Raw genomic sequence first — 69,794 nt, 5'->3', positions numbered from 1 at the left:
AATTTTCCCGGATATTACAATATTGACGTGATTTTAGAATATTTTTTACGTTTAAACTCAAACAATATATTTATATATGTATAAATATGTTTAAAATCATGTAAAATTTATATAAATATATTATTTAATGCATATGCACACACTATAAACTAGAGCTGACAATTCGTTCATTTCATGTACTTTCGTGTCGTGTACTTTCGTGTTTCGTGTCATGAATGTCTAACCCAAACCCGAACCGTTAAGGATTCGTTTCGTGTCCGTGTACCTTCATTTCGTGTACGTTTCGTGTCGTGTTTCGTGTAATTTAAAATTAATAATAAAAATAAAGATAAATAAAATATATATTTAAATATTAAGTTTTTACTAGTCGAGTCTTAATTCAATAAGTCATAAAAACTCAAGTGCAGTCAAGTCTTATGAAATTTAAATTGGAATCTATTTTGTATCTATATTATGTAAATATTATATGTAAAATATTATTATAAGATATATGTATTCATATAATTTTGATAAATTTATTTAAATGCTTATTTATTTCGTGTATTTTTGTTTCTTGTCGGGTACCCAAGTGTAAACCCAAAACCGACACTAAATTCATCCGTGTACTTTCGTGTTCGTGTACCAAAAATGTTAAACCAAACCCGTTATTTTCGTGTCGTGTTATCGTGTCGTGTACGAAATTGTCGGCTCTACTATAAACTAATAGAATAAGTTTTAAAGTATATATAATTTTATATTTATATAGTTGAAAATATCATATATGTATTTAATTTCGGATTCAAATATCCCGAATTCGGATACAGATAATATCCGCTTTATTTAGAATACTAATAATAACCATTTTTTCTCGAATACGAATGCAGCTTTTTGGGACGGATATCGAAATTTTCGAATTTTTAAGACAAGTCTAATGAAAACTCTAAGCATGATGATTCCCAAGTAAAAGTTGATGTCCTATAACATCATGAGTTTGTTCATGAACTGAATATTATTTGACACCGTTTAACACACCATTTTGCAAGGCACATTCATTCATAATATCAATGTTCGACATGATATTACCCTATGCATTCATTCCCAAAGCCATATCAATCGATAAATGAAAAAACTGATTCGCGAATCTGCATAAAACCATCTTAGTTTGGTGCAGTCTGATGACCCATTTATTCCTCAAAGTTTCAAATTTGCAATAAACCTTGTGAAACATCCTGGTGCCTCACTGGCTCCACAGGATCGTGAACCTCTCAAAGTCCAAAGTTAGGAGTAATTTCAAAGGCAGGGAAATATGGTCATAAGCCATTGTCAAGGTCTAATATCTTTCTAAATGTACCGAATGGGTATGGAATATGAACTAAACCTTGGAAATGGTTAAAACCAAATTCCGCCAGAAATATTGGAGCAATGTTTCTAGAAGAAAAGACTGAAGTGATTGTACAACTTCTGGGTTGTGAGCCATCCTCAAAAACTCTGTTGAGTTCTCTATAAAGAATGCTTATCTGTTGAACCGCCATTGTAAAACCTTCTTCTTTCAAAATTTCTTCATCTTGGTCCCTTATCACTTCAAAGGTTGAATGCTATTAGTTTCAATATGGGTGTAAGGTATGTTACTCGTTGTTGCAATCTTCATCGCCAAATGCACTTCCCAAACTTACGATTGCAAACCCTTCATCCCTTGCATTGGACCCATCACCCCCATAAATAAGAACCTTCATGATCTCTAGCAATCAAACCAATATTATTAATGTTGCCAATGAAAAGAACTTCATCAAGTATAATAGGTATCAAAACAAATACTTATACTTAAGAAATCATGGAGTAATGTTAAAAATGAGTGTTTTAATTATTTTCTAGGACTTATGACAAAGGAAGATGATGACGCGTAGTTGAATTTTTAGCTGCAAATACAATTAAAACTAACACTGATGATGTAATTTTTTCAACACCCGACTCTTATTAGAAGTTGTAGATGTTTCAGCTAAGTATAATTATATAACCATTGCGGAGAAGTTATAGATGTCTCGACTAAGTGTAGTTCGGGTAACATTGCCCCATACTTGACAGAAGCTCCGAAAATTAGAGAAGCTTTGAATTGAGTTAAAACACATCATGAGAGGAATTTTGTGATCAAAATGGACAACATGGTGTTGTGCGGGCAATTTACAACTCATCACTTAAGTTGTCATTGATAAGTGGCATTTTATATCACTTAGAACGTCTTAAAATGGCTTAAATTGGTGTCTTGAAATCAAGTATTTTGTGTATTTGATGCGTTTTTCTAGTGTTTATGCATTTCAGGGTATTAGTTGCATTTCGGAGGAGGAATCATCAAGAATAAGCCTTGGCATGTGTTCACCATTGCGAGAGGAAAAGAACGGGCAGATTACGGCGAAGAAACGGAGCAAACCTGGAAATTTTCCAGTAGGGTCCTGCGCGCCCGCGCAGCTATGCTGAGCGGCCGCGCAGCAGCCTTGCGTGCCCGCACAGAAATGCTGAGCGGCCGCGCAGGGTCGGGGAAAAAATATATTATTTTAGACTTCTACTTCTGTTTGGCTTCCAACTTCTATGTAATCTGAGTTTTATGGGACTATTATATAAGTAGATTTGAGACGTTTTTCACAGGGTATTAAGAAGGGATTATGTTTTAGATTGTGTTTTGCAAGAAGCGAAGGAGATAAGGAAGAAGACCGATTTAGCACACAGCAACGAAGAGGAAGCATATATTCTTGTGATTCTTGTTTCGTTGTAACGTTGGATGCTAGTTTTCTTGCTTTGACTTATTTACTCTTGTGACGTACTCTGTTTTAATATAATTAGTTTAGTTGTTATTTTCTTGTGTTCGTTTATCATGATTTCATATGAACCCATGATGGCGATAAGTTCTATTATGGGCTAATCGTGATCATGGGGTTGCAATGGATTTATTATGGAATTCTTTAGTTAATTTTTTAATACTTTAGTGTGTGATGATTGCATGATATCTAGTATAGGTTGTGCGTATTCGTCTTATGTGCGTCGCGAACATATAAGATAGGGTGTTAATCTCTTGTGAAGCGACAGTGGATCTTGAGGTTTAGAACTTGCCATGCTAGCATAGGTTCATGTACGTTGTGCATGATTAGTGGGTAACTCTAACAGTTTTATTTGCCCTATGTAATCAAAAGGAGTAACTTGTGCTTAAATCATTGTGTTGTCAATTTCTGTAGACATATAGGAACTCAACATAATTGATGACTATTCAATTTCTATCTTAATTGTGGATGTTTGGTAGAATGGTATTAGTACAATGAAAGTTGGCTTTTATCAGTTTTGTGTTATTCGATTAATATCATCACTGTCACATGCTAAAGGTAATAACTATGGCTATAGAAGGAAGTAATAATGAAGTTGTGATCTCATGAATGTTTTATTATTGATAAATTGCAGTGTTAGTTAAGTGGTTAATTAAGTAGTTAATTATAGTTAATATTTAATCAACAATTTTAAGTGTTATTATCTTAACATTGAGAAGTAATCATACATTGGTGAGTGAGTTAAATTAGACAATAACTTAGTCTGAGTCTCTGAGGGAACGAACTAGAAAGTATTCTATATTACTTGCGAACGCGTATACTTGCGTGAATATTAGTGCGTGATTTCGCCCTAACAAGTTTTTGGCGCCGCTGCCGGGGAATCGGCGTATTTGTTTAGTTTATGCACTTACCATCATTGGTCATTAGGACTCAGTGATTAGGACGTAGTAGTTAATTACTCTTTTCGGTTGTGTTTCAGGTACTTTAGTGCGTTTATGCAAACTCGTTCTCGTGCTCGCAAGAGGACCTTAGATACAGCTGAGGAGAAAGACGAAGTTCTTGATACACCGGAGAAGTTAGATTTTGAGGATTCGGATTCAGGAACTGAGCAGAAAGAACCAGTAAATATGGGAGATCATATTGTTCAAGCTGATCCAGCTCTTATGGATTTTTCTCGGCCTAAAATTGATGACATTCAGTCAAGCATCCTTCATCCGGCTATTCAAGCTAACACCTTTGAAATCAAGCCGGGCACTATTCAGATGGTGCAGAATTCTGTTTCTTTTGGAGGAGCGGCAACTGAAGACCCCAACATGCACATAAGGAATTTTGTCGAGATCTGCAGTACTTTTAAGTATAATGGCGTGACTGATGAGGCTATCAAGTTGAGGCTTTTCCCATTCTCACTGAGGGATAAGGCTAAAGACTGGTTATATTCTGAACCAGCTGGGTCAATCACTACGTGGCAAGATCTTGCGCAAAAGTTTCTGGTGAAGTTTTATCCAATGGCAAAGACTGCTGCTATGAGGAGTGCTCTTACTCAGTTTGCGCAGCAACCTACAGAATCTATGTGCGAGGCTTGGGAACGCTACAAGGAAATGTTGAGAAAATGTCCACATCATGGAATGCCGGATTGGATGGTAATCACTGGTTTTTATAATGGTTTGGGGGCTCAATCTCGGCCCATGCTCGATGCAGCAGCGGGAGGCGCCTTATGGGCTAAAAGCTATACTGAGGCGTACAATCTTATTGAGACGATGGCTGCAAATGAGCATCAAAACCCAACTCAGAGGATGACATCAGGCAAGGTAGCAGGTATTCTGGAAGTTGATGCAGCCACCGCTATTGCAGCCCAGCTCCAAGCGCTATCAATGAAGGTTGATTCTTTGGCTACGTATGGAGTTAATCAAATAGCTATGGTTTGTGAGCTTTGTGCAGGTTCTCATGCTACGGATCAGTGTTCTCTTATCAACGAATCTGTTCAGTATGTGAATAATTATCAGCGACAACAGCAGCCTGTGCCAGCGACCTATCATCCTAACAACAGAAATCATCCAAATTTCAGCTGGGGAAATAATCAGAATGCTATTCAGCCACCATATCAGCAAGGAGTGAGTAAACAGTTTAACCCACCTGGATTCCAGCAACCACAGCAGTATGCTACAAGACAATCATATCCTTAACAGGGAAGTGCAGCTGCACCTACTAGTGCTGATTTTGAGGAACTTAAGCTGTTGTGCAAGAGTCAGGCGGTTTCTATCAAGACCTTGGAAAATCAAATCGGTCAATTAGCCAATGCAGTGCTCAATCGTCAACCTGGCACTCTTCCCAGTGACACGGAAGTACCAGGCAGGAAGGAAGCTAAAGAGCAAGTCAAGGCTATTACCTTAAGGTCTGGAAAAGTAGCTGATGCTGAAAAGGCAAAAGAAGTCGAAGCTGAAGTTCGAGATGAAGAATCTAAGCAAAGGGAGAAAGCGGCGGAACCAAGGAAGACTACTGTTGAACACACTCTGTCTGAGGCTAATACAGGGGAGAAACAGCTCTATCCTCCACCACCTTTTCCTAAGAGATTGCAGCAACAAAAGCTGGATAGACAGTTCGGGAAGTTTCTGGAGGTGTTCAAGAAACTTCACATCAATATACCTTTCGCTGAGGCTCTGGAACAAATGCCTAGTTATGCGAAGTTTATGAAGACTATTCTTTCAAGGAAGGTGAAACTGGATGACCTTGAAACCGTTGCTCTCACGGAAGAATGCAGCGCGGTTCTGCAACAAAAGTTACCACCAAAACTGAAAGATCCAGGAAGCTTCACCATTTCTTGCACCATTGGCAATCTAACTTTTAACAAGTGCCTTTGTGATTTAGGAGCAAGCATTAATCTGATGCCGTTGTCAATCTTTAAAAAGCTGGACCTACCTAATCCAAAACCCACATACATGTCGCTACAATTGGCGGACCGTTCCATTACTTACCCAAGGGGCATAGTTGAGGATGTGCTCGTCAAGGTGGATAAGCTCTTCTTTCCTGCTGATTTTGTTATTCTGGATTTTGAGGAAGATAAAAAGATTCCCATAATCTTGGGGAGGCCTTTCCTGGCAACTGGCCGTACCTTGATAGATGTGCAAAAAGGAGAACTTACTATGCGGGTTCAAGATCAGGATGTGACCTTCAATGTATTCAAGGCAATGAAATTCCCTACAGAAGATGAGGAGTGCTTAAAAGTGGATGTGATTGATTCTGCGGTTACTTCGGAACTTGATCACATGCTAATGTCTGATGCATTGGAAAAGGCCTTAGTGGGGGAATTTGACAGTGATGATGAAGATAGCAACGAGCAATTATAATATCTGAACGCTTCTCCCTGGAAGCGAAAGCTAGATATACCATTTGAATCTCTTGGTACTTCTGACCTCAAGAACGCTGAAGGGAAGCTTAAACCATCAATAGAAGAAGCGCCTACCTTAGAGCTCAAACCATTACCTGAACACTTAAGGTACGCCTTTTTAGGTGATTCATCTACGTTACCTGTTATTATTTCAGCTGACCTTTCAGGTAGTGAGGAAGACAAGCTCTTAAGGATTTTGAGAGAATTCAAATCGGCTATAGGATGGACTATAGCAGACATCAAGGGGATTAGTCCCTCATATTATATGCATAAAATTCTGTTAGAAGAAGGTAGTAAGCCAACTGTGGAACAGCAGCGAAGACTGAACCCAATCATGAAGGAGGTGGTGAAGAAAGAAATTCTGAAATGGTTAGATGCAGGCATCATTTATCCTATTTCTGACAGCTCGTGGGTGAGCCCTGTACAATATGTTCCTAAGAAGGGAGGTATCACTGTGGTCGCAAATAAAAAGAATGAGCTCATCCCTACTCGAACAGTTACAGGATGGAGAGTATGCATGGATTATAGAAAATTGAACAAAGCCACAAGAAAGGATCACTTCCCTCTCCCTTTTATTGATCAAATGCTTGACAGATTGGCGGGACATGAGTATTTTTGTCTTCTGGATGGGTATCCTGGGTATAATCAGATTTGTATTGCACCAGAGGATCAGGAAAAGACTACCTTCACTTGTCCATTTGGCACATTTGCTTTTCGTAGAGTTTCGTTTGGGTTATGTGGCGCCCCAGCCACCTTTCAGAGATGTATGATGGCTATATTCTCTGACATGATTGGAAATAACGTCGAAGTGTTCATGGATGACTTCTCCGTCTTTGGACACTCATATGATGAATGCTTGAATAATCTGTGCGCCGTACTCAAAAGATGCGTGGAAACTAATTTGGTGCTTAATTGGGAGAAATGTCATTTTATGGTGCGTGAAGGCATTATCCTTGGGCATAAGGTCTCTAGCAAAGGTCTGGAGGTGGACAAGGCCAAGGTGGGAGTCATTGAAAATCTTCCCCCACCTAATTCAGTGAAAGGAATCCGTAGTTTTCTCGGTCATGCGGGTTTTTATCGACGATTCATCAAGGACTTTTCAAAGATATCTAAGCCGTTGTGCAATTTGCTTGAGAAAGATGTGCCTTTCAAATTTGATGATGAATGTTTGGCAGCATTCGAGACTCTCAAGGAGAGTTTGATCACGGCACCAGTTATTACAGCACCAGATTGGACAGAACCGTTTGAGATGATGTGTGACGCGAGTGACTATGCGGTAGGTGCAGTTCTGGGACAGCGCAAGAAAAATCTCTTCCATGTGGTCTACTATGCGAGTAAGACTTTAAATGGGGCCCAATTGAACTACACCACTACTGAGAAGGAGCTTTTGGCTATAGTCTTTGGCTTTGAGAAATTTCGATCTTATCTGCTTGGTACGAAAGTGACAGTATTCACTGATCATGCAGCTATTCGCTATCTAGTTTCTAAGAAGGATTTGAAGCCGAGACTCATTCGTTGGGTGCTTTTACTTCAGGAATTTGAGTTAGAGATCAAAGATAGAAAAGGTACCGAGAATCAAGTAGCTGACCATCTCTCTAGGTTGGAGAATCCCGATTCTACTTCACAAGATAGGACGTTAATCAATGAATCTTTTCCGGATGAGCAGTTGTTTGCAATTCAGGAGGAAGAACCATGGTTTGCAGATATTGTAAACTATCTTGTCAGCAATATAATGCCTCCCAATTTGACATCCGCGCAAAAGAAGAAGTTTCTGCATGAGGTGAAGTGGTATATGTGGGATGAACCATATTTGTTTAGACAGGGAGCTGACCAGATCATCAGGAGATGTATCCCGTTCTGTGAGACGGAGGGGATATTACGAGACTGCCATTCCACGGTTTATGGTGGACACTATGGAGGTGAGAAAACGGCAGCTCGTATTCTGCAAGCAGGTTTTTTCTGGCCCACCTTGTTCAAGGATGCTCATCAGTTTATTTTAAGGTGTGATCGTTGCCAAAGAGTGGGAAATTTGTCAAGGAAGGATGAGATGCCATTAAATGTGATGCTTGAAGTCGAGGTCTTTGATGTATGGGGAATCGATTTCATGGGGCCTTTTATCTCATCTTGCAATAATCAGTACATTTTGCTGGCAGTCGATTATGTCTCAAAATGGGTCGAAGTTAAAGCTTTACCAACAAATGATGCAAAGGCAGTGCTAAATTTTCTTCATAAGCAAATTTTCACAAGGTTTGGAACACCTCGGGTAATCATAAGTGATGAAGGATCGCATTTTTGCAACCGTAAGTTCACTTCTATGATGCAGCGTTATAATGTGAATCATCGAGTAGCTACTGCCTATCATCCGCAAACAAATGGTCAAGCGGAAGTGTCTAACAGAGAGATAAAGCGCATTCTAGAGAAGGTTGTTTGTCCATCAAGGAAGGATTGGTCTTTAAAGCTCGATGAAGCTGTTTGGGCTTACAGAACAGCATACAAAACTCCACTTGGGATGTCACCGTTTCAGTTGGTGTACGGTAAGGGATGTCATCTACCGGCGGAGCTTGAGCATAAGGCCTACTGGGCATTGAAGAAATTGAACCTGGATTTAGATGCAGCTGGTAAGAAAAGAATGCTTCAGCTTAATGAACTTGATGAATTTCGACTTCAAGCGTACGAGAATAACAAAATGTATAAGGAAAAGGTGAAAAGGTGGCACGATAGGAAGCTACATCCTAAGTTGTTTGTGCCAGGGCAACAAGTTCTGTTATTCAACTCTCGGCTCCAACTTTTTCCTGGGAAGTTGAAATCAAGGTGGTCTGGACCTTTTATTATCAAAACTGTGTTTCCACATGGAGCGGTGGAAATTTTTGAGAATGATTCGGACCAAGCATTCAAGGTTAACGGTCAGCGGTTGAAGCACTACTATGGGGACATGGCAAACCGAGAGGTGGTTAGTGCCATTTTGTTGACTACGTGAGAAAGGAACGGAATGTCAAGCTAATGACGAAAAAGAAGCGCTGCGTGGGAGGCAACCCATGAATTGTTGTTACAGGAACCCTTAGAAGTTAATAACCTATCCAAAAACACAAAAAAATCAGAAAACAGGGGCTGAAAAAAATGTTTTCCAGAGACCCTCTGCGCGCCCGCGCAGCTATGCTGAGCGGCCGCGCAGCTTGCTGCGCGCCCGCGCAGAAATGCTGAGCGGCCGCGCAGGGGTCGAGTTCCAGAATTTTTTTTTTACAGTTCAGAAAAAAAAAAAAAAAAACACAAAAACCCATTACAGCCCATACACCCTCAAATTCTTTTCCCATTACCCCATGATTTTATCCCTCAACCCCACTCCTAATCTAATTTAACCTACTCCACACCCTATATATACATACACCTATCCTACATATCTCCCACAACTTCCTACACTTAAACCCTCTCATAAACATCAAAAATCAGTTCTTACACACTTTTATTCACAAATCAATGGCACCCAAGAGAGCACGCACTATTGACAGCAGCAGCACAGTCCCTACTGCTGATTCATCAAGGGGTACTGCTGCGAGGCCTCGGTTAACTGACAGAGCCGCGGAGGAGGAGTATACTAGGCTGTTGGGGAAGCCGATTCTGAAGGAGAGGGGGTTTTTACCATCAGGGAGGGATGGTGAGTTGTTGCCCATGATTGCAGAGAAGGGGTGGATAGCTTTTTGTGAGTCACCCGAAGCAGTACCGATGAGTGTTGTTCGCGAGTTCTACGCGAACGCGAAGGCTGAAAAGAATGGGTTTTCTGTAGTTCGGGGGCTGACGGTTGATTATCATCCTGCGGCGATTCGCCGAGTGATTGGACAGCGAGAGAGGAAGCTCGAGGAGGAGAACTGGAATGAAAAGACTGCTGAGGATTTTGACTTGGATTTGATTTGTGCGACTCTCTGTCGACCGGGCACAGTTTGGAACCGCAGTCCAGCCAATAATGAGTATCGTCACTTTCCGGCGATCGCCATGAACAGGTATGCCCGTGCATGGAACGCATTTATATGTGCTAATATCTTGCCTTCTTCACATGCACACGAGGTCACAGTTGAGAGAGCACAGTTGTTGTGGGGAATTCTGAATGAGGAATACTATGTGGACCTTGGTGAGTTTATCTACCAAGGAATTCTGAAGTTTTTGAGGGGAGCAAAGCATATGAACATCCCTTATGCATCCACGGTTACAAAGCTATGTCATGCAGTAGGAGTGAACTGGCCGGCTCATGAGCAGTTGCAGTTGCCAGCAGCTCCTATAGATTCTGGCACTCTGAATGGGATGCAGGAGTGGACCGGTGGTGAGCCTGAGGAGCATGGGCTGGGTTATCGTCTTCCCGGAGGGCGTCCAGCACGAGGTGCTACTATGGCCAGGCCAGGGCGTGGTGAGGCTAGTTCTTCGAGAGCTCAGGAGGGTGCTGGGATGGGTGATGCCCAGTATAGGAGGCTTTCACGGCGGATGGATGCCATGTATGAGACGCAGAGCAGGTTTGCTCAGGAGCTCACCCTTGCGTTAGGGACTGCTTTTCGAGGCCTTAGAGCTGATATCCAGTGGCCAGTTTTTGGTGAGGACTCTGCATACCCACCGCCTGATACTCCACCCACTGAGGGTGATGATGATGATGACTCCGAGTAGGTATACCCTGTGTTCCTTTCTACTACCTTCACTGGGGACAGTGAAGATTTTAAGTTTGGGGGTGGTAGTTAAGGAATATTTTGTGTGTGTCATATAGTTGCATATTCATGATAGTTAGTTCATATAGTTGCATAATTTTTGCCATATAGTTTTTTTTATAGCTTTATTTGTTGTCATATCATATAGCTCATGCATATACCATGATCCCTTTTGCAATGATTTATCGACTGAATTGTGATATTGATGCGAGTGTAGTGATAACATTAAAGTGATATTAAGTTGTGTAGGTTGATATGCATGCTAGAAGCACTTGTATTGTCACTAAGTCTTAGAGAATGCTGAAGGACTAGATTGTTGTTATGATCTGATTATTTTCGAGGATAATCTATTTATTATGCTTAGAATTTGATAATAGGTTCTTAGTGGTAAAGGCATGAAAAAAGAAAAAAAAATGGAGTAAAAATGGAATTTGTTGCTAGTTGTGGCTAGGCGTCAAATGGCTAGTAGTCGGCTCGCATGTTATGCGAGTAGTCTAGGGTTGAGCAAGATGGAGCGAAACGCACTTGCTCAGAAAAAAAAAAATAAAAAAAAAAATTGCGTAATTGATCAAGAGTGGGCTCTTTGGTATTCGAGTTATTAAGTTCTTAGGGGACTTTGTGCCTAGTGACCTAAGGCTTTTAGAGTCTTGGATCCGCTAACCTAACGCTCGTTACATGGATACCATTGTATAAGTCTTTTGTGGACCTCACTCACTGCACGGTCAAATAAGCATTTGCGTTGTAAATAAAAAGCACGATTCCGTAGTAAACTCTAAAGTTCTTGTAGTGTTGTATATCACTTTGTGCCTAGAATTTTTATTCTTTGTATAATCGTAGGATTGCCTTGAGGAAAGTCTAGTCATAGTAATTGGTCTAGTTCCGAAGCATATATGTTAAGCATTTGCACACACCACGTTTCTGGCGGTATGTCTGTTTGCATGAGTTTCTTGATCTTTAGTGTCTAACTGCATTCGTTGAGACGTGACAATTTGATTGGTTAATTGTAGTAAGGGGGATCGTTGCATTTTCATATAGATTGTATTCATGCATATTTTTATTTGTTTTTGAGTCTGTGACGCTTGAGGACAAGCATCGATTTAAGTGTGGGGGTGTGATAAGTGGCATTTTATATCACTTAGAACGTCTTAAAATGGCTTAAATTGGTGTCTTGAAATCAAGTATTTTGTGTATTTGATGCGTTTTTCTAGTGTTTATGCATTTCAGGGTATTAGTTGCATTTCGGAGGAGGAATCATCAAGAATAAGCCTTGGCATATGTTCACCATTGCGAGAGGAAAAGAACGGGCAGATTACGGCGAAGAAACGGAGCAAACCTGGAAATTTTCCAGTAGGGTCCTGCGCGCCCGCGCAGCTATGCTGAGCGGCCGCGCAGCAGCCTTGCGCGCCCGCACAGAAATGCTGAGCGGCTGCGCAGGGTCGGGGAAAAAATATATTATTTTAGACTTCTACTTCTGTTTGGCTTCCAACTTCTATGTAATCTGAGTTTTATGGGACTATTATATAAGTAGATTTGAGACGTTTTTCACAGGGTATTAAGAAGGGATTATGTTTTAGATTGTGTTTTGCAAGAAGCGAAGGAGATAAGGAAGAAGACCGATTTAGCACACAGCAACGAAGAGGAAGCATATATTCTTGTGATTCTTGTTTCGTTGTAACGTTGGATGCTAGTTTTCTTGCTTTGACTTATTTACTCTTGTGACGTACTCTGTTTTAATATAATTAGTTTAGTTGTTATTTTCTTGTGTTCGTTTATCATGATTTCATATGAACCCATGATGGCGATAAGTTCTATTATGGGCTAATCGTGATCATGGGGTTGCAATGGATTTATTATGGAATTCTTTAGTTAATTTTTTAATACTTTAGTGTGTGATGATTGCATGATATCTAGTATAGGTTGTGCGTATTCGTCTTATGTGCGTCGCGAACATATAAGATAGGGTGTTAATCTCTTGTGAAGCGACAGTGGATCTTGAGGTTTAGAACTTGCCATGCTAGCATAGGTTCATGTACGTTGTGCATGATTAGTGGGTAACTCTAACAGTTTTATTTGCCCTATGTAATCAAAAGGAGTAACTTGTGCTTAAATCATTGTGTTGTCAATTTCTGTAGACATATAGAAACTCAACATAATTGATGACTATTCAATTTCTATCTTAATTGTGGATGTTTGGTAGAATGGTATTAGTACAATGAAAGTTGGCTTTTATCAGTTTTGTGTTATTCGATTAATATCATCACTGTCACATGCTAAAGGTAATAACTATGGCTATAGAAGGAAGTAATAATGAAGTTGTGATCTCATGAATGTTTTATTATTGATAAATTGCAGTGTTAGTTAAGTGGTTAATTAAGTAGTTAATTATAGTTAATATTTAATCAACAATTTTAAGTGTTATTATCTTAACATTGAGAAGTAATCATACATTGGTGAGTGAGTTAAATTAGACAATAACTTAGTCTGAGTCTCTGAGGGAACGAACTAGAAAGTATTCTATATTACTTGCGAACGCGTATACTTGCGTGAATATTAGTGCGTGATTTCGCCCTAACAGTCATACTTGGGGAGAGTTATCGAGAATTGCATAAACCTGTTAATTGAGTAAAAAGATCGGGAAATATCTTTAAAATTTGTTAGGTGATTCACGAACAAGTTTGCCCTCTTTTCGGTGAGAAATATTAGTTCTCAGGTGATAGTAGGCGGTGAGTGGATTGTCCACTCGAAATTTATTTATTTAATTTAAAATAATTTGAGATTTTAGTTAAAAAAATCTTGGCAAAAAAGGGAAATTACGCATACCTATATTTTTAAACTTATTTTCAAAAATATTAATAATTTTAAACTTATTTTTAAAAATATTAATAATTTTAAACTTATTTTTAAAAATATAAATTTTAAGTTTCATTTTCCAAAATACAGTTTAAAACCTCTACAACATATTATGTAATTTAATTACAAATTTTGAAAAATTTAATTTTAAAATTTTAGTTACTTTTCAAATTTGCAATCATGTCAACCTTAAAATTAGTTTTGCAAAAGGTAGAGTGAAAGTTGCAAACTTTATTTTCTAAAGTAAAACTTTAAAAATTGTTATTTGGAAATTGTTGTATAAAAAATCATATTTTGATCTTTTTTTGAGAAAAAAATTGCATTTCTAAAAAAATACAAAAAAAATCTAATTTGGATAAACAAAAGTGACATTTTGGAATTGGGGAGGACTGGGCGGGCGATGGACAAGATTAAACTTTTTTCAAACTAAAATTAGCCCGATCGGGAGGAAGTGGCCAATTTTGGCGGTGAATTACGCATTTACGAACATGGTAACCAGCATACGCATTCTGTAACCATGTAATCAGTTTCTAATTTTTTTTTTAAAAAAAAAACTAAAAATGGATACGCAAACTTAAAGGGAGTATAGCAATTAAAAGGATGTGATTACGCATAGTTCAGCGTAATAATGGGTATCCAGAATTATAGTATCTTGATACGCATACTCGGGGTGTAATGGTCAATATTTTTTTATTATTTTGGAAAATGATTACGCATTGAGGATGGTGTATTGTGGAGGAATACGCAAACTCAATCGGAGTATCATGAGAAAGGAAAAACTTATAAAAGAATATGCTTGTATGTGCATAAAGATGAAGACACTGTCTCTGCAAATTGCTTGAGCTGAAACGATGGTGAATACCCCAAAAGTAAAGTGGTGAATTGTAAATAATGGGCTACTATATTGAATTGTGAATAATGAGCCGGGTCTTCCAGTTATGCAATCTACAATGGCAGATTGAAGGGGCCAAAATTGGCCAATTTTACTTAACCGACTATTTTTATTTTATTTAATAAAAAATAGGCTATATTTATCAATTTTTCGACTGGGCCGATACAGTCCATATGGTGCAAAACGGCAAACGAGGGGGTGGCAAAGGCCAAGCGAGTCCCAGACCCAGTGTGTAAAAATCAATAAACACAACACATATATATAGGCTGCTACAAACACGCACACAAGTGCAGGGGGATAATAAACAAATAGTATGAGAGAGTAAGAAAAGGATGATGCAAATTCAGAAAGTAGATAATCGAAGGATGGGGAATCACAAACAGAAGTGGACAGCTGAGGAAGAAGATGCCCTTAAAGCCGGCGTTAAAAAACACGGTATGGGCAAATGGAAAACTATTCTCGTCGATCCTGATTTCGCCACTGCTCTCACTCACCGCTCCAACATTGATCTCAAGGTCCCCCCCTTTTACATTTTTTAATTATTCAATTTATAATTCTGGATTATATTCAATTCAATTTAGGAGGGGGGTTTCGATTTCGCGGTTTGAATTTAACTAATTTTACCTGTGTATTAGAATTTATGCTATGTGATGTTATGTAGTGATTGTTATTTAGGGTTTCTGTGCAATTCTGCATTGTGTTTTTTTGTGATTTTGTAAATGTTGGTGGTTATGATGAGCAGGATAAGTGGCGGAATTTGGGTATTAGCAGCAGTGCAGGTGTGCAAGTCGATAAGTCTCCTGTTTTAAGGATTACTAATGGCAGCAGTGCTGCTGCTATTCCTATTGCTCAAAATGCTGTTACTGCCCTTCCTCTTGTGGATACTAATGCTGTTTCCAGTAGTCCCAAAACTCCTGCTAATGCTGTTACAATACCCACTAAAAGGTGTGTGTCTTTCGAGTTTCTTATTTTTTTGATCTTACTGATTTCATTTTCAGGTTGCTCTTTTTTTTTTAAGTGCCATACATTATCGGTTTATGCTGTTTTTAGAATTATGATGGGGAGTCAGAATAATAAACTTGCAGAAACTTTGAGAGAGATTTATTGGTCAGCTTAAAGAATTGGCTATATTTGAAACAACAAAGGCAGCAGTATTTAGCGTTATCATAATTACGTATTTTTTATGTTTGCCTCATAGTTTATACATTTTTTATGATTATGAGAGTTCAGATACCTGATGTTGGTGAATTGGTTCCCTGTATTATAGGTACTACAGTTTGATTTTTGAAGCAATATCTTCGACCAAAGATCCGAGGGGGGCTGATTTTAATACCATTGCTACATTTATTGAGGTTAGATTTGAACATATTTCATTTACATGATGAGAACTTTGCACGTACTTTATGTTGTAATTGTAGACCATTAGATACTTCTAGTAATGTAGATGAAATAGTAAGCTCACTTGAGCACATGATTTTGTAATTATCTGGGGACTGGGGTGTTCTGAGGGTGAAACTATCACAAGTTTCTATGTAAGCCAGTCACTTCATAAGCCAAGTAACATTTAGGTTGTTATAAATTTATAATTTATTTGTATTTTTTAGTTGTTGAAAGACCTGACAGCAGGGTCCTCAACTATGAGTTATACCTTGACATATATTCAGCGTGTACGGATGTTATGATTGTGCGGGAAAGCAAGCTGTAGGCGTCGGTTGTCTCATTCAATTTGTTATTTGTATTTATATTTCTCATAATGACAATGCTTATTGCAGCAAAAGAATGAGGTTCCTCACAACTTCAGAAGAGCGTTAAGTTCACTGGTGAGAAGACTTACCATGCAAAAGAAGCTTGAAAAGGTATATGAGTTCCTGAGTATTGATTTTTTAGTTAAAGCATCACAAATCACAATAGTGTTGTCTCTTGGCGCTTCATCGGTTAGATACTCACTTATGGATAATGTCTCACCTCCTCTCCAGTTTCCCCCCTCCTCAAAAAAAAAAATAATTCTTATTTTGTTTATAATTTCAACCCCTGCCACAATGCACAATGTATGCCACCGGAGTCTTATTGTACCAAGTTTGAAAAGATATGAAAGAAGTTCCTTAAGAACAATATCCCATTCCTTGAAATCTATTAGGTCTAATTTATATATTTCTATGCACCAATTCTCCTTCAATAACGGTCTCAGTTTGTTTCTGCCTTCATCTTCCTAAAGCCTGTTTTTCACTGGTCTAGCTTGTATATACTTGGTCACAGGTTGAACAGCGTTTCAAGATAAAAAATTCAGGTTCAAGAATATCGACACCGAGACAAAGGGATGCAAAGCCAGGGTCTTCTAGAAAGTCTGGGTTATTAGACCCTGCCACACTGGAAGGAGCTATAAGCCTTGCTTCCGACAGGATTGCTGATGCCGAACACAAGTCATGCGCGGCAGTTGAAGCAGTGAAAGAGTCGGAAGATATAGCAGAATTGGCTGAAGAAGCAGAGTTAATGTTAGAGATAGCGAAGGGGATTTGGGAGCAATGTCATCTTTGAAAGCCCAAATTCATTTAGGGAACAAAGATGATTGTAGCAATGTCATCTTTGAAAACCCAAATTCATTTAGGGAACAAAGATGATCGTAGCAGTGTCATCTTTGAAAACCCAAATTCATTTTGGGAACAAAGATGGTCGTTTCTTGTTCTCATGAGTCATGAATGCACCATTGTTGGTGTGCTAGAGTAGTTTGGGAGATTAACATTGACTGTTAGTTTTGGCATTTCAGGTGGGAATATTGTTAAACTATTCTCAGTTGTTTTTTGAACTATGATACATGTCATCCTGTGTAATCTTGTGCATATATAGATATTACATCGGAAGAAAGTTGAGCACATTACCTATAGGTGCTTAACGGGCAAATCTACCCTTTCATTGTTTCTGTAGATGATAAATTGGTAACCCAGGCCCCGTAAGCCTGGAGTAGTAAGTAATGTGTAAGGTGATAGTTGACAAGAGGTTCCTGGTCTCCAGCCAAGATATATCTCCTATGATCTTGATTGCATTCCTTGGTTTTACTTGTACACCTGAGAAAAACCAAGGGGGGAACAATATGAAATTAACAGGATCTCGTCAACTATCAATCGGTTATTATTGGTTAATCTGGACGTTTTTTGTTAATCTAGCCATGTTGAAGGTTAGATTAAGCCAGACAGCCATCACTTGATCACTTATTATGCCCCTTTGAGAATAGAAAATGCATATACATATATAAGAATGATAAGTCAAGGGTGGACTGGTGACCCTAGGGGTGGATCAAAGGGTTGAACTTGAACAAATGCACCATCAATTTTTAATTTTTTGTTTATATAAAGAATCTTTATACCGTAAGCTTTTATATATTAATTAATTAAAATGAATATCAAGAAAATTCATTCACATATTTAAAGTAAAGGCGTAAATGTAATAAATAAATAAACATAAATACATGTAAAAGATATAATATTAAAATAAATAGAAATTGACAAGTTGTAAAAGAAAAAAAAAGTGGAAAAATGAAATGAGGAAAAGTAAATGGTAAAGACAGGTGTGCGAAAGGATTCTGATCTATTTACACCATTTGTGTTGAGCCCTAATTCTTAACTCCGTATTTATATACATACATACATACATACATACATACATACATACATATTTCAGAGATCATTTTAAGGCTGCTTGAGAAGACCTTATTTAAGAGATTTTAGCAATTCGATGTCTTACGCTGCTCACATCTTTCGTCACTCTAAAAAGGTACTTTCGAGATTTATATTTTTTGCTTAATTTTGATCTGTAATTATTTGCCTCTTGTTTACTTAATTCGTTGTTTTTACGATTTTATAGTTTGCATGTGTGCCTGCTAATCTAATAACTGTACGCTCTCAAGTGTTTTTTAATCAATTATCTATCATAGGTTTGATCTGAGATGTATGTAATCGTGTAGATGCAAGTTTTGTTTGTTAATTTTAATCTCAGGGTTTTGTTTTGTGTACTCTTCGTGCTACTACAGTGCGATTCAGTGAGTAACCGACTAGAAAACAAACTTGTATAGTCCAAGTCTTATAAACTCGAATATTCTGTTATTTCTCGTGTGCTAGAGATGTAATTATGTCGAGCATATAAATTGGCCAGCAGTTTTAAGTGATTTATTGCTAGACTGTATTGTCAACTGAATTTGGGTGTGATTAGTAGTAGTCTACTTACAAGAATTTTTAGGTTGGGTTTTTATGTGAATTTCCAACAACTCGATGTGCCCCTATTTAATGGCAGTGGAACACACTCCTTATATTTTAACTAAGTTGTAAGCTGCAAATATTGTAATTGGTTAATAATTTTTACGTCACTTAGTGTTGTCGCAGAGTTGTATGGAACTATTAGCTGAAATATAGTAGTTGCAATATCATAGTCCCTGCACTGAAAATTTTAAAGTTATCATGTACCCCTCTAAATGAAAAGAGAGAGAAAGAATAGGCATTAAGCCTAAATATTGTTCTTAAAAGCAGAAAATTGTTGTATCCACAGACTAAACAAACAACTGGAGTTGCTTCTGATAGCTATAGGCAGAAATAAGATTTTTGGACTATCTAACTTTTGCATGGTGCCTTGTTTATAGTTGCTTTAACTTTTTCCCATAATGATACTAACTTGTCGTTATTCAACAGCTGAAAACTGCTTCTGGTTTATTAAGGCATGATCATGCCATCTTGGTGCGATGGCTTTCCAGCGATGCAGTTACCATCGCAAATGGCAGAGAAGGTGATTCAAATTATATTTTTTATTTATCTATATACTTGTAAATCCCAAATTTTCCTAATGTGACTGTTTTATAAAATTTTCGTTTCTGTTTTGACTCCTCTATTCTTCCTTTTTTCCATATGAATTGTCATCTTAATGCTAACGTATTGTTAAATGTAGAACATCTTTTTCAAGTATCTCAAGTTCTTTACCACAAAAATTGAAAAGGAGATATTACTGTCAGTTATTTCAGTTTTGTATTGATTTTTATATACTTGAGTCATGTTGTTAGCAATTGAACTTAAAAGTTATTAGTGGCTATTTCAAAATTTAAGAAACTGATACCATATAGATTGGTGAGATTTGATAGCTAGCATTTATATTTATAAAGATAATATAGTAATATTGTGGTTGGGTAGAAATGTGCTGCTGGTTTTTTTCTTATGAAGTACCTTTGTTTTTGTTATTTTCATATATAGTAAAGCTTCATGGATTCGGCAATATGCCTCAAGAAAGGGACGGAGCTTGCAGTAACTACAGTTCGATTACAAATTGCCGTAATCACAGCTACAGTTCTATAAACTCGCCAGTGGTGATTAGACATTCTATTTTATCATTGTCTTTTTCAATATTGTGCTTTTCTTTTCTGCTATTTGATCCTGCACGGCGTGATAAGTAGTTTTTCCTACTAAATATATCATTTGACATGGTCACTTGCAAGTGAGCAAAGCTTCTTCAAATCATGGCTAACAAAACTATTCATATTAAAAATATGATATTAAAAAAAATGAAATGAAAGCAGTTTTATGTAATGAGGCCATTACTGCAAATAAAATTAAAGCCTCTTATTGTTTACATAGCAAGAGACTATTATTAGATCTATTTTGATTGGAGAAATTATTTGTCATTGCCCAAAGGAGTATAGTAGTATGAAATCAGTTGTTTTAAGCTTATTGTATCAATCTATCTGTGTAGGTAACTTCTGTAGGATGTAAGGGGAGAATTTCTACAACTAATATTAAATTGCAAAGTCAATTAGTTGGCTCAGTACTTTCCACAGGTTTCTCAAGGTAAAATCGTGTTTCAAGTTTCTTTCAGCATTCTTTACACATGTTTGTAATTTAATATCTTAATTGCAGCTCACTGGGACAATATAGGAGAAGTTTCTCTTCTGGCCCAGGTACGGATCAATCCGTGGTATCAATTTTGTTAGTAAATCTCATTATCGTTGATTGCAAGTGTGCCTCTAAATGGGTTACAATAAAGTAACTACTGGTTTGCCTGAATTTGTTTTACTTGGTTTAGTACTGTATTTCATCATCAAACTTGTTGGGAATAAGCATTTTTACTTTCAGGCTTTCCTCCCCACCAAGAGATAGGAATGCCCTCTCTTTCTCCTACAATGACAGAGGCAAGTGTCTTTTTGAAGTTCAGAGGAGGCGGATATTATAATCTATAATCTTAGATTTTTCTGAAATATTTTATATCTGTGTTATGTAGGGTAATATTGCAAGGTGGCTAAAGAAAGAGGGTGATCAAGTTTCTCCTGGCGAGGTTCTCTGTGAAGTTGAAACGGTATGGTGCATTGGTGCTGATGTGTTATTATAAAAGTTTGAGATGATGTAAAGTTTTACATGCAGTTAAGGTATGTTTTGTTTCACTTCTTTGATATTTGTGCACACCTGTTTGAATTTTCGTATTTGTAGGACAAAGCAACTGTCGAGATGGAATGCATGGAGGAAGGGTACTTGGCTAAGATAGTACATGGAGATGGGGCAAAGGAAATTAAAGTTGGAGAGGTATGTGTTTGTCACATTGGTATTGTAATAAGTTCTGTTGCTAACTGCTTTAGTATTAATTACAAAGTTCGCAATTAATATGTCAAGTTGAGGCTTGAGATAAAAACCTATGGATATTCATGATTTTGCCTGACGATAGAATTCTGCTCTAAACTTATCAGGTAAATGTGACATTGGAGGAGTCAATTATGTTTGTTATCAATTGTGTATCTTTATTTTATGTTCTCAATTCTCATCTCAGAAATCGCAGTGTATTTGCATGCAACCTCCTCCTTACAATTGCAAACCAACTTTTTTTAGCATAGCCTATACCTTTACCATCCCTGTTAGTTGACAGTTATTGAACATGCCTGGGTTGTCTTGGTTTATCTCAACTTCCTTGTCCTAAAGATTTATTCTACTATCACCTGGAGATGATACTAATTACTAACATATCTTAATTAATATGTTAATAATTTGTATAAATAAATTTTTACTGTTTGTATGGATGGCATTCTGAAGATCTGGTTAAACGTAATCAGAATAGCTAGAGGCAATAAATTTGATCATCTAAAAAGACACTCCTTATGTGCCTTACAATATTTTGACTTCATACTCTCTGTTTCATTGTACATATCTGGTGCTTGGTTTCTCTGACAGATACCACATTTCTTCAGATATTTAATCAAGTTATATGTTTTTCTAGTACTTGCACACTTAAACATTCTTATTAAACCTGATTTTGGAGTCAAGCTTCATGCTGTCTATCATTGTAGTCTGTAAAGGATTCACACACATTGCTTAAGTTAAGCAATCTGGTGGAGAGTAATGCTATATACGTGTTATACACTTATACCTGGATTGCTGTTCGATTACTATCAGTAATCACTTCTAACAGGTGCATGTTGTCATATATGGTCAGTTTTATAAATCAAATCATTTAAAAAATTTAATTTACAGGTCATCGCCATAACTGTTGAAGATGAGGGTGATATTGCAAAATTTAAGGATTACACACCTTCAACATCAGAAGCTGAAGCTCCCCCTAAAGTTTCCTCTGTATCTACTCCACCAAAGGCAGATGTTGAAAAACCTACCAGTTCACCAGAGCCAAAACCATCAAAGCCAAGTGCAGAGAAAGAGACCGGAAGTCGAATATTCGCTAGTCCTTTGGCTAAAAAGTTGGCCGAAGAGAATAATGTAATGGGATTAATATGATTGGAAATTAGTAAATCTTGAATTATAGGATTTAATAGATCTTCTTACAGTATGTTTTATATATTAAGAACTCTTAATTTTTCCTCCAATCAGGTTTCTCTATCAAGTATCAAAGGAACGGGGCCTGACGGAAACATTGTGAAAGCTGACATTGAAGATTATTTGGGTAAATAATATTATTTTCTAACTTGTTAAGGTTGTACGAGACATTCAATCTTTTCAGTAGTACTTCCTAGTTTCTACTGAAGGTCATGTGTTTTTCTGGACACAATTGTCTCATACTGTTTTCACATTCCACTCGTATTGTTGCAGCTTCTCGTGGAAAGAAAGCTCCTCCGGCAGCATCTAAAGCTGATAGGTCAGCGGTATCAGCTATAGATTATACAGATATCCCTCTTTCTCAGATAAGAAAGGTAAGTTTAGGTTTTCTGTCCTTGAGTTTGAATATAATCACACAATTCCAGTATATTCATTTTCTTCAATCACTATCCATTTGCTTACTTGCTCGACCCTTGACAGGTCACTGCATCACGTTTGTTGCTCTCAAAGCAGACAATTCCACATTACTATTTGACAGTGGACACACGTGTTGACAAACTTATGGAGTGAGTGTTCAGACCTTTTGTGCAAAGCTGAAATGCAAGTACATTTTCCTTAACTAAAATGTTGCCATATCTGCAGGTTAAGAGCCAAGCTTAATGCACTACAAGAAGCTTCAGGGGGCAAGAGAATATCTGTTAATGATCTTGTAATTAAGGTATTATCTGAGAATCATCAGAATGCCTTAGTTCATATTAATTCTTGAATTGAAGCGCCTGCTTGTGTTGGGACTGTTGGATTGTTGGGATTTTATCTCATTAAATTTAAGGGGACAGACCACACAGTAGTTAGCTAAGCTGCTTCAGTTTGCTAGTTGTGGTGCTTATCCTGCATCTCTTAACCCGTAAGCTAAAAGTGGGAACTTGTAATCATTTCTTCCAATACCACAAGAGTGAATTATAGTTCTTATGGCTATTTAAATTGAGATTAATTTTAAGCCCACCCATTTAATGCAAGTGAAATCAATTGCAGGCTGCTGCTTTGGCACTTCGAAAAGTTCCTCAGTGCAACAGTTCATGGACCAATGAATATATTCGCCAGTAAGCATGTTGTACTGATAAAAAAAAGAAGCATTTTGGTGGATATACAGTAGGTTGATGATATTTTATGTTGCAAATGTACAGGTACCATAATGTCAACATAAATGTTGCTGTACAAACAGATAACGGATTGTTTGTTCCCGTTATTAGGGTAAGATGGTTTTCCAATTAATGTCCACAAATAATATCCTGTTGGGATACTTATGTCATGTATTGTGGACATATCTTTATGCTTCAGCCATGTGGTGGATTTTGTAGGATGCTGACATGAAGGGCTTATCCAGAATTAGTGATGAGGTAAAGCATCTGGCTCAGAAAGCCAAGGAGAACAGCTTGAAACCAGAGGACTATGAGGTTGGTATAGATCCAGTCATGCAGCTGTTCATGCTTGTTACATGGATGTTGATTTTAAGTAATTTTTTTGCAGGGAGGTACATTTACTGTATCAAACTTGGGGGGCCCATTTGGCGTCAAGCAATTCTGTGCCATTATTAATCCTCCTCAAGCAGGCATTCTTGCAGTCGGTTCTGGTAAGAGTTTGGTTCAGTGTGTTATAAGTCCTCAGGCATAAATTTACTTGTATAATGATATAAACTTATTGTCGAACAGCTGAGAAGAGGGTAATACCTGGTGCTGGTACGGATCAATACGCTTTTGCTTCCTTCATGGCTGTGACACTGAGCTGTGATCATCGTGTTATTGATGGTAGGTTCTTTGGCCTTTTAAATTTAGAAATTAAATCTGCTGTTTGTATATACAGTCGGCACTCCTGTGGCAAGTTATTTTTTTCAACCGGAGTATAGCCTTTGAACCATATTTGTTGAGATGTGGAATATGCAATCCATATGATGTGGAATAAAAGAGTAGTTTTACTGTTAATATACTGGAAGATGATATTTTGTTTGGTACTCTGCAGGTGCTATTGGTGCAGAATGGCTGAAATCATTTAAAGGCTACATCGAGAATCCGGAGACGATGTTGCTTTAGAGAGTTATTCAGTTTTCTAAATATTTTCCTCTTGTTCTTTTACCTTTCTATACCTGTTATCAATTTAGACAAGGTGAACTGTTCATCAGCTCAATCAGTTTGCTCTACTTCTTCCCATAACAATACATGGGGTAGAAAGTTTTAGAATAAAGGGAATATGAGTGTAATGACTCAGTTTTGCCCAATTGCCCTTGTAGAGTGTAAAGCTTCAATTTCAGGATTATAGAATTAAGTTCAGCAGCATTTTTTTATTATTACAGTACATTTCAAGAACGTGTCCCTTTAATTCATGACAATGGGTTCCTTGAAATGGATGAAATGTAAATTCTCTGTTGCAAACATAAGGAATTAAAAAAAAAACTACAATTCCAGCTTTGAAGCCTGTAGTGTATTTAAGGAGGGTATAGCTTTGTGGTCTTTCCTGTACTTTCTCTACCCCAACCAACTTCAAATTATGTATATTACACTATTTTAGTGTAAGATCGTAGGTACAATTTTCAACACAACTTTAAAAATTGTACCATTCTAATTTTCGAAGTGCAAGTGCAACCCAAAATTTATAACAAATGTTTCAAGTGCAGGTGCAACCTAAAATTTATAATAAATTTGACCTAAAATTAGAATTTGTTCACTTAATTAATGTGGAAGGTTGAGACTGCAACCTTTGGTTGTCATTTTCTACTATTTTTTGACATAAAAAGGAAGTGATACGAGTTTGAAAGTTGCAGTCTCAACTCTCAAAGCAATGTTTGTAGAGCTTTTCAAGATTTCAAATCAACTATAGTTTTATGCTAAACTTAAAAATAGGGCAACTTTTTACAAGCAGTAACTTACTCTTAAATCAACTACTCGTCTTTGTTTCCAGTCATACTGTATGTAACATTAAGCGAAATGTATTAAAATGAGCTATGATTTATTAACTACTACGCATTTAGCTTAAAATAGGCTATGATTTATTAACTAATTTATCTCAATGCACAATTTTGTATGAAAAATACTAGAGTTTCCATAATTTTTCTCAAATGTATACATATTGCATGTGTAATTTGTGTATGTACTCACAAATTAAAACTTGTCATTTTCCATTTATGTACTAACTTGACCAAGAAAAAAACATCTTCAGAAATATGTACTCTATATCCGTATTGCTTGGAGTAGGGATGTATATAACTGTTGGAAAATGTGGGTAGCAGTCACATTGTCGAGTCAATTTGAGCCATAGTTTGAGTGAACGAATGTCGCGTGCGCATGACAAGTGATACTTGGAACGTGTTCTCCTCCGGGAGAGCTTTCCGAGACACTTTGAATCACTCAAAATGATTAAGAGATGGATGAGATATGATCATCAAAAGTTAGTCCTTTAGTTGTGGAAATTTGTTTAGAATAATGAAAGTCCCACGTTGAATTTGCAAAGAAGAATGCATAGTTTTATATAATAAAACACTTATGTAGTGTTCAAATGTATTACTTATCTATTACTCCACCACCACGTGCGCGAGGGGTGCAAATTTTGGGCTTTCGAGGAGTAATCTGAGGCTTGCGAAACTTTCGAGTTTGCCCGCGTGTACGACGTGCGGACACGAATATAGCAGTCAGAAAACTGGCCCGAATAATTACAGACTAGTTTTGCTAAATTTAATTTACAACTAAAGGCTCTCATGTGGAGCTAACATGGTTGGCTGCGCTTGGGCTCTTAAATTCTTAATTCGTTTTTTATTACGAATTATTATAATTGATTTGGCGTAATAATAATTTTGATTCAATTATTAATTAACGCGTTCGGTGATAGTTTCTTGATCCGTTCCCTCGAGCCTATATATTATCATTATCAGGTTTAGGGTTATTTTATTCATTCGAAATATATTACACAGCCGCCTCCTAAACAAAAAACCCTCAACTCTTCCGGTGATAATTTCTTGTTCCGTTCTTATTCGCCGAAGGCGCTGTTCGTGCAGCAACGCGTTGACTCGCACAAATGGTGATGACCGTAATAACTTTCAGGAGACGGTTATACTCGGGACTCGAGAACTTCTCCTTTTATATCATTTTATTTTCTTTCTATTATTTGTATATTTTGTATGTATTAATCGGAGATTGTGGTTAACAATAACCTCTGCATACATTTACCCAACAAGTGGAACAACATACTACAGGCTGGCCTAGTAGATGGAACTTACAATCAAGTTGTATGATTTTCAGGAATGGAGGTGAATCAAGTAGTGAAGATAATCGAACAATCGCAACACAAAATTTTTGCAAAACCAGAGAGAAAATGCAAACTAGAGAGGAGTTATATGCAAGTGAAGTCTGGTTCAGAGGTTTCCATAATGGAATACTGAACTGACCATACAAAATTCCTCAGAAGCTTGTCGTTGGTAGGCTATTGACTCTCACTAATTTTATTCTGTGTATTCATCTTCATTTTCACATGCAAGTTCTCTTAGTCGCTCCAGTTCCGGCAATATGACCGTAGCAAGGTCTGGTCTGTCCTTCCTCCTCAACTCACAGCACTTCAAACACAAGTTTGCAAATGCTGTAGCCTCTTCCACAGGCCAATCAGGCACTGATGGATCGAGCACTTGTGAGATATCTCCTTTCTCGATAGCATTTGAGACCTGACCAGTAATACCCATTGGAGGTTTTCCTGTTATGAGCTGCAACAACATCACCCCAAATGAGTATAAATCTGATTTTGTGCCTAACATTCCAGTTTGTTGGTACTCTGGATCGATGTAGCAAAATGTTCCAGCAGCTGCTGTCATGTGATATTGGGTAACACTATCTGCCACAGATGGTGGAACCATCCTTGCTAACCCGACATCACTAATCTTGCTCACATAATTTCTGTCTAAGAGAATGTTGGCAGGTTTAAGATCACGATGCACGAGGGGCTCTGGTTTTGATTGATGAAGGAAAAGGAGGGCAGTGCCGATTTCTGCAGCAATCTTGAAACGGGTTCTCCAAGAAATTGGTGGTGTGTTGTGTTTTCTAAAAAGACGATCTTCTAAGCTTCCATTTTCCATGTATTCATATACAAGGCATCCATACTCGGGGCAGGCGCCTAATAGAAGAACCATGTTTGGATGTCTCATGCAGCTCAACACCTCAATCTGCATTAGAAAAGCCAGGATTAAATAGGCATCAAGACAGAACTTGTATTGGAAAAATATATGCATGTCTTGTTAATCTAATTATATTTTTGTAAGGGCATTGAAAAATATATTACCTCTTTTTGAAATTGCTCTTTTCCTTGAGCAATATCTGGCCTCAAGACTTTTATGGCAACAGCAGTGTGATCAAGATAACCTTTAAAAACAGGTCCATATCCTCCTTCGCCAATCTTTGCCGACTCAGAGAACCTGTTCGTTGCTACTTCAATTTCTTCAATAGTATAAGTTCTATAGCGTACACCATTTCGATTCAATGCATCCATTGCCTTCCTCATTTCTTCTGCCTCGTACTCAGCCAAACGTTCTGCAGTGATTCGTTTCTGAGTCTCCAATTCTGCTAGAAGTTGAGCCTTTTGCGCTGCTTCCATTGCTGCCCTGCACTTTCGCTTCTCCATCTCGATAAGAGCTAATGCATCTTCTTCGGATCGCTTTTTTTGTGCTATCATACGTGCCTCTGTTGACTTCCATTCATCAATCTCTCTCACCTGGATACAAAGCCAACATAAGAACTTATCTCCTTGGCATTAAATAAATTGCAGAAAAGTTGATGCAGATAATGCTAAATTCTAACCTTCTGTTTCGCATTTATACTTTCATTGTATGCTGAATTGTACATATCCATGGTTTGCTTCAGTTCCTGTTTTAATCTCCTCATCTCATTTTCTATCTCTTCCTGTAACATATCAAGTCTTCAAGTTGTGTACGAACCAAAATTATTTGTTCATTTTGCCAATATTAGTCTATCATTTATTGAAAGGCCAACTGTTGGCTTTCAATTTCTGCAAACTAGTAATGACTGATTGTTTAAATTAAAAAAAAAAAATCCATAATCTATCTAGCCATAGTTGGATAGTCAATTAGCATTCACAAGACCTAAAGATATTTATATTGCACTTACTCCTACGTGAGAGGATGCATAGCTAGTTGTCTTTGAAGTTCCTGATGTTAGGGATCGGTCTGAATTCTCCATGGAATAGTCAGCTGATTGGAAACTAGATAACCCGGAAAACTCACTGCTGTCAAATGAAAAATTGGTACTCCCCATTGCCTTTGTGCGAACCATGTAGTTGAGATTGCTCACTGAAGGTGGGAATGGAGATTTGTTGCCTGAGTGCCTGTCGAGTGGATGCACCATACTATAATCATTGCTCTTGTTTGTGTACGAACTACTATCGCTGCTGCTTTTATCAAATGATGTTTTCTCGGATCCACTTTTCCAGCTCGACTGGCTAAAAGAGGTGCTGCTGCAGAAGTGCATTAAAATTGAGTATGAGATTTTGTAATAAAGTCGAGGAGATGCTATTAGTCATGCAAGTACAGTGTTTATACAGTTTTAGAACATGTCAGAATCTTAAACTTTGGAGATTGTCAAAGTGGGAAGACTGTGAACAAGTTCAGAACAATATTTCTCGTGTTGGTCACTTTAAAACGATACTGTATGATATATTAATTTTAGACTGCTAATTGTTTCAGAATTGCTTACCTGTCTGATGAATATCCTGATTGTAATGGTGGCTTGGAGCTCACACTAGGAGCAGGTGAAACAGTGCGAGTAGCTGTTTTGACGTTCTGAACTCTTCCTTTGGATATCGCGTGCACTGAGCAGAAATCTGGAGCAATTTTGCCTAAGCTAGTTGGCACATCTGGATTTCTAAATGCCCTGATGATCAAAGCAACCAAAATTCGTCATTAAAAGAACTTAAAGAAGACCTTATTGTAAGACATAACCTACTGACAATGCATTTGTATATAAGAAGTAGTGATAAAAATCTTAAGAGTGAAAATACCTTGTTAGAGCACTTCTGTTGGAAGCACCAACAATGATGGTGCTGAGGCTATTCCTTACAATAAAATCTACTAGTGCAGTTGTAACATCAATGTCAGAGAGGACTATCTCTGTTGCTCGAATCTGTAAAACATCCATTAACCATCAGACGAGGCATATATGATGCTTTTGCTAAGACATTACGTGTTGGTGATTTAAGCATCCAATAATAACATCACTTGACACCAATAACTTATGCCTTATTCTTACAACAGAACCATTTGTTCCTTACTATTATCAACTGGGATTCAAGCAATCTGCTATTCTTAAGCATGTGGAGTGAAGGTTGCTTACCCCTTTTCGAGCGCAAAATCCACGATATGGGAGGAAGATTTGCTGCATTTCAGAGTCTGTTGGTGCACGGCCTTCTTTAGGGACAGCATCTTCTGCATAATCAAAAATGTAACACAAACTTTCACTATTGCTTTCTCGTAAATAAATGGAGTACATAAACAAAACATGAATCATGACAACAATGTCCATAATAATCAAAAGAAAGATAGGAAGCACACGCAAACATGCATTACATGATCATGATCATGTGTAAAATGAGGAAAATGTTAAGGAAACTAAGCAACGTACCAGGTTGCGATAAATGAGTTCGGACATGAACAAGAAAAATGCTAGCATTCTTTTTCAATTGATTATCAATAGCCCATCGAACGGCATGAGGGCTATTCTTGTCCTTATCAACCGCAATAGCGGTGGTTATGTAAATTCCTTCTCCGGAATTATGGTTAGACATGGTGTTGCTATAGGTTGTGCGCCGCCCGAAAATTCCCAACTTTCTGCGGCAGCACAACCCTCTAGCACCACCACCACCCTGATCACCTCCAAAATTTTACACAAAAACATATGCAAAAATACTCTGCTTCTAATTCTTAAAGAATGTTCCTTGTTTTGTGCCTATAGATTAGGCGTGTCATCTACATTGTTAACTAAATTTGGCGCCAGAGTCTGTTGAAGGCAACACTGTCTTATATTTAAAGTAAGATTTTTACAATCAAACTTCCATCAATAAATAAGCTTGAGATCCAATAATTTTATTTAGTCACCAAAATAAAAAAATATTGTGTCTATATATTATGCTGAGATTGGAAAATAAATCAAGTTGACGTGATTATTTATTTTATTGCTACCATGATTACATTATACTTCCTTTATTTTTTAAAATTTTATACTTTGATTTTTGACACACATTTTAGGTGTTTGAGATAATTTCAAAGCATATATAAAATTAATATTTTATTTTTTTTATAAATAAAAATATATAATTAAAATTATATTTAAGAATAAAAAATTAAAAAAATATTAATTTTATATATGCTTTCAAAATACTTAAAAATATATGTAAAAAATCAAAATACCAAATATTAAAAAAAAAATGGAATAATTGTTTTATATAAATTTAAAATTATGGATTTATAAAATTGAGAGAATGACAGATTTAACTTATTTTTTATGTAAAATTAATTAAAATAATCATTTTTTCATCAACTTTAGCCTTTAATCGATGGATGGATAGTTAAGTATTCAGTGTACATACTACATATGTGACACCCAACTAAGATGTCCAAAAGGCCCACAACTGGGTCGGGGCTTTGACTGATTCGGGTTTTTCAGACTTCGACTTTAATTGGGCCGGGCCGGACTTTCCGAAAATATCAGAGCCTATTTGGGCCCTCGATGCGAGTCTAACCGGGCTTTTTTCAGGCCGGATCGGATCGGCCGGACTTTTTTCTAATTTAAATCGGATCGAATATTATTAGAATATTATTAAAGATTCCAAAAAATACATATGTTAGCAACTAAATTATCGTAAAAATGTATTAGTTTAGATACAATATTTTATGAAAACATTATTTTGTTCAAAACATTTAAGTTCGGGGAAAAAATAAATATGTTTATAGAATAATATATTTTATCATTGTTATGATAACAATGATATCCAAATATATATAATATACTTATTATATTTTTTTTCATTATTTATATCACGAAATATATAAATAATATTATTAATCACAAATATGTAAATATATATGTGTTTAAAGTATTATTTATATTTATAATAAATGTGAATTTATAAATATATAAGAAAATATATTAGAATAATCAAATTATAACCTGGCTTTTTTAAGCTTGTAATCGGGTCGGATCGGGCCGGGCCGAAACCCGGGTTTTTAACGGGGCCGAGCCGGGCTTTGCCAAAAAACATAGGGTCCGTCGAGGCCCGAAGCCCGAGCCGGTACCAGACCGGACTTTGACCGAATCGAGTAGGGTCAGATTTTTTGGGCCGGACTTTTTTTGCATCTCTACACCCAACTGTATATACTAGCCTTATCCCCGTGTAATGCACAAAAAACTTTATTGATATTATTTATAATTTTTTATAAAAATTTATTCGTGTCATTACAAAGTTTACATTAAATATAGGTGTTTAAGATTAAAAATCCAACTAGAGTTCTCTCCGTAGTTTACGTGGGAGGTTGATTTTTCTCTCCAGTTCTATGTGAATTGTGAGAGGCTCTCTTGAGCATGGCTTCTATTGAAGAAATTAACGATCGAATGGCAGAGTTGGATATTGATACAGAGGAGAATGAAGAGTTGTGCTTTGATGTGGGAGGAGAGGAGGAATCGAATAAGTTTGATCTCTGCTTAGTGGGGAGGTTTTTAACAGAGAAGAACATTAATGTTAAAGCTATGAGATCCAAAATGGCGGATATATGGCGACCTGCTATGGGAGTGAACATTAAAGAATTGCGGATGGGATTGTTTCTCTTTCAGTTTTATCATAAGGATGACATGCTGTGGGTTCAGAAAGGAGGTCCTTGGTCTTTTGATGGTGCTGTTCTGGTGATGAATTTGATAGCAGCTGGAGAGGATCCGTTGAAAGTCTCGTTGACAGAAGTTAATTTCTGGATTCAGATACATGATTTACCATCAGGATTTATGACAGAAGCGGTTGGAATGCAGCTGGGCAATTTTTTTGGTACGTTCTTGGAGTATGATCCTAAAAATGACTCAAGCATCTGGAGAGAATGTATGAGAATTAGGATCAAGGTGGATGTCAGAAAACCTTTGAAGCGCAAAAAGAAAATTAAGGGGAGGAGTGGATCTGAGTTCATTGTACAGTGCAAGTACGAAAGATTAGGGGATTTTTGTTTCAGTTGTGGCATGCTTTCACATACTGAAAGGTTCTGTCAAAGAAAGTTTGCATCCCAAGGTGGTGAGGTATCAAATGAGTGGGGTGCTTGGCTCAGGGCACCACCACGAAGGGCGGGGGGAAGCGGTGGCAGTAAGTGGTTACGGGAGGAGAACGATGTTGAATGGGCTAGCAGATATGGTAAGGATAACAGAATGCAGGATTTTTCGGAAATTCAAAATCGGGGTTTGGTGCAAGTGGGGGATCAAAGACGGATTTTTAGGGGGAGAGAAACAGGAAATCCTACATTACAGGAGGGTTTAAGGAAATCATCTGATAAGGCTATCTTGAAGGAGGGAAAGTCAAATTCTATTTTACTTAATGGGCCTAGAGAGGAGGAGTTAGATGGGCTAGATATTGAAGAAAGGAAACGTAAAAGACTTGGGCCAGTGACATCTGATAATATGGAAACTGAGGGTGGGGTGTTACCTCTTAACGATTCTGTTCTTTCTAAATTGGATTGTGCAGAGTCTTCGAACACTACTTTGGCTAAGCTTGCGATGCAAGCTAGCCGAACATTATGAATTGTTTAAGTTGGAACTGTCGAGGGTTGGGGAACCCTCGTACAGTTCGGGTGCTTGGCGATCTTTTAAAGGATCGTAAACCTGATATCTTGTTCCTTTCTGAGACTATTTCAGTAGCTAGTAAAATAGAAGATATTCGTATTAAGTTTGGTTTTGCTCAGTGCTTTTCAGTAGATAGAGTTGGTCGTAGTGGAGGCTTGGCTATTTTTTGGAAGAACCATGTTCAATGTCAGATCGTTGGCTACTCTATAAATCATATAGATGTTCACATGTTGGAGAATAATATGGTGACTTGGAGACTCACCTGCTTCTACGGTTTCCCGGAGAGAAGTCGTAGGAAAAATTCGTGGGATTTAATAAGACAACTAGCTGGTATGTCTCAATTGCCTTGGTTGATGGTGGGTGATTTTAATGATTTACTTTATAGTTCGGATAAATGGGGTCTTGTTAATCATCCCCAAAGTCTTATGGATGGATTTAGACAAGCGATTGAGGATAGTATGTTAATTGAGCTTGAGCTTAAAGGTGGGAAATTTACATGGGAAAAGAGCAGAGGCAAGAAAGAGTGGGTTAAAGAGAGGTTGGATAGGTCTTTTGCTACGGCTGCTTGGTGGGATAAATTCCCATTATGCAATCTTACTGTTTATCATACAACCTGTTCAGACCATGATCCCATTCAGGTTGATTTTATTAGTTCTTTTATATCGAAGAAGCAGTTTCGATTCAGGTTCGAAAATACTTGGCTGAAGGATCCTCATTTTCATAGTGAAATATCGGAATTTTGGTCCAAGATTCCTAAGATGCACCTGTTGCCAAAGTTGTTGAATGTTACTGCGTTTATGGCTAAGTGGGGGAAAAAATTCTTCAATAAATTCAGGGAGAAAGTAAGGATGCAGAAAGAGGTAATTGCAGGGCTGGTAAATAGTACAGATGAGAGAGGAGTGGCCTCTTATTTAGCAGAAAAGGAAAAGTTGAATGAGCTTCTGTTTCACGAGGAGGTATATTGGAAACAACGAGCTAAAATCTTCTGGCTGGAGGAGGGTGATTCTAACACGAAGTTCTTTCATGCTTCAGCTATGGCTAGGAAGAAAACCAATCACATCGCTTGGCTTCTAACAGAGACAGGTGACAGAGTGGAGGATAAAGAGGGTATGTGCAGAGTGGTGAAAGAGTATTACACGAACATTTTTTCAGACTCAATGGAGGTGGATTTGAGTCAAGGTAATAGTGTCACTGTAGTATCGAGCGAGCAGAATGATAGGCTGATTGAGGAAGTATCTTATGAGGAATTTTCTGTAGCGGTTAAACAGATGCATCCGGACAAGGCGGCTGGGCCGGATGGTCTCAACCCTGCCTTCTTTCAACATTTTTGGGATAGAATGGGCAAGGAGGTGTATGATTGTTGTAAGAGTTGGCTTGATCAGTGTTCGTTTCCGGCTGATCTCAATAACACTAATATAGTGTTGATTCCCAAGAAGTCAGATGCGAGCAGTATGAAGGATTTTCGACCAATAGCCCTTTGTAATGTTCTTTATAAGATATTGGCAAAGGTTTTAGCCAATAGACTTAAGATTATTTTGCCTGGTTTAATATCGGAAAATCAATCAGCCTTTGTGCCAGGGCGAAGCATTACTGATAATGTGCTTATAGCTTTCGAGATCATTAACCATATGAGAAGGAAAACAGGTGGAAATGAAGGCGAAGTTGCTCTAAAGCTAGATATAAGTAAGGCTTATGATAGGGTGGACTGGAATTTTCTGAAGTATCGGATGAGGAGTATGGGTTTTTGTAGTAAATGGGTAAAGTGGATGATGATGTGTGTCACATCGGTTTCTTATGATGTTTGTTTGAATGGTGATATGGTAGGCCCTATTGTTCCTAAAAGGGGACTTCGACAGGGAGATCCCTTGTCCCCGTACCTATTTCTGCTTTGTGTGGAGGGACTCTCTAATTTACTAGATCAAGCAGCTGCAAGAGGAACGATTAAGGGGTGTCAAATAAGTCCTACAGCTCCTTCTATCACCCACATCTTGTTTGCGGATGATAGTTTCCTGTTTTTCAAGGCTAGCAATGAGGAGGCAGTGGCAGTTAAGACTCTCTTGAATGCATATGAGAGAAATTTTGGACAGTCTATTAATTTCCAGAAATCAGGTGTCTTTTTTAGCTCGAATGTTCGTAGGGATAAGCAAGGAGAGTTGACTACGATTCTTGGGGTGCATAATGATCTGAGCGAGAGTAATTACCTGGGTCTTCCTTCGCTAATAGGTCGGTCGAAGAAAAGGGTTTTTGGGTTTATAAAGGATAAGGTGGGACAACGTATTCAAAGCTGGAAGAAGAAGCCTCTGTCGAAAGCAGGTAAGTTAGTTCTGATTAAGAACGTTGCACAATCTATTCCGGCTTACTGTATGTCTTGCTTCCTTCTCCCCAAGTCTTTATGTCAGGAGATAGAAAGAATGTTAAATAGTTTTTGGTGGGGTTCGAGTAATGGTAATAACAAGGGTATTAAGTGGTTATCTTGGGATGCTATGAGTTTTGCAAAGTGTAAAGGGGGTCTGGGATTTAGAATTTTTCATGGCTTCAATTTATCACTGTTGGGAAAACATTGCTGGAAGTTCATTAATCAGCCTCAGGCATTACTCTCTCGAGTGTACAAAGCACGTTACTTTGCTGACCGTCATCTATTGAAGGCGGTTAAAGGTACAGGTGCTAGCTTTATTTGGTCGGGGTTGTTTGAGGCAAAAGAAGTTCTGGCTAAGGGATATAGATGGGTTCTAGGTAATGGTGAAGACATTGTAGCTACGAAGGATCCATGGCTTCGAAAGAAAGAGGATTTTAAGGTGGAGGACAGTCACAGGTATGTGGGTAGGAATGAAACAGTGAATAGCCTCTTCATGCCAGGAACGAAACAATGGGATGTCAACAAGGTTAAGGAATTATTTACGGAGGAGGATGCAGCTGCAATTTTATCTATTCCTGTTCCTCAAAGAAATGTTAGAGATCGGGTGGCTTGGACGCAATCTGTTGATGGGCACTATGATGTGAAAACAGGTTACAGAGTCTGGCAGAATCAGGGATTGAGAGTTAATAGAGCAATTCAGAGTGAGGGATGGGGCAAAATCTGGAGGCTTAATATTCCTCACAAGATAAAAGTATTTTTGTGGAGGTTTGGCCGTAATAATCTTCCAGTCAAGACTAGGCTTAGAGAAAAAGGGGTGAGTTTAGCAACTGTGTGCTCGATGTGTGATAGGGATGAAGAGCATATGGTGCACGTGTTTTTCATGTGCTCGTTTGCTTCTCAATGTTGGCTCTATGCAGGGTTAAGTCTGGATATGCAGCAAATTAATTCAGCCTCAGAATGGTTACTGGAAAAGATTAATGGTGGCACATGTTCTGAAGTGTGCAAAATTGCAAAAGTCCTCTGGGGGATATGGCATTGGAGGAATAAAAAGGTTTGGGATGACAAAACAGTTTCGCCAGTTGTGGCAATGGACTGGAGTTCTAAGATGATTAACGAATGGACCGATGCTATGAAAAATAAAAAGAAGAGCAGTAGTCAAAGCAGCACCTGTGGTTTAGCTAAAGTGCAACGTTGGAAACCTCCAGAGGTAGGTAATATGAAGGTTAACGTTGATGCATCTTTGTCTTCGGAGAACGAGACATTTTCGGTGGGTATGGTCCTTAGAGATCACACGGGGAAGTTTATAGAAGGTAGAGTCGGGTGTATGCCAGAGGTAGGATCGATTTTTGAGGCAGAAGCGATTGGTATTAGGGAGGCATTGTCATGGATTGCAGGGAAAGGTTTGACACAGGTTTCGTTTGAGTCGGATTCTTTGCTGTCAATTAGAGCTCTTCGTGGTGATGGTGGGAATCAGCTCGAGGTGGGTCATGTTATTCAGCATTGTTTGGAGTTGTTACAATCGAACCCGACATTTTCATTAGATTTTATTTCAAGGCAAGCAAACAAGGTGGCTCATGAGTTAGCTCGTTGTCCTTGTTTACTTTCTTGCTTTTATGTGTTTTCGTCTCCTCCTGAATCACTGTTGGAGACTTTATTGTATGACGTTTCTAGTTAATGAAATTCATTTTCCTTCAAAAAAAAAATAATAAAAATTTATTCGTAAAAATTGTGAAATTATATTTATAAATTTTTTTTTATATAACATTTTGTTATATACATATTTTTAATGAAATTTCATATTTTTTTTAAATTTAAAACCTTCAAATTATATATATATATACACTATTCAGCCGCTATAAATGTATTATATTATATGTAAATATTTTTCAATTTTTTGCAAAAATTATAAAATAATATTTTAAATTCCATTCACAAATTTTTCTAAATTATCTCTGAATTATTAACATTTTTAATTTTTTAATACAATCATAAATAATAATTTCTAGTTATAATATTTTTATATATTTTTAATTTTCTTTTAAAAAATGTTATGTTTATTAATTTAGTCTTATAATTTGATTTCATTTACTTTTAATGGTATCAATTAGATACGTTTTTTTTGAAAAAAAAGAACATATCAAGTAATATATTTCAATTTTCTTTCATATTTGTTAACTTATTACAACTATATTTTTGCAAAATATTAATTTCAATAAATCTAAATATCTACTTTATGTATAATTTTACATTATATTTATTTTTTTATTTTTAATTTTTTAGCATAAACATTGGAAATATACGTGTAAGTAAAATTTGTAACTAAAAATTTAAAATCACCTTAAGAGTTTTTATGATAACATGTGTATGTGGTGATTATTATTTTACCAAAAAATAATGTAGTAAAATTTATTTTTACATGTTTGTTATTAGTATTTTATTTTTTTTATATCTTTCTAAATTATATTGTATATAATACATTTTTAAACATGTAAGTAATATATAATATATTTTCAAGTTTTTTATATTTATTTTGTAGTGGTTATGTTATGGTTATTATATTTTATGTATAAAAATATTACATTTTTTTCGTTTTCGTGTTAATTTGATTCTCCACATCTTAGTATTTTTCTGGAATTTATATTTTTTTTATGTATTATATATTTTTATTTATATTGATATTTTGATATATTATAATAGTTTAAATTTACTCACTTTTTCTTTATTGTCAATACTAACATATTATAAATTTATTAAAAACAATTAGAGTTTATTGGGAAATTATCTTTTCCACGAGGGCGGGGGAGTTTTATCTGATTTTAACACTTGCCATGACAACCAAATCATATTTTTCTAAATTTAAAATCTTTAAATTATATACACACACTATATACTAGCCTTATCCCCATGCAATGCACGGAAAACTTTATTGATATTATTTATAATTTTTTATAAAAATTTATTCGTAAAAATTGTGAAATTACATTTATACAATTTTATTTATATAACATTTTGTTATATACATATTTTTAAAGAAATTTCATATTTGTTTTTAAATTTAAAATCTTCAAATTATATATATACACTATTTCAACCGCTCTAAATGTATTATATTATATGTAAATATTGTTCAATTTCTTGCAAAAATTATAAAATAATATTTTAAATTTCATTCACAATTTTTTCTAAATTATATATGAATTATTAACATTTTTAATTTTTTAATACAATCATAAATAATAATTTCTAGTTATAATATTTTTATATATTTTTTAATTTTCTTTTAAAAAATGCTATGTTTATTAATTTAGTCTTATAATTTGATTTCATTTACTTTTAATGGTAATATATTTTTAAACATATCAAGTAATATATTTCAATTTTCTTTCATATTTGTTAACTTATTACAACTGTATTTTTGCAAAATATTAATTTCAATAAATCTAAATATCTACTTTTTGTATAATTTTACATTATATTTGTTTTTGTATTTTTAATTTTTTAGCATAAACATTGGAAATATACGTGTAAGTCAAATTTGCAACTAAAAATTTAAAATCACCTTAAGAGTTTTTATGATAACATGTGTATGTGGTGATTATTATTTTACCAAAAAATAATGTAATAAAATTTATTTTTACATGTTTGTTATTAGTATTTTTTTTATTTATATATTTCTAAATTATATTGTATATAATACATTTTTAAACATGTCGAGTAATATATAATATATTTTCAAGTTTTTTATATTTATTTTGTAGTGGTTATGTTATGGTTATTATATTTTATGTATAAACATATTTCATTTTTTTCGTTTTCGTGTTAATTTGATTCTCTACATCTTAGTATTTTTATGGAATTTATATTTTTTTTATTTATAATATATTTTTATTTATATTGATATTTTGATATATTATAATAGTTTAAATTTACTCACTTTTTCTTTATTGTCAATACTAACATATTATAAATTTATTAGAAACAATTAGAGTTTATTGGGAAATTATCTTTTCCACGAGGGTGGGGGAGTTTTATCTTATTTTAACACCTGCCATGACAACCAAATCATATTTTTCTAAATTTAAAATGTTTAAATTATATACACACACTATTTCAGTTGCTCTAAATGTATTATATTATTTTTAAATATTTACAAAAATTGTAAAATAACATTTTTAAATTTCATTCACAATTTTTTCTAAATTATCTATTTGATAATATTAAAAAGAATAATAACTAATTATACATTTAAAAAGACTTAAAATTAATATTATTTATTTCATATTAGTTTTAGGTTTATCAACATATAGGCACGTCACTCTATTTCCCAGTTTTTTTTTCAAAAGTAAATTACTACTTGAGTCATGATGACCAAATCATACCATGAAAACTCCTTTACTCTAACTTCATTCTGTTTCCCAATTTTTTTTATTTCAAAATTAAATTACTACTTTAGCCATCCATGACGACCAAATCATATCATGAAAACTCTTTTACTCTAATTATATACTCCCTCTGTCCCTCCCATTTATTTACACTTTCCTTTTTGGATGTCTCATCCAATTGTTTACATTTCAAAACTTTCCAAAAATAGTAAAGTTTTTATAATTTTTAAATTAACTACATCCACTACTTTCCTCCACTATAACCACTTTATACATATAATATTAATCGGTCCCACTACTTTACTCATTTTTTTAACTTTTCTCCACTATTTTATCATTTTTCTTAAACTCCGCGCCCCACCCAAATGTAAACATTTGGGAGGGACGGAGGGAGTATAAGATATAATGTGACACTCATCGTCCAATTTCCAAAAAAAATCCCAATTGTTAGGGCTGCACATTTTTTCTGAATGATTATTTTGATTAATTTTTTTAAAAAAATTGATTTTTTTATCATTTTTTTTATAAAATAATTGCATCTAAATCTATAAATAAAGGAAAGGAGACTGCCAAAAATGGGGAGACAAATGGGACACGTGTTTTTAGGATGCTTTGTCTGTGAAAGAAAAGTCCATGTTGAGTTGAGTTGAGTTGAGTAACGTGTACACATTTAATGGTTATAATATTGTGTCCTAACCCCAATGCATTGATTGGACTTGGATAATTCAACCCCCTGTACGTGTCACTTTTACAACAATATCAACCCATTTTCAAGAAACCCCTCTCTCTCTCTCTCTCTCTCTCAATCTTTATACTAATATTTTCTTGGACAAAAATAAAAAAGTGATCTTCAATTGGTTGAAGCTTCACCTGTTTCTACTTGTTTTCGTATACTAGTAAGCTTCCTTTTCTTAACTATTTCTCCTTCTTCTTTTCTTGCTTATTATTCTTCAGATTGCTGTTATTTGATGCAACTTACATATACTAACTACCACTACCACCCTTCTGATTGTTTCTTAATACTATATATATTTTCTCTGCAAGTTACATGTTTTTCAGTGCAATTCAAGAACAATATTATTAATTAAATAAAAAAAAGTTTTTTTTTCTTGGTTTTGCAGAAGATGAGTATGGTTGCCTCAGATCCATGATACCCAGATTTGTATGTGTTAAAAAGACTCCACCTTTTAGTTGTTTTCTTGTGATTTAAGGGTATTTTAGTTTTTTTTTGATTTGTGGAAAAGAAGGATTGTTAATTGTATCATTTGCTGATAATAGGATCTTGATTTTTTGGAGGGTAGGTTCTTTTTCTTCAACTGGAACAATTGGTGATCTTTATGTTGGAGAAAATTAGTTTCATACAGCCCTGAAAATCTTGTATATGGATGTTTAGATCCATTTATTTCCTGATTTTTTGCTGTGCATCACCAGATCTGATTACCCATTTTCCTTTTCCCTATCATTAGATTATGTCACCATTGATTTGATGTTGTTTCATATGGTTGCTGCTTTTTGATTCCCCAACTTCTAGAATTTAACTGCCACAAATTTAGATTTTGCTCAGCTTTAGCTTATTCTAGCTTAAGATCTGCTTTTGGTGGTTTAGTTTGTGAGTCTTATTTCACCATTCCAAATTGAGGAGTTGATATACCTGGGCTTTAAGCCTTTTGTGCCAAACCAGTTGCTTGAAGCAACTGACTGGGGGCAAGTAGTAGTTTTCCGAAGTTTGAGGGGGTCGAGTGTTGTAATCAGTTTGTTATCAAGTGTGAATAATGGAAGAGATCCCTCCGGATATTGAAGTTACAGTTAGCTTAAGTAGTTCGATTTGTGATAACTCTGGGATCTCAGGCAATGTGGAAATAACAAGAGTGCAAATTGTGACCGAATCATCAAACTTGTTACCAGATCCTGTATCTGTTTTGCGTGCTGAATCTGTTTCCAGTAGGGAGAGGAGTTTTAATAGTCTAAAGAGAACTTTCTCAGGAGCTGTAGAAAGTGAAAGGAAAATTAGTGTATCCGAGACTGTACTAAATGGAGATAGCAGCTGGGTTCCTATTGATGCAATGATTCAGCAAAATAAGGACGATATGGCAGCTGACTGTGGAATAAAAAGCAAGCAATTGCTAGCTCTGAATGCTAGTACAGGAATAAGTCTGCCAATTGCAGTTGAAATCGGGGAGATAGATAATGGTCAGGTTTTTGCCAAAGTTATTAGCTTGGAGAAACAAAGTGTTGAGGGAAAGATGTCAGTTAGTGCTGATGATGTTAGCTCTAACATTCTCACTCTTAAGACATCCGTAGTTGCTCTTCAGTTGCCTAAAGAAAAGATTACTGAAACTGAAGGGAGCAGGGGTGTGGTGCCTATGAAGTATGTCCCTCTGTGGGGTCATGTGTCAATCTGTGGTAAGAGGCCAGAAATGGAAGATGCTGTAGCTGCAATGCCTCAGTTTCTGGAAGTTCCTAAGAAAATGATACTTGGTGAACATGTTATTAATGGCATAAGTCAAAATGCTGGTCTCATAACAACTCATTTTTTTGGAGTGTATGATGGTCACGGGGGTTCTCAGGTATGTCTGAATTTTAGGTCTAGATATTTCTCTCTTTATGTAGTCTGTTTATTTCTTTTGCTTAGTTGAATTTATTTTAAAGAAATCATGAAGTGTCTATGATGTAGTAGTGGTATATTTTCTTGAATGTGCTCCTTTCCAAGTTCATAAATATTTCTGTAACTTAGAATTTTAATTTTCTGCGTCACATCATGTTTGAGAAACTCGGTTAAAAGCATTAAATGCTCTATTATTGTTATTTGTGAAATTCCAGTTTTCGTACGATCAGGTTACATATATTATCTTCTCAACTATATATTGTATGTAGGTTGCGAACTACTGCCGTGATCGTATCCATTTTGTTTTGAAGGAGAAGTTAAAAGGTGTTAGGGACAACGAAACTGAAGCAAAGGTAGCAGTTACTCAACAAGTGCAGTGGGAGGAAATATTCACCAGCTGCTTTCAAAAGATTGATGATGAAGTTGGAGGAAAAGTAAGTCAAAGTGAACCTGGAGGAGATTGTGATACTTCTAGTGGTAATTTAGAACCAGTTGCCCCAGAAACTGTTGGGTCTACTGCTGTGGTAGCATTATTATGTTCATCCCACATTATAGTTGCAAACTGTGGTGATTCAAGGGCAGTTCTTTACCGTGGCAAAGAGGCCATGGCTTTGTCAAATGATCATAAAGTAAGGCGTATTTGTTTTTTGTTTTCAGTTATCGATGTGAAAATTAAAGGTTTCTGTGACGAGAAGTCCTTTATTTGTTTCTTTCTCGTTATTCAACTCCTTAATTTTGTTTTTGTTCAGCCAAATCGAGAAGATGAAAATGCGAGGATTGAAGCATCTGGAGGAAAGGTCATACAGTGGAATGGGCACCGTGTTTTTGGTGTACTTGCAATGTCAAGATCCATTGGTAATCTTTCTATAAATAGCCATTGTTGAGATTTCAGTAATTGTTGTGTATTATAATCTACATCATTGAAATTGATCATATTTCACACGTCTTTGTGTCAGAAACAGTTACTTGAAAAGTATGTTAAAAGTATATTTTCGGTATTTTCTGACTTAACAATAAAACAGTAAATTACAACTAGATAGTGAAGTTATAGGCTAATGTAAGCTGCAGAACAGAGAACTTAGAGAAAATAATAGATATTAGAGACCAGATCAGATGGAGATTTACAAAAGAGATAGCAGAAAAATTATTCTAAAGAGATATAGCTCGATGAGTAAGATAGACTAGAGAGAGGAGTAGAGAGAAAGAAATTGAGAGAAAGTTGGTGGAAAAAATTCCATTTACTTATAATTTGCATATTGAAAAGATAACTGCTAGAGCAAAATATAGAACTAGTAATCATTGTCTAAGTCTTCCTTCTGAATTGACTGAAATAACCTCCTTTCCTTGATACGAATAGAACTATCATTGCATTACTTGAGACATGCTATGGTCCTGACACTTTGATGCTTGAATCATCAACTTTCTGTGTCGAACGCTTAAATATTTGCATACTCTAAATTGCATCATTACCTGCGTGCTACTTAACTTTTTTAAAGTGCATTGTTGTTATCTAAAATAAAAATAAATGTTACTTTGGTTGATTTTCGTTGTTACAAGTAACTTGGAGGTAATCTGCTGTCAACCTACTTTATAAAATTGAAAATGAGATTCTTCACGTGGAACAAAATAATTAGTTTGACCTCCAAGAATGTGCGTGATCAGACAAGAAAAAGTATGTTTGGGACCCAAAAAAGTTGTAAAAGGCCGAAAGTTAGCCCGTTATATATGTATAATGATAGTATTTCTTGAGTAATCGTTAAATTAGATAAAGTTACACTTTACTAACAGCACCGAGAGGGCTCAGGTCAGCGTGTCACATTGAGTTATACCAGGCTAGGAAAGTTAGTTTAAAATACCACTACTACTACGTGGCTAAAAATAACCAACATCATATTTTATTATTATTAAGAAAGGATAAAATCAACATAAAAAATCGAATAAAATCTGAATTGCATAAACAGCATTTCTAAAAGTAAAATTACACAATGATTTAGCAAAAACAACTATTACACAATTATAATAATTGCATGTATATCCACGGTATTGCATGGATCATAACTCTTTGTTAGTGGAGACTGAGAGGCCCGAGACCCCTCTTCAATTACATATTTGATTAACTTTTTTAATTATCAGAAACCTTATTTCTTTTTAGTTTCATCTTCTGTAAATTTGTAATTGTTGATGAGAAATTAATTCATGTTGGTTTTCCATTACCTGTAGTTGCACATTGCCAAGTTGCAGCATCCATTTGTTTATACATATAAATTATAATATTTCACATACATTATTTTATATTAAAGTAAATACACATTTTAATTCACAGCGATTTAATGTAATAATTCTTGAATATTATAATATCTTAATTCACCCAATTAATTAATTAATACGTGAATATCGGGAGGTAGCATATTATTAGTTGCCGCAAAATATGAGATCTGTCTGAATTTAAGCAAGTCTAATATGATATTTTTTGGATATTTCAATAAAAATAAATGTTTACAGTGTTCTACTGTTCTCTATCACAGCTCATAATAAACTCAAAAGTAGTTTTGATCTTTAAACTGGTGAACATAAAACAACTTGTGTTCTTCTCTCTTCTCCTTGAAAAATAAGAATTATTTGGTATGCATTATTTTGATTCAACGTCTCAGATGTTTATATTTCATCTGTGATTTAAAGTTTCATGTGAAATTTGATGATTGTCTTTCAGCTTGCTTGATATATGATCAAAAAGTTGGTTTCACAGGTGATAGATATTTAAAACCATGGATTATACCGAAGCCAGAAGTTATGTTTGTACCGCGAGCTAGAGAGGATGAGTGCCTTATATTAGCTAGTGACGGTCTGTGGGATGTCATGACAAACGAAGAAGCATGTGAAGTGGCTAGAAGACGAATTCTGCTTTGGCATAAAAAGAATGGTCCTGTTACTGATTCTGAAAGAGGGCAAGGAGTTGATCCTGCTGCTCAAGCAGCAGCCGAATACCTCTCAATGCTTGCTCTTCAAAAGGGAAGCAAGGACAACATCTCCGTGATAGTGGTGGACTTAAAAGTTCAAAGGAAGTTTAAGAACAAATCATGAATAAAGAAATTAACCTATTTCCTGCAATATATAAAAGTTGCTCCCATTATTAGATAAGTTTTGCCCATTCATTTTTCATATGGGCTTACTGTGTGTATCAAAGCAATCTTTACTAGTTAGCTTGATTAGTCGAAATGTCAAATGTTTAAGACAATATTTTTTACTGGATTTTGTCATTCACCAAATAAAGTTCATGGCCACAAGCCATATGCGTTTGTAGTTTTGTAGAGTGTCTAATAATAGATTCCCAAATTAGATTGGGTTATTGTTTTCATTGTCACTCTTTTGGTATAACTAGTTTTACTATTTCTACTTTGCACCCGGAAAAATTATGGCGCTGAAAAAACTTCATTTTCGTCACTTTCACCGTTACCCTTAAATAAGACCGGGATAAAATTGCTTTAACCCTTAAATTATAATAAATTTTTCATCTAAATCATGAAACGAAAAATTCATATTATTGTGACACTCAAATATAAGAATTGTAAGGTTTAACTTATTTATTAAAATTATTTACGATTTTTTTAAAATTTAAGAAGTTTAAAATATTTCAAATATATTTGAATAAAACTAATACATACTATTTAAATAAAATTTGAGTATAATGTTATCTCTCAAATTTTAAGGATAAATTTAAGAGATTAAAAAATTGACAAATGAGTTCTAATAATTTTCAAAAAGTTAGTATTCTTTGATATTCGTAGTAAATTCAGTTCAAATAAAATTTCTATAATATTTAATTTTTTTCGAGAAAAATTGAAAAAGTATATAAAATATACGTTTATATTTTTTTATATAAATTCACATATAACTTTTTTAAAATGAATATTGCACATTTATCATATATTTTGATTTTTTCTCAAAAAAATTAAAAAAAATTATATAAATCCTATTTTAATTTTTTATTCGATGTAAGTTTTATCCAGTTCCGGAATTCGTTATAAATCCGCTTCTAATGAGTCTTTTCATTTCAAAAAGATCGTTAAATTATCTATAACTTTTGTTTTTGGCAGTTTTTCAAAAATTATCATTTACATGGTCAAAAAATTAAATAAATGTTAATTTATAATAAAAAGGTTCAAATACATAATTTTTATAGTTGAGGGACAAATGTGCATGAAAAAATGTTTAGGGGTTCCGATTAAATATCTGTTAAACCTAGACCTGACAATACTAGTATAGGACACGTGAACATGGTACGAAATGACATGAATAATTAGTGTTTGGGTTCAAAAATTTGGTACACGAACGCGAAAGTACATGAATTTGAGTTTCTGATATATGTACAGGACACGGAACGAAGGTACACATAATAAATAAATAATTAAATTTTTAATATATAATACACATATATATACTAAATACCAAATGTGAACTTTACTTATTCTAAATAACATATATATATACATAATTGTAAATACTAAAATATATTTTATTGTTTCTTAACTACGTGAGTGAGCACTTCACCATTTAATTATCTATTACATATTTTAACAATTAATATTTTTCGTAAATAATTTGTGTACTTTAATCGACTAAAACGGGTAAACACGAATATATTAGTTTCGGGTTAGTGTCACCAAATTGGTACACGAATAAAAATCCGGGTCATGTTCGGGTTTATGGTTTGATATACAAAAACACGAAAATACACGAAATATTTGTACATGACACGGAACGTTGACAAGTCTAATTAAAGCTCAAAAGTCAAATTACACTTTAACATTATCAATTTATATTTGACGGTAACGGCAAAAATGGACAGAACGATAAAGCGCCTAAATATGTGTGGAGGCAAAATGAAATTATCTAAAATGGTACTGAAATGACAATTGAAAATATTAAATATCGAAGGGATAGAGAAATGCAATTTACCCCGTTAAATTCATTCCGCATATGTGTGGCATTCCTTGGGAGAGCACATTTGACTATTTCTGGAACCATCATTACATTTTCTACTTTGCAAAATACTATCATATGACACTTACAGTCAGGTCAGCTGTACACGGATAACTTCTCAGGTGAGACCGCGAGAACACCTTTAACTTCGCCCGCTAAACGTGTTTGCTAGCGTCACACTATTATATTTACAGGTAAAGGTACTACTCATTTTTCTCAATTTGTTAGCTAGGTACCCTATAATACGCTCATGTAAAGATTGCTCATTTTCCTCAATTTGTTAGCTACTATGTGTTTAACTTTTATCATTATTTGTATAATTTTACAGTTTAAACAACAAATGTCGCTATTAGAAGATAACATACATACAGATATTATACTTCAATGTTTGGGACCTTCAGATTTTCATGTTAACCACTAACTGGTTTCCAAGATAATTAAGATAATCAAATGAATATTGGATATTTAAAATGTGCCAGTTGTACCACTATCAGTAAAAACATTGCAAGAAGCATATCATCATAGTTCACCACCACATTCATACTTTCATACAAGACATGATTATAATTCAAAACATAAGCCTAGGAAAGATTGAAGAAAAAACTTCCAGGGTCAAAACGCCAAAGAGAAACCAGCTTTCAAGCTTATGTCATACCCTGCCGCAACAGAACCCTCGATCGAATCAGTTTACCTCTTGCGCTTCCTAAGCCTTTGCTTAGCAACAGGGAATTGCAATGGGACAGGAAGGGTAGCAAACACTGTACTTTTCTCACGGACTAATTTGCAACCCAACTCTAACCAATGTTTTCTCAATTCTACAACACTTGTGTTCAGATCTTTGGCTATATCAAAGGTGTCAGACCGATAACCATCAACAAAAAGAGTTAGCACCAAGACATGGCTGATAAGAAATTTTTTCTTCTCATCTGAGAGTCTATGTGAGGTCGGTTCAAACATGGTTCGAAACTTCTCTTCAAATATGCTCGGAAATCTGTGCTTTTTCATTTTCCTGTAATGCTCCATTGAATGCATGTCTTTGTACTTGATAAGATGCGTAATGTACTGTAGAACACCAGCAACTGTACTCTTCTCGTACTCATCCTGTGGCATGAGCATGAAGTTAAAAGAAAAAAACGCTAACATCGCTATAGAGAGCAGAAATCAAATCAAAGAGCAATCGATTAGTAATGTGAGCTCCAGTTGTTTGTTTAGCTACAATTGATTTACCCTTCATTTCAATAGTCACGGTTTTGTACTTAACACTGTCAGACAAGAATTCACTACAACTACAATTCCCATTATTTCAAGTGATAACACAAAAGATAATCCAAATCATTTCAAATTAAAGAAAAACTATGTTGGCGAGTTCAACAAGAGTACAGATCCAAGTGTTGAAAATATTAGGATTCTTTAAAAGGGGTATAAATTTTGACATGATACTGACACCCGGCATGCAAGCATGAATGCCAGAATCTTATACATTCTTGATTTTTATATATCATATTTAATCCAATAAATTATTTATTATCATATATTGGTGTGTTCATAAAGAACCCGTGATTGAAGTCCTTCAGAGGTGCTTAACCTGTAAGTAGCCCAGAGCTTTAGATTGTATTTTATGGATCGGATTCGGACTCCTTTAGTGTGAAGCATCCAGTTCCAACTAAAAGATCGGACTCCACTAGTACAATTGTACAATATATATAGTTTATAATATCACATATGAAATGTGTAGACAACAATATACTTCATATCTTTCAACTTATTAATTCTGTTACAAACAAAATTTCATATAAGAAATATTTAGACAACAATATACATACCTTAATAGTTTTCAACTTATGAACTCTGTTACAAACAAAGGTTGGATAGGTGTCGGGCATAACTTCTGATCCTCGAGTGATATTAAGTAAATCGCCGAGGTAGTCCCACTCCCCCTTACCAATAATCTTTTCAAGAGGATACGCCTTCTCAGGTGCAGAGGCAAACATATCATGGAATGGGATATTACGAGCATTACTGCATCCAGCATCAAGAGCCTCAGTGTTAACCTTGACATCCTCCAGAGACTTGTCCAAATCCTGTTCTGATATAGGATCTTGGTTTTGATGTAAAGAATCATATTTCTTGTTCTGCATCATGATAACGATATTGTTACCTTTCCATGTAAAAAAAATCAGAAAAATAAAAATAAGAGGTCACTATACTATTGGCAAGATGAATAAAAGCTTTACTTGTATAATCGTGTGGGTACCATTATTTTTTTAATAACCATCTTCTAAACAGCATCTTAGAGTTACATACTCATCATAGTCCCTTCCAATACTAACTAGACCCAATACCTCGTAAGTTAAGATTGTTAAGGCATAGAATCGTGAGCTGTGAAATTGGTATTCATATTCCAGCACATAAAATTCTCATTCCCGGATACACACACACACAAACACAATCTCTGTTTGGCTATCACTAGAAAAAAATGAGGAATGATGAAAAATGATCACAACTTCGAAAATGTTTTCCTCGTTTGGAAACAGGACATCATTTTCTCTGGAATCATAATATTGTTTAGAGGAATTTTTCACCTCTGCACAATATTTTATTTTTCCAAAACCAAACAAACACAACACAGGAAAATAATACCAAAAATTAAACAACCGCCGGACAATCAGTTGCTCAGGAATTTTTTTAAGACTAAACAAACACCAAAGATCAGGAAAACATTCTTTCTGGAAATCATTTTACGTGAAACAAACAGAGCGCTATGTTGTTTTTAATCTGTCCAACTAAAATTACCCTAGCAACGGTCTTCTTTGTTGAATACATTCCGTCAAGAAGTCTTTGTTGTTTAAATCTCTCTTCTTTTTTGACTTCATCCTTTGGAATTTGTTGAGCTTCATCTTGAGTATCATCTGATCCTCCAAAGTTTGGCTCCAACCTAAAAATCTGTCACCAGGAAAAAGGCAGGTTAATTTTTTACTCAACCCTACCCAAGTGAAGAGAGTGCTTGTCTTGCCTTGGAGAGAATAAGTAGATAAATATAACTAAAGATAATTACTTTCTATGAATATAGAGCCTGTAGTCTTGCACACAGTATATTTGCTCATAGAAATATTTAAAGGACTACAAAAAGAATAAAAACCTTTCATAGCACGTAAAATGGACACTAAATTTGAACTCAGTCATTTCAAACAGGCAGAGAGTGTAACTAGATTCTGTAACTAACTCATGAGTTGAATAGTACAGATGACCAGAATATGTCAAAGTGAGACTTCAACACTACTAAGTTCAACTATCTATTCCCAACTTCCTCGTAATTGAGTTTTAATGAAAGCAAAACATAAAATGGTGCAAGTAGTTGATTACAGCTCAAGGTTACTGAACTTAGCTCTCCGTGTAAAACTTCCGTCTAGCAAATACCAACCATATTCTTAACATATAAAAAGCAATTAAAAAACAAACACACCAATTTCATAGCCCACAAATCTAACTATAACAATGCAGCCTCGTCAGTACCCAAAGCTACACCTTCTCTATTCCAAATTCACATCAATCATAAATACATCAGTTAAATTAGAAATTTACGATGCAATACCAATTACAACCACCCAATTCAAAATTATTCGACAAGTATCCAACTTCACATGAAAATCATTTAATCAAACTCAACACAAAAAAACATACAAAAATCGACCTTATTAGAAGTAATAGGAACAATCTTGAGAGTCTGGGTGTCCTTATCAAGAACCCCGAGAGCATAAGTACAGAGCTGAGGAGCAGCAGCTTCACCAGAATAATTAGTACCAACAAAATTAACCTCAGACCCATTTGGCTTCACAACAACTTGAAACCTATTACTCCTCTTGACATTCTGGTACACATTAACCTCGGAGGAAGGCTTTGAATCCTTAAAAGGGTTAAAACTGGTGGAAAAGTAACCTACGAGAGGAGAAATCTTGTCGGCTTCTGGAAGGACTGTCTGAATCTTGACATCTAAAGTCTCTTTCTTTTTGGTCTCTGTTTCGACAATATTGTTGTTATTAGGGCTATCTTGTTGGGATTGATCCAGATGTAATTGTGGGTCTGGGTTGTTTTCTTGCTTGTGCTGCTTCTTATCCTTGTGTTTGGATCCCATGGTGGTGAAGAAAGATGTTCAATTGAAAATGATAAACCCTAGAAATTACTAGTATGCTAACTCGTCTCCTATGTAAATTTATACAGCCTACGACAACCCTAAATTAAAATTCAGGGAAAGGTCTTTAGAATACATAAATAAAAAAATTGTTAATACCTCGGTATACTAGTGAAAAAAATTTAGAGAATCTGTCAGAAATATTACAATTTTATTAATTTATCGCAAATATACTATTTTGTCTTATTTCTTGCACATTTACGTCACTTGACTTTAATTGCAATTTTACTGTTTCTTTTTTAACCGTTAAAACACTCTCTCTCCCCTGTACTTTCTTCTTCATTATCTCTTAAATTCCTCCCTCTTTCTTTCTCTGTTACTCCCTCTCTCAATCTCTCTCTCTCTATATATATATTTGTCTCATTCTTTTCAGTATCTTAATTGAAAAGATTTCATCGTCTCTCGCTGCATGTTCGTTTTTTATATGTGTGTTTTATTTTGTTTGTATATGTTCTTAACTAACTTTTGTTTTTAATTAGGGTTTTTATTTTGTAGATAAAGTTTAGATATGATTTAGACGAGGTTATCTCTCTCCGCTTCTGAAGCATCTGAATATCAATCGAAGTCGAAACTTAAATTGAGTCCTAAGAAACGTAAGTTGAAGAAATCAGTGAAGATTCCAACGAAGAAGATGAAAAGCAAAGTGTTGTTACATAATGAGCTACCACCGCCTCCCTCCTCAGATATGTTTGACCACTATGTTTAGATGATATTCTTTATTTTTTTGTTTTTCATTGTTGTTTGGATGCTACTTATGTTTATTTCAATTGTTTTGTTTATAGTTTATTTAGGTTGCAAATTGATTTTGTTGATTTAATGTTTTCTCCATATGCTACTTGTATCTAAGTCTGTTTGTTTTAGTTGATTATAGTTACTACTTGTATCCATAGTTGATTATATTGGCCTTTCTTGCAAATAATTATGATGTTGATGTTAATTTTATCAAGTTGTTTAGTTTTTTCAAATCCTTATATTGATTACCAGTTCATATTATACTGCAATGAAGTCAAGAATGTTCATAATGTACTTTAATAGTTGCTTAGAGTTGCAGGTGAGAAACTCGAAAGTGTTTCATATCACAATGTTTAAACATAAATCAATTTATTTGAACAGTTTTCCTAGAATGAGGTTTGTAGTTTGTGTTATTTTTCATGTTTGTTTTGGGTAGACTATGCTTGTTTAATTGTCACTATTACTACATGTTATCGCGGTTTTACTCATTTTAGTATAGATATTAGCTTACGACAACTGCGTAAATGAAGTCTATGTACAAATTTGACATGGTGCTGGCGTGTTTTAATTTTTTACGTGATGGCGTTAGGACCTTTATGATTTTCCGTTCTGAAATCTTTCCAACAATATATAAAAGTTATAGAGTTTTTTTTGTTATGCTGAAACATACGAAGCAAAAATAATTACATATTAACTTCTTCATTTTTATATTTATAGTGAAGACATATATTCCTGATTTTGGTGTAATTTGTTTTATTTTCATTTCTTATTTATTATATAGGGACTGAAGTATACAATTGAAGTTGAATACCATATGTCTGGTAAAGTTGCTACACTGAATAAGTATGATCTAATTACAGACATCAAGGCTTTGTTGTCTGTTGAGCAGCTTTCTGAATTTAGTAATTCGTGTTTTGGGAAGTTCTTGAATATTCCGCATTTTAAGCTTCAAAACCAACTTATTCATAACATTTTGATAAGGCAATTGAAGCAACTGAACCCTAATGAGTTGTGGATTGGTGTTGGTGGCGTTATAATGAAATTTAGGCTACAAGAATTTGCAACAATTACTGGGTTATTATCTGTTGGGAAATCTGATAAAATCGCGTTTTTCAAAGACTGATAACTCTTTTGTTAATAACTTTTTCGGTGGTGCTGCCTCAATTACTAAATCATCTGTTAAGCAGGCTTTTTTTAATAGGCAGTGGAAGTCTGATGTTGATGCAATAAAGGCTGCAAAATTATATTTGTTGCATCACTTTCTTCTGACGACAAATGCTGATAGTCAGATTCCGAAAGGGGATTTTGATTTACTAGATTGTGATCAATTTGATGATTATCCTTGGGGTAAAGAAGTTTTTAAATTAACTTTGGATTGTTTGAGGAACAATGCTGATACTATTTCAAAGGAAAATTATTATAGATTGAATGGGTTTTCTTATGCTTTGCAAGTCTGGTTTTATGGGAAGTACTGTGATCTTAATGGCGGTTCAATTCCTCGTGTTTTGAATTGGGCTTGTGATTATAATGCTACATATAAAGACATATATAGAACTCTCTGCATGAATGCAATGGATGTAAGTCTTTTTGAAGTTTTGGATATTTTTTTTGGTTGATTTTTATTTATTTCGGCTAATTTTTTTTCTTTCATTTACAGTTAGGGATTAAGAAGTTTGTTTCAAGTGCAGAAGAAGTTAATGAGCTTCAGTTGAATGAGTTATTGGTTAATGATTCTAATTTGGATGTGACATGTAATGCGCCTACTATAATTTTTGGTGATGATGACTTATATACCTTACTGATGAAGAGGTGCTTCCTCTTCACCAGTTCGTTGCAAAAATGACATTTCAGTTGAGAAGCTTGAAGTTAAAATGCATAGACTGGAATCAAGTCAGAAAAGTTTAGTTATTCAGGTTAAGTGTTTGAAAAGTATTATTTTTTAGCAGCGTTCATATTTTGACTTGGAATTGTGCAAGTTACGTGAATTTTTTCTGAGTAAGGTATATAAGTTTCACAATTTTTTTACTATTTTTCTCTTAGTTGCTTATTTGTGTTTATGTTGTCTTAATTTAGAATCGTTTGCAGCTTGTTGTTGATAATACTGAGTCTGACATACAAAAAAATGATGCACATGATAATAGTTGTATGTTTCCTGTCAATACTGGAGTTGATATTGCGGTTGATAACGATGACAAAATTGGACTGGAGATTAAAGATAATGATGAGGGCAAAATTGGAGCGGAGATTGGAGTTGATGTTGAGGGCAAAACTAGAGTGGAGATTAGAGTTGATGATGAGGTTCCGAAAGATGCACTTGATAATGTCTTAGCAGATTTTTCTACTGGCGGTGTGCAAGAAGGTGTTTTATATGAATCTGGACAATTTATTTCTGATGACTTTTCTCCCAACACAATGGAGAAAATTGAAAGTGTTATAAACAAAATAGAACAAGATTATAAGGTAACTGAACAAGAAATGATAAAGTTTTTATATCTTTTGCTTTTGATTTTTGAATGTTAATATATTAAACACTTTTTGACATTTACACATGTGTTATAGGTTGCAGCGATTGTATCAGAAGTTGAAGTAGTTACTAAAGGTTGTGAGGTTGGAGAAAAGGTTTTAATTGTCGAAACTGTTGATGATAGTAATTTACAGGTTGATTGTGAAGTTGGTGAAGTATATCTTCCTTCGGAAAAAACAGATTCAGTTAAAAATGCTTCTAAAATGGTAAATGATATTGATATGAAAGATGCGGGAGTGGTAATTATTCTTATCTTTTTTTATTTTTCATTGGTTTTCACTACTTTGTATTTTAAATTTTTTATTGTCTTTGTATTTTTTGGTATAATGTTGTAATATATATATATATATATATTAATGTGTCTTTGCAGTATAAATCTAAAGTGTTCTGTTGCGAAGTTCTGGTAAGACTGGTAACAGTGTCTTGGGTGAAATCACTCCTGCGTTGCCAAAAAGAAAAGTTAAGCTTCCGACTTTCTTATGTTCTCCATTTCTTCGACACTTTAGATCAAGTTCAAAACAGACCATGGAGCCTAAAGACGTTGATTCTTTAAAAGGCATTTCACCACTAGATGACACTATTGGAATTTTGCCTCATATGGAGCTACCTGTAGATTTCTATAATTGGCTAGATAAAGGACTTCTCCTGACAAATACGTAAGAATTATATATTTTTTTTCTTTGATAAATTACTTGTTTTTATGACTAATAGTATTTGTTTTTTTATAGTAAAAAAATTTATTCAAAAGAAGACAACACTATCAGTCCTCCCTTTAAATTGGGTATGCAATTGATTTCTGAGAAGACGTGGTTTCACACCCTCGAGTACAACAACAGTAATTTGTCAAAATCGGTGAGTTTTAGTAATGTTTAGTTAGTTTTTGGTTCAAATGTCTACTTTAGTTTTCGTTTTAAATGTCTACTTTTTTAATGTCATAAGTAGTTGATTAAGGTTGCTAAGTTTTAATAGTTTAAATTGTTCATGTTTATGATGATTCTGTAATTTAATTTGTAGCATGTTGAAGTGTTTCTTTATTATCTGAGAAAGTTGTCAAAGTTCCGTCCAGATTTTAAGGTAAAATTTACTTCAACTAACTGCAAGTTGCAAAAAAAATGTGTTGCTCTTTTTACTGTAATATCAGAAGATGAAGATGATATTCAGACTAAGATAAGTGGAAATTTTTTTTAGACATGATGAATGGATATTCGCTGCCTTTTGGTACGCCTTGGAGTTCAGTTGATATGGTTTTGATTCCCATTTGGTTATCTGACCAAAAGCATTGGCTTCTTACTGTATTGAAGTTTAGTGAAAGACGGATAATTGTACCTAACACATTGTCGTGCAAAGGTCTATCGGTTATTTTGAAGAATGCTCTGCAACCATTGTCTACCTTACATCCATATTTCTTGTTGTTAACCAACTTTTATGAGAGGACAAACATTGATTTTTCCGCTAAGTGTTATGCGGAGAAGGAAAAGACTGATCGTTTTAAAGTAGTTATGCAGCATGAATATCCTCTTGTATCCTCAATGTGAGTTTTTATTATTTGTATATAATTTGTGTTTTTTTCCTTGTCTGTATTTAATGTGTATCTATTTTATTTAGTATTTATTTTGCTTTATTTTTAATTTAGGGATAGCGGTGTACTTATGGTATCAATTGCGGAGTATTTGGTTAGGCATATTGCATTTCCTCACATTTTCTTTGATATATCTACTCATAGAACCAGACTTGCATATTTGTTTTATTCTTATGGAATGACAAAGTAAATTCATAAATATGAAAGTGAGCCTGAGTATCTTGATTAGTGTGATGGAGATGAAGATGGACAGGGTATTTCAAAAAGGACTCAGGGCGCAAAATATTGTAACGAGAAAGAGAAATATGGTAAAGAAATCTCCGAAGAGAAAGAAGGGAAAAAGGGCGTAGCTGTTATTGGCAACTTGATATTGTTATATCGTCAAATGATCTTGTAGCTTTTAATTTGTCTTCTAAATAATCGTAATGTGAAGACTATCCATAATGAAATGACTTTGAATCTTGTTATGTGAATGTATGACTTTAACGTTTAGAAAAGACATTTTTTTGCTGGAAACTATTAGTATGTGTTGTTTTCATTATTTTTTATGTTTTTAAAATTTTGTGGATTGTTAAATTATATAATGTATATGTAAACCAAAACAGTTTACACATTTCTTAGAAAAAGCAGTAGTATAAATATCTGCAAATTTATCAATCCAGATTATGCACAAAAATTATCACTTGATTAATGTAAGTATAAAATAAAATCAAGAGCAAAGTGAAACACCCTATTTGGATCATATAAAATTATAACTTGGCAGCTAACTATGTTTACCTTGATGACGATTATCATTAGAGGGGGATTTTGATACAATTTTAGTGCCAATTTTAATGGTATTACAAGTCCTGGAAAATGTGTTGTTCAAGTTGAATAGTGAGATTCAAAAGTGAAGGAAGTGACAAGTGAGGAATCCGACAATATCTTCACCATAAATAAGGGATCATTTAAACAGAGGATCAGTTCTACAGTTATATGGTTATTTTTATAATATTAATGCTATTTTGGGTTGAATTTTTGGGTTGCAATTAGTTGCAAATTAGTTTATAAAAGTTGTTTAGCTTTTGGTTGACCATATTATTTTTTATTATAGTTATTTTTATAATTTATTTATCTTCATTATTAGTTGATTGTAGTTGCTAATAGTATTGCATATAGTTGCATAAAGGATGATTTTAGTTGAAATTGTAAATTCAAGTTGATTTTTGATGCATAGTAGTTGATTATAGTAGAACATAATTGCTAAAATGGTTACATATAGGTGTAACATTTGTTACAACTTGAACTTAATTTCTATGTTAAGAATTATAATAGTTTTAACATTTTTAATAGTTTAGGAGTTTTTGTGTTCCATTTTAAATATCACTCTTAAATGCTATATCAGCTTGGATTTAAAAAAACTATCCAAAATATTAGATGGAACCATCGAGTAGTTTTAGATATTCTATTATGTCATTTTGAGGCCATAAATAGTAGTTAAAGTTACATTTTTTGTCATTTAACTCTTTAAATATGAAAGCGTATAACCTAATTTTAAACTTTAACAATTTAAGGGTATACATATAAACTTTAACAATTTTAAATTGGCAAAAATACTGAATTTGGGGTATTTAATTGCAATAATACCATTTTAACTGTTTCCTTGCAAATTTACTGCTTCTTTTTTAACTATAACATTAAATTTGCGTGTGTACGTTACTCAACTACCTGTACTTTCTCCCCCCCACTTTCCTTTTTCTAATGGCTCTTCTGTGCTCAATCTCTCTCCAGTTGTTTTCACTTTATAGATTCAATTTTCTTCCCCATTTTTTCATCGTTGCTTCATCATAGTTATTTCCATATTCTCAAGCTATTTCATCCTCAGATCTTCGTCGTCAACCATTGTAAAGGTAATTTCCTTCTTCGAGGCCAAGTGCTATTTGATATTAAGTTTTTTAGGTTGCATAAAGGGTTGTAAATAAGGTTGCAAGTAGTTGTAATTTGTAACAGTAGTTGCATACTTGCATATGAAGTTGTAGATAAAGTTGCAGTTAACTTAAATGGATCTTTAGTTGCTTTTGATTAAGTGGCCCCGCAGGGGCACTCATTCAATTTTATTATGTTTACAGTGCTAATATGTTAATGACATCTTGAGTGATTAGGTGAATGATATGTTCACTTGTTATATAAAAGTTGTTGGTGTTAGTCTTAACTAAGTCTAAGTAGTAGTAGTACTCTTTGTAACTTGTAACATACATGTAACAAACTTCAAAGTACAAATACAATTTTGATTCTTCTCTGTAATCTCTTAGATGCAACATTAACAAAAGTTTTGTTGGATTGCAGGTCATTTTGAAATAATGGATGAAAGAACATTAGAAGAATTGACTCCATTTCAGTGTAGTAGTGGGATTTTCATTTGGGATATTGTTAACCCTATATACTTCAGGATAGTAAGACATCTACGAAGGCCATTTAACATGAATCTAGATATTATAGAAATCCAGATTTGTTTCAATAATAATCTCCAAAGAGCTCTAAGAATCCACAAATATTGGATAAATTTCACGTTCTGGACGACTTTGACACCTTCGGCTGAGGGTTTTAGAACTAGATTTATTTTTCATGTAATGGATTATCAAGATCGATTAGGAGTTATTTCAATTAATAATGTAATTAGGGCCGCTCGATATTTTTATGCTAGATATAAAAGACATATTATACAAGTTGTGCAAAAAGAATCAATACAATTTATGCTTTAAGTTTATGAAATACATATTAGTGTTTTAATTCTTGAGCTATATATGTGTTTTCAATTATTAAGATCTTGCATTTCTTAAGTAACAGGCCTGCCTATATATGGGTTCCAACTTATTTAGATGAGTTGCATCAAGAGTTATATACAAGGTTGCAATTTATTAAAAGTTGCAAGATTAGTTTCATGTATTGTTGCATATAATGTAGTCACACACCTTTTGATTACAGTTGATTTTTGTTGCTATCTTGATTATTTGTCTAACATATAAGTTGATTGCAGTTGCTAAAAATGGTTCATATAGTTGCACCAGTGTTGATTTTAGTTGCATTTGGATATTCAGGTTGAATTTTGTTGCATAAGAGTTGATTATTGTAGAACACATTTACTAACATGGTTGCATATAGTTGCAACATTTATTTTAATTTAAATTTAGAGTCTAAGTTTTCAGTTTTAATATATTTAATAGTTTTAGAAGTTATGATTTCCATCTAAAATAGCAGTCCGAGATGATACATCGGTTTAAAAAAAACTTTCCAAAATCTTACACGATATTAGTTTTGAATACAACGAAATATTTGCAAATGTAAAAAACAGTCAAATATAGTAATATTTAATCCATATACAAATCAAATCAAATGTAATTTCAATACATTGTCGCAACCATAAACAATGTAACACCCATAAACAACAACTAATTGTTCAATGGGTTACGACATGTTCTCCGATTATGTCCAGTTTGATTACATTTCCCACATTTAATTTGTTTGAATGAATTTGTCTTTCTCTCCCAAAAAGCTTTGCATCTTTTTTTTTGGTCTACCAACTCGAATTTTTCCTTCTGGAGGATAGACTATCAATGAGCTTACATTGTCTGGTACTACCCAGTTGTCTTTGTTCCCGACTGGTAAACAATTTCTTTATATGCATCAACCATATTTTCCTTCTTGTAATAAGGTGAACAATAGTTGTAAGTATCCATATTACATTTCTGAAAGACAACAATAGCATGGGCACATGAAATTTGATCCATCTGGAATCTACAAATTGATCAGATTATTCACAAAATTTATTAATGTAAGATATATAAATTGTAAACAGTTAGCTATTCAGAAAGAATTGCCTATATACCTTTTGCACGTACAAGTTCTTGCATTGAGATACATTCTTTCTTTCACCCTTGATTACTTCAAACAATATATGAGTTGTTGGATAAACCTATTAAGTTTTTCCAATATAGTCAATCTAATTTAAAAATGTCAAAACAGAAAGTTGTAGTAAAAAAATTAAATAACTTATAGTTAAATCCAGAGAACAGAGGTAGTTTTTCTTCAAGATTTCTTCATACTTCTTTGTTAATTTTGTGGAAGATGCAATTGCTTCATTCCTGTTTCTCCAACTCTATTTCTGCAACAATGCTCGCAAACTTTCTAACATCGTACAAATCGGTAGCTCTCTGATTAACATGGTTACTGAATACAAAGATTCTGCAAGATTGGATGTCATGTTTGAGTATATGTTATTTGGTGAATACACTTTTGACCATTTTTCATACCCAACCTCTTCTAAAAAGTCATGCACTATTCCATCAACTTTTTGTAGTTCTTGCATGCGGTACTCAAACTTTTTCAAAGTGTAGGCATTTGCCAAAGAGAGGAATGCATCTTTTATTTTCTTCAAATTCTTCTTAAATTTGGATTTAATATTTCCAAGAAGATGAAAGATGCAAAATACGTTTGGTACTTTGAGGTATACTTTATTTGCTCCTTTGATGATGCTTTCATGTCGGTCTCATACGATAATCCTATCCTCCCTACTACCATATGCTTTTCTGAACTTTCCAAAAAATCATTCCCATGCCTTATCATTCTCCGAATCAATTACAGCAAATGCGAGTGGAAATATTTCCCCCCCTGCATCTTCAGTTGCTGCAACTAACAAGGTACCTTCATACACTGATTTTAGAAATGTTCCATCAACCACTACAACAGGGGTGCAATATTTCCATCCTTTCATTGAAAAATTCAAAGCAACAAATACATAGAGGAAATAACTATTTTCAATCAGTTGCAATTCTATTACTGAACCCGCATTTGAAGTAAACAGCATGTACAGGTATGAATATAGCTCATTAAATGATTCAGTTGTATTTCCTCTTATAATTTCTAGAGCCCTTTCTTTTGATCTCCAAGCTTTATTATATTTCACTTCCACATTGTGATCATATTTCATATCTCTGATTATATCTGCAACACTATATCTTATTTTTATGTTGCTGAACTTATGTTTGATAACATTTGCTATAACACTTGTTGTTGATTGCCTTTGATTCTTAAACCTTATCTCCAAATCACAGGTATGATTGTTGAATAGCTTCCTAATTATAAACTGATCCGTTTTCCCATTCTGAGATGTTCGAAGCAACCACTTGCAATTCTGGTCAACACATAGCCTACAGGCTTAAAACCATCTGCAAAGTTTCTTTATCTCTATATATTTGCAACATCGACAACTCTTCAATGCAGTTGTTGTTAACTTCTTCATCCCTGCAAATTTCTAATACATCATTATCTTTAGTTTCTTCAGGTGGCATCTCCATCAAATCCACAGATATTTGCTCAGGAAAATCAACATAATCACCAATACTATCTTTACTTGTTTCATCACCTCTGTTGTAAGATAAATTTGAAGAGACCCCTTCTGTATTTGCAAGTTCTATAACCAAATTGTTTCCTGTCAATTCACTTTGATTTGAAGCCATGCACATTTGAAATTTTTTGTTTTCCGTACTTATGCATAGAGGATACGTTGTAAAATCAACTTCTTTTTTCTTGAGCTCTATATAAAATCTCACATGCTGATCATCAACTATATTCAAAGTTGGATAACCATCTTTTACTTGATATTCCAATTTCAATAATGTCAAATCCGTTTGAATCTTTAATTCTTTGGCTATCAAAGTGACCAATGTTTTAAAGTTGCAATCAGTCGGAATGAGCAAACCAAAAGCTTGAAAATTTATATATCTTCTATTATCATCCTAACATCCATTGTGTTGTATGATAACAGGAACATTGTCCATTCCTATAATAAAACAACATGTCAGGCATTAATATGTGTATCATAAAATATCAAAATTAACTTAATGCATAACATCCAATACAAGTCACTATTGGAAAATCTGTATAATAAAATCAAATAAAACTATTTCAGAATCTACGATATGGTTTGTAAAACCTGAAATTCAAATTTAAATAGAGAATCAACTCCAAGTGTCTATCGGAAATCTGCTACCAAAAATCAACTAAAATAATATATAACAGCCTCTATGTTATGGATAGTAACACGAAAAAATCAACTTAAAACAGAAAATCAACCACAAGTCACTATCGACAAATATATATACCAAAATCTACTTTATTCAGCTATAACTTTCTTTACGATATGGTTCGTAACACCTCAAAATCAACTTAAATTTCAAAATCAACTACAAGTCACTATCGACAAAATTTGCTACTTAAATCAATTAAAATCATATATAACAACCTCTACTCTTGGATTGTAACACGTCAAAATGAAATTAAACCAGAAAATCAACCACAAGCCACTACTGACAAATTTGTCTACTACAATCAACTGAATTCATTTATAACAGCCTGTATGATATGGTTCATAAAGTCTAAAAATGAAAATAAAATACAGAATCAACTATAATTCAATATCAAAATCAACTGAAATCATCTATAACAGACTGTACATTATGGATCGAAACACGTCAAAATCAACTTAAATCAGAAAATCAACCACATGTCACTATCGACAAGTGTGTCTACCAAAATCAACCGAATTCTTCTATAACAGCCTGTATGATATGGATCGTAAAGCCTCAAAATAAAAATAAAAATATAAAATCAAACACAATTCGCTTTTCACAAATCTGCTACTAAAATCAACGAATAGCATTTATAACAATCTATAGTATATTACTGCTAGCACATTAAAATCAAATTAAAACCTAAATCAACTTAAAACAGAGTACTAAGAAACATAAATCAACTACAAGTCATCGTTGTCAAATATATATACTAAAATTGATTCATAACAATGATAACAACCTCTACTTATAGATCGTAATACAGTTAAACAACTCAACGACATTATTATTTGAAGAATTACCATTTCGAATTGTTAGATCTGACTGTTTGAACGTAATTTTAACAATTAATTAGTGATTTCAACATACCTCTGATACTTTCCGGTGATGAATTCTCAGAAGTTTTGATGTTGTGTTGCTTCGAAGTTGTGGTTGAGAAAGAGGATTAAGAGGATTTGTTTAGAAAAAAAGTGATAAAAGAGGTTGAATGATAACTGATTAACTGCCCTAATTAATATGTTCGTATTTTTGCAACTTTTTTAAAAAATAGTATATTTGCAAATTCTTTAAAAAATCAATAGTAAATTTGCAAAATTTTACTTTTTCTTAATTATTTATCAAAAAATCTCTAAAATTTATTCTTTTTTGATAAAAGAATGATGAAAAGATGTACATAATGAATGGTTAAATTATTTATACGCATGGCTGTAGATGAGTGTTACTCGGCTTGAAAAAATTGAAATCAAAATTTAATTTGATTTATAAATTAATCGTATATGAGCACAATTTTAAAACACAATTTTTAAATAAGTTAAATTTAAGCATAATATAATTCAACTGAGAAAGTTTGCTAATAAGTAGGATTATAATGTTTATTTGGTTAAATGGTTAAAGAGCTTTCAAAATTTTACTGTTTATTTGGCTAAATTAAATATTGTTCATATTTTATAATTTTATTACTTATATGAAAAAAGGCTAAAGTGAAGGTCTTTAAATTATTTTAAAATAAGTAACTTATTTCTTAAAATATATAAATGACTTATAAGTGATAAGTAAATTAAAATTTATAAGTTGTATAAGTGTTTGGATAATTTACTTATATGTCAGATTTTTTTTACTTAAATGAACTAAATTAAATAATTTTTAAATACAACTATCTTAATTCGTGAATTTTAAATTTAAATAACATTTACAAATATATCTTTTAAAATTAAAATTAATAAAAAAACAAAAAATCAAAATAAGTTGAAAAAGAACATCGTTACTAACATTCAACTTATCAGCATATAAGTTGTTAATCCAACTTATAAGTTGGGTCGACAAACACTAGTCGATAAGTATTTACGAGCTTATAAGTGAATAAGTCACTTATAAGTAGTACCCAAACATGCCCTATGTTTAGATTCTATTTTTTTTGTTTAAATATATATTTTTTGTTTATTTATTTTAGTTAATAAGTACGGGAGTAGTGTATATCATTTAACTTTATCATGTCATTATACTTGTTTTTAAATTCTCTTTTTTTATTATTTTATATTCATATATAAAAATTATTAATTCATATAATTTGTAATTTATATTTTTATTTTGTTTTAAACAAATTATAACTTATAAAGTATAATTTATCAAATATATTATCAACTTATAAATGACTATTTATACTGATACTTTGCAGATATCAAATGTTCAAATCAATTGATATTGATTGATTCTTTTTTGTTGGAATTGATTTTAATTGAGATGATAACTAAGTTTCTTACAAATTAGGAAATTTCTTTAAACAATAAAATCTTGCTTCATTTTCCTCCTCCAAAGTTATAGTAAAAAGAAAAGAAGAGATATCGTTAAACCAATAAAAAAGGAGATAATACTAAATCTTTGATTTATTCTGAAAAAATTGATAAGCCAACCAGACTTTTAATTTGACTCTGTTAATTTGTGAAGCGCGCGACCCGCATAAATATAGGGGACATTCCATATTAACACACGTCAGCTCTCTCTGTTTTCTTTAAATATCTCAAGACTTATCAAACACTATGCTCATTTTATTACAATCAACAAGAAGTGTCACATATAAAACACATACATACATGTATGGTTATGATTAAAGATTATCCTGTTACAGAGCAAGAACTAGAACTAATCAGAAGGTCAATGGAAGTCAACAACAACCACCAAGAACACCATCACTATCAAAACCATCATGATAATGGTACTGCTGATCTTAGTGATCTGTGCATCAAAGTGATGACTGATGAGCAAATTGAAGTTTTAAGAAAACAGATCGCAGCTTATGCTACTCTCACTCAGCAACTTGCTGATATGCATAAATTCATGGCTGCTCAACAAGATCTTACTGCTGGTATCTCCCTTACCTCTCCTTGTAGATATTTATTATGTGGCCTTGTGTGGGCGCGCGCTTTTTGTTGGTTGTTACTTTTGATTAAATTAGTTAGTGGGATTTTTCGACAATGATGATGATTGATTCTTTATGTGCTTTCGCGTTTTGAGTTTCTAATGTATGAACTTGCCCTGTCTTGCATGATGTTCTTGATGTTAATAAAGACCTCAACTTGAAATTGCTAGTCATGTGTTTTTATTTTGTTCTTGCGGTGCATGAACTTTACTCTTTCTCTTGTGACTTGTTAGTTGTTAGGACAGTTTTATTAGATAATTACATAAGAAATATCATGTCATTGATGCCTATCAGTAACTTGGGGATGATACACAACACTTGTGCACTAAATTTAGCATAAGGTGTGATAGTTCCATTCTCAAAAGAAACCAGACCAGTGACCCCTGATCATGTGTAGATGTATCACCAGCCCAGGTTCGGTAGATATCAAATATTTGCTTCAGGAAGCCGTCAAAATTGCATTCCTCAGTCCAAGAAGTATGTGAGTTAGTATCTTATATTTAAGCAATGTCGTAAATTCGCACCCTAGCCCTTGCATATCTTTGTCAATATGTGGCCTGCAGGTATGCATCATATAATGGTCTCAAAAAGAGGTCTGCGATCCTTGTCCAAATTGTCAGGAACAAGTCCAGCTTTTCCCTTAATACCACTTTCATAAGTTAAGTCACTCTGCTCATCAGATGCATTGAGTTCAATGAAGAGTTCAAAAGTAGAATCGACAACAAATTCTGGACGAGCAGAGGTTCTGTCGATCTTATTAACTACAACAACAACAGCAAGGCCAAATCCTAGAGCTTTCTTCAAAACAAACCTTGTTTGTTGCATTGGGCCCTCAACAGTCAACCACTAACAGAACACCCTCCACCATATTCAGGACATGTTCCACCTCTTCGCCAAAGTCAAAATTTCTTGATATAAGATAGTGTTTATTTTTTGTATCTTTGTTATTGATTGACGTATACTAATTTCCCTTTCATGCTCCAGATCATTTGAGTCCACTATCCTTTCTTGAGCAACTTGGTTGTCATGAAAACTTTTGCTTGCTTCAACATCGAATCCACCAGTGTGTCTTTCTTCGGTCTACACGAGCGACAATTGCTATATTTCTTATGTCGCTTCTCCTCATTAGCTTACCTCCTCTCAGTAGCTGCAGCAATAGCTGCCGCAGTATCAACATTCAGCCAACTTCAGTAACAGAGCATTTGATGGATTTAAAACCTGGATAAAAACAACCATTAAATAGAGGCTTCTTGTTTAAACATACTTTTTCCTTATTGGGCTTGTTCCCTAATACTCTTTAAGTGACTGGTTTAGGAAAGCTCAAAATTGTTGTTCAAACATGACAACCAGGAAATTTCAATTACTAAAGGTGCAACAGGAAAAAAGTTCTTGCCTAAGACTTGTAGAATCCATGATTCGGGAAGTAACTAGTTGTCTTTTTTGTGTTTAGCGTATCACATTAGCACAATGAATTATATATATCAGTTATTTCTATTATTTATTATAAAGATAAAGATTAGCTTATGTACTGAGATAGAAATACTGTAGAGGGAGCGCTCTACTGCTGTAAATTATGAAATTTGGACTGGAATCTCTATGTGTTGATAAAGGGACTTAATGTTTTTTATTCAATGACTATGTTTAACCTTGTGAAATTAATACCTTAATGCTAGTAAAGCAAATCTGGCAAAGAGTAAAGACTTTGCCTAGTTTTTGTTTTGTAGTTGAATACATCATATCAAAGTATCTTGAATAATTTCTCTTTTCTGTAGTTGGTCTAGGAAGTTTGTACTGTGATTCATTGATGGCATATGGTGCCGGCAAGATCACGACAAGGCACAGATGGACTCCAACACCGGTGCAACTTCAAAAACTTGAACGAGTGTTTGAGGAAGGCATTGGAACTCCTAGCAAGCAGAAGATAAAAGATTTAACTACGGAGCTGTCACAACATGGTCCGATTTCTGAAACAAATGTGTATAATTGGTTCCAAAATAGGAGAGCTAGATCAAAGAGGAAGCAATTTTCTGACGTACCAAACAACTCAGAACCAGATGTCGAAGCAGAAAGTGAGTCATCGGAGAAAACCACAAGATCAGTTGACATCTCAAATATCAGAGACAACACAGAACCTATTGCTAAGGATGCCTATATCCACGATCCTAGTACACACATCTTGGACACTCAGAGAGGCAAAGCAAAGTCAGGTTTCACATCAGTTCACAGCACAAAACATTATGGTAGTCATGGTCAGTTCACTATATAAGAGAATGCTCCAATTGCCTTTTTGTATATTCAAAGTTTTAAAATTTTCATTTGGCTGCTGTTTGTGCTTTCAGGTAGCAGCTAGTTGATGGGTGAAACAGAACAACCAAACAAATGGTAGTCCTAGTGAGGTGGGTGACAATTCAACATTGGTGAATGATGCAACTATTTGTTATTGATTCATCACATAAGCAACAAACTTAGAACTATGATAATAAATTATATGGTGAAGGAAGCATGTGGATGGTGTTCACTTTCCATAACTTGCGATTCTATTCTATAACTATCACTTGGTTTTTGACATCACATTTTGGCATGAATTAAGAATAAAATATTACGGCAGCGTGTAAAGAAAAAAATCAGCATTCGATCTGCTAATGAATATGCTTATGGGCTGTATGCTAACAGATGACACAAAATCGGCAGCGTGCTTAGTAGAACTTGATCAGAATGTTGTGGACGTATGTGATTTGCTCATAACTGTAACATCGTTTATTTTTTCTGGGGGATGATGGACGTTGCCTAATACTTTGCTATCTCCGTATCTTCCCAAAAATATTATCACCTTCCTACCATATTTTCAGTTATAATATAATATGACCATCTGAAAATATATGATTTTTGCCTTACTATTTTGTGGGAAATGTTATCTATTAAATTGAAAATGTTTCATATTGCTCAAAGTTACAGAAATTAGAGAAATCTCATGGCAGAGTACAAAGAGTAAAAACAGGGCGATTTTTGTGTTTCACTGTATCTTTTTTTTAATAAATGAAATAGCTGTTAAAATATTTGAATAAAAATAAAGTGATTGTCAAAGCGTATCGAGAAAGTCTCTCAAATCTAACCAAGGAAGACCTGTAAAGCTGATCGAGGAAGACCTGTAAAGCTTATTGAGGAAGTTTTGTAATACTTAATGAAGAAGATTTGAATAACTTACTTAGTAAGCCTTGTAAACCAACTACTATAAATAGTTCATTTAGCTAATGAAATGAAAAATAATTTTCTCTCCATCTTCTATTCTCCTATACTTCCTCTACATTAAACATAACTAATATTTTCAATCAAGATTTATAACAAAGGTTTATAACACGTTATCACCATGAGTCTCTGCCAACTGAAACTTTATTCTCGAAAGAGCTACGACTTATTCTGACTCACGAGTCCCTATCAACTAAAACTATTTCATAAAAGAGGTACGTTTTCTTTTCCTCATTTTCTTCTAAATATTATTACATATTTATGTTACTATTTGAAATCTATAAATATGGCTATGCCGTCAAATAATACTATAAAGATGGCGCTGCCGTCAAGTAATAATCAAAAGTTTTCTGGCCGGCTATGCCGTCGTAACTTTTGTATAAAGTTATTATTTCAACTTGCCTGTTTAAATATTATGTGACATATTATATCTTATTTAAAATCTATTCAGAATGGCGAATCTTGCAAAATTAGAGTTTGTTGCCTTGGATGTTTCGGGGAATAATTATTTGTCATGGGTCCTTGATGCGGAATTACAACTTAGTGCTAATGGCCTAAAAGATACTATTGACCCGGAAAAAATCTCAATTGTTGAACAAAAGGCAAAAGCGAATATCTTTCTTAGGCATCACATCCACGAAGATCTAAAATCTGAATACCTCACTATCAAAAATCCACTCACCCTTTGGAATAATCTCAAAGATAGATTTGATCATCAGAAATTTGTTCACTTGCCATCTGCCCGATATGACTGGATTAATTTGAGGTTACAAGATTTCAAATCTGTAGCTGAATATAATTCTACTCTTTTCAAGATAAACTCAAAATTAATTTTATGTGGTGAAAATATTACTGATGTTGAAATGATTGAAAAGACCCTCTCAACCTTTCACCCCAACACTATGATCCTGGCTCAATAATATAGGGAGCGTAATTTTT

General features: G+C 34.4%; 7 protein-coding genes and 1 non-coding gene across 15 annotated transcripts; 5 read left to right on the top strand and 3 right to left on the bottom strand.

Annotated features, from left to right (window-relative positions):
- Window positions 1-4,309: 4,309 nt before the first annotated feature.
- On the bottom strand, window positions 4,310-4,416 carry LOC141662514 (small nucleolar RNA R71). Its single transcript, XR_012550626.1, has one exon. It is a non-coding gene; the product is annotated as a small nucleolar RNA R71 (small nucleolar RNA).
- A 10,368-nt stretch (window positions 4,417-14,784) lies between these two features.
- LOC141723949 (single myb histone 4-like) lies at window positions 14,785-17,419 on the top strand. Its single transcript, XM_074525922.1, has 5 exons — window positions 14,785-15,116; window positions 15,344-15,546; window positions 15,869-15,953; window positions 16,374-16,457; window positions 16,858-17,419. Exons 1-5 carry the CDS (start codon window positions 14,934-14,936, stop codon window positions 17,134-17,136), a joined length of 834 nt encoding a protein of 277 aa, XP_074382023.1. The 5' UTR covers window positions 14,785-14,933; the 3' UTR covers window positions 17,137-17,419.
- Window positions 17,420-18,172: 753 nt separating this feature from the next.
- LOC141723948 (dihydrolipoyllysine-residue acetyltransferase component 2 of pyruvate dehydrogenase complex, mitochondrial-like) lies at window positions 18,173-24,889 on the top strand. Its single transcript, XM_074525921.1, has 19 exons — window positions 18,173-18,369; window positions 19,278-19,371; window positions 19,830-19,942; window positions 20,326-20,420; window positions 20,490-20,530; window positions 20,706-20,761; window positions 20,851-20,925; window positions 21,057-21,149; window positions 22,089-22,328; window positions 22,440-22,512; window positions 22,659-22,759; window positions 22,866-22,951; window positions 23,028-23,103; window positions 23,418-23,485; window positions 23,570-23,636; window positions 23,744-23,839; window positions 23,913-24,015; window positions 24,095-24,190; window positions 24,402-24,889. The coding sequence occupies exons 1-19, from the start codon at window positions 18,331-18,333 to the stop codon at window positions 24,470-24,472; spliced, it is 1,683 nt and encodes a 560-aa protein (XP_074382022.1). The 5' UTR covers window positions 18,173-18,330; the 3' UTR covers window positions 24,473-24,889.
- A 1,785-nt stretch (window positions 24,890-26,674) lies between these two features.
- On the bottom strand, window positions 26,675-30,304 carry LOC141723947 (U-box domain-containing protein 51-like). 2 transcript variants are annotated; one of them, XM_074525918.1, is made up of 8 exons: window positions 30,050-30,304; window positions 29,762-29,853; window positions 29,430-29,551; window positions 29,126-29,302; window positions 28,541-28,886; window positions 28,214-28,315; window positions 27,699-28,127; window positions 26,675-27,582 (listed from the first exon to the last, which is right to left on the bottom strand). In XM_074525918.1, the coding sequence occupies exons 1-8, from the start codon at window positions 30,210-30,212 to the stop codon at window positions 26,872-26,874; spliced, it is 2,142 nt and encodes a 713-aa protein (XP_074382019.1). In that variant the 5' UTR covers window positions 30,213-30,304; the 3' UTR covers window positions 26,675-26,871. The 2 variants fall into 2 exon arrangements, with proteins under 2 accessions (XP_074382019.1, XP_074382020.1); XM_074525919.1 differs by having other exon boundaries at window positions 28,541-28,883.
- Window positions 30,305-40,701: 10,397 nt separating this feature from the next.
- Window positions 40,702-45,936, top strand: LOC141723946 (protein phosphatase 2C 50-like). Its single transcript, XM_074525917.1, has 5 exons — window positions 40,702-40,872; window positions 41,098-42,543; window positions 42,851-43,210; window positions 43,331-43,436; window positions 45,328-45,936. Exons 2-5 carry the CDS (start codon window positions 41,749-41,751, stop codon window positions 45,660-45,662), a joined length of 1,596 nt encoding a protein of 531 aa, XP_074382018.1. The 5' UTR covers window positions 40,702-40,872; window positions 41,098-41,748; the 3' UTR covers window positions 45,663-45,936.
- A 2,117-nt stretch (window positions 45,937-48,053) lies between these two features.
- LOC141723945 (uncharacterized) lies at window positions 48,054-51,835 on the bottom strand. Its single transcript, XM_074525916.1, has 4 exons — window positions 51,253-51,835; window positions 50,355-50,504; window positions 49,385-49,693; window positions 48,054-48,662 (listed from the first exon to the last, which is right to left on the bottom strand). Exons 1-4 carry the CDS (start codon window positions 51,691-51,693, stop codon window positions 48,249-48,251), a joined length of 1,314 nt encoding a protein of 437 aa, XP_074382017.1. The 5' UTR covers window positions 51,694-51,835; the 3' UTR covers window positions 48,054-48,248.
- A 981-nt stretch (window positions 51,836-52,816) lies between these two features.
- LOC141661409 (uncharacterized) lies at window positions 52,817-56,942 on the top strand. Of its 7 annotated transcripts, XM_074468419.1 has the most exons (10): window positions 52,817-54,059; window positions 54,140-54,395; window positions 54,556-54,942; window positions 55,042-55,245; window positions 55,377-55,409; window positions 55,513-55,662; window positions 55,735-55,858; window positions 56,021-56,080; window positions 56,195-56,537; window positions 56,640-56,942. In XM_074468419.1, the coding sequence occupies exons 2-6, from the start codon at window positions 54,354-54,356 to the stop codon at window positions 55,540-55,542; spliced, it is 696 nt and encodes a 231-aa protein (XP_074324520.1). In that variant the 5' UTR covers window positions 52,817-54,059; window positions 54,140-54,353; the 3' UTR covers window positions 55,543-55,662; window positions 55,735-55,858; window positions 56,021-56,080; window positions 56,195-56,537; window positions 56,640-56,942. The 7 variants fall into 7 exon arrangements, with proteins under 7 accessions (XP_074324520.1, XP_074324519.1, XP_074324513.1 ...); XM_074468418.1 differs by having other exon boundaries at window positions 54,624-54,942; window positions 55,377-55,662; XM_074468412.1 differs by having other exon boundaries at window positions 55,377-55,662.
- An 8,252-nt stretch (window positions 56,943-65,194) lies between these two features.
- Window positions 65,195-68,175, top strand: LOC141723944 (WUSCHEL-related homeobox 8-like). The gene is made up of 3 exons (XM_074525915.1): window positions 65,195-65,555; window positions 67,382-67,858; window positions 67,949-68,175. Exons 1-3 carry the CDS (start codon window positions 65,288-65,290, stop codon window positions 67,957-67,959), a joined length of 756 nt encoding a protein of 251 aa, XP_074382016.1. The 5' UTR covers window positions 65,195-65,287; the 3' UTR covers window positions 67,960-68,175.
- The last annotated feature ends 1,619 nt before the right edge of the window (window positions 68,176-69,794 follow it).

The sequence above is a fragment of the Apium graveolens genome, chromosome 5 (assembly GCF_009905375.1).
Source record: "Apium graveolens cultivar Ventura chromosome 5, ASM990537v1, whole genome shotgun sequence".
Taxonomy (NCBI): Eukaryota; Viridiplantae; Streptophyta; class Magnoliopsida; order Apiales; family Apiaceae; genus Apium; species Apium graveolens.
Note: the sequence above shows the minus strand (reverse complement) of the source record. Positions and strands in the feature narration are given on the sequence as shown.

What these genes read in the sequence shown, in the direction of transcription:
- LOC141723944 (XM_074525915.1), top strand. Translation starts at nt 65,288, where the DNA reads ATGGTTATGATTAAAGATTATCCTGTTACAGAGCAAGAACTAGAACTA. An exon ending in TCAACAAGATCTTACTGCTG is followed by an intron (nt 65,556 to 67,381) that starts GTATCTCCCTTA and finishes TCTTTTCTGTAG; the next exon opens with TTGGTCTAGGAAGTTTGTAC.
- LOC141723946 (XM_074525917.1), top strand. Translation starts at nt 41,749, where the DNA reads ATGGAAGAGATCCCTCCGGATATTGAAGTTACAGTTAGCTTAAGTAGT. An exon ending in CTTTGTCAAATGATCATAAA is followed by an intron (nt 43,211 to 43,330) that starts GTAAGGCGTATT and finishes GTTTTTGTTCAG; the next exon opens with CCAAATCGAGAAGATGAAAA. An exon ending in TGCAATGTCAAGATCCATTG is followed by an intron (nt 43,437 to 45,327) that starts GTAATCTTTCTA and finishes TTGGTTTCACAG; the next exon opens with GTGATAGATATTTAAAACCA.
- LOC141723945 (XM_074525916.1), bottom strand. Translation starts at nt 51,693, where the DNA reads ATGGGATCCAAACACAAGGATAAGAAGCAGCACAAGCAAGAAAACAAC. An exon ending in TTCCTATTACTTCTAATAAG is followed by an intron (nt 50,505 to 51,252) that starts GTCGATTTTTGT and finishes TCCTGGTGACAG; the next exon opens with ATTTTTAGGTTGGAGCCAAA. An exon ending in CAAAGAAGACCGTTGCTAGG is followed by an intron (nt 49,694 to 50,354) that starts GTAATTTTAGTT and finishes ATCATGATGCAG; the next exon opens with AACAAGAAATATGATTCTTT.
- LOC141723948 (XM_074525921.1), top strand. Translation starts at nt 18,331, where the DNA reads ATGTCTTACGCTGCTCACATCTTTCGTCACTCTAAAAAG. An exon ending in TTCTCTGTGAAGTTGAAACG is followed by an intron (nt 20,926 to 21,056) that starts GTATGGTGCATT and finishes TCGTATTTGTAG; the next exon opens with GACAAAGCAACTGTCGAGAT. An exon ending in TGATCATCGTGTTATTGATG is followed by an intron (nt 24,191 to 24,401) that starts GTAGGTTCTTTG and finishes GGTACTCTGCAG; the next exon opens with GTGCTATTGGTGCAGAATGG.
- LOC141661409 (XM_074468413.1), top strand. Translation starts at nt 54,354, where the DNA reads ATGCATAGACTGGAATCAAGTCAGAAAAGTTTAGTTATTCAG. An exon ending in AGAAAAGTTTAGTTATTCAG is followed by an intron (nt 54,396 to 54,555) that starts GTTAAGTGTTTG and finishes GTCTTAATTTAG; the next exon opens with AATCGTTTGCAGCTTGTTGT. An exon ending in ATATGAAAGATGCGGGAGTG is followed by an intron (nt 55,246 to 55,376) that starts GTAATTATTCTT and finishes GTGTCTTTGCAG; the next exon opens with TATAAATCTAAAGTGTTCTG.
- LOC141723947 (XM_074525918.1), bottom strand. Translation starts at nt 30,212, where the DNA reads ATGTCTAACCATAATTCCGGAGAAGGAATTTACATAACCACCGCTATT. An exon ending in AACTCATTTATCGCAACCTG is followed by an intron (nt 29,854 to 30,049) that starts GTACGTTGCTTA and finishes TTGATTATGCAG; the next exon opens with AAGATGCTGTCCCTAAAGAA. An exon ending in TCAGGATATTCATCAGACAG is followed by an intron (nt 28,887 to 29,125) that starts GTAAGCAATTCT and finishes GCACTTCTGCAG; the next exon opens with CAGCACCTCTTTTAGCCAGT.
- LOC141723949 (XM_074525922.1), top strand. Translation starts at nt 14,934, where the DNA reads ATGATGCAAATTCAGAAAGTAGATAATCGAAGGATGGGGAATCACAAA. An exon ending in GTTACAATACCCACTAAAAG is followed by an intron (nt 15,547 to 15,868) that starts GTGTGTGTCTTT and finishes CCTGTATTATAG; the next exon opens with GTACTACAGTTTGATTTTTG. An exon ending in CCATTGCTACATTTATTGAG is followed by an intron (nt 15,954 to 16,373) that starts GTTAGATTTGAA and finishes TGCTTATTGCAG; the next exon opens with CAAAAGAATGAGGTTCCTCA.